At 41.5% G+C, this 72,089-nt stretch overlaps 1 protein-coding gene and 1 non-coding gene across 2 annotated transcripts; one reads left to right on the forward strand and one right to left on the reverse strand.

Annotated features, from left to right (window-relative positions):
* Positions 1-1,790: 1,790 nt before the first annotated feature.
* Capza2 (capping actin protein of muscle Z-line subunit alpha 2) lies at positions 1,791-31,609 on the reverse strand. Its single transcript, XM_051151895.1, has 10 exons — positions 31,455-31,609; positions 18,737-18,800; positions 17,865-17,916; positions 13,485-13,548; positions 11,152-11,358; positions 10,314-10,393; positions 8,831-8,909; positions 6,244-6,315; positions 2,591-2,653; positions 1,791-2,395 (listed from the first exon to the last, which is right to left on the reverse strand). Exons 1-10 carry the CDS (start codon positions 31,491-31,493, stop codon positions 2,255-2,257), a joined length of 861 nt encoding a protein of 286 aa, XP_051007852.1. The 5' UTR covers positions 31,494-31,609; the 3' UTR covers positions 1,791-2,254.
* Positions 31,610-58,221: 26,612 nt separating this feature from the next.
* On the forward strand, positions 58,222-58,352 carry LOC127194921 (small nucleolar RNA SNORA17). The gene has a single exon (XR_007831311.1). It is a non-coding gene; the product is annotated as a small nucleolar RNA SNORA17 (small nucleolar RNA).
* The last annotated feature ends 13,737 nt before the right edge of the window (positions 58,353-72,089 follow it).

The following is a 72,089-nucleotide window of genomic DNA, read 5'->3' on the forward strand; positions in this document are numbered from 1 at the left end:
CCAGACCATTACTGTATCCTTCTGAGTCATGCCATCTTGGTAAATTCAGTATCTTGGTTAAATTCAGCTCACGTACTCTATGCCTATACCAAAAGCTCCTTCACACTGACACTATCATCCCCAGGAGGGTTTCATCTTGCCAACTCTTTCCTAAGCTCACTTTCCCATTCTTCTAATGCACAGTGTTTCTTTGTTTTGCTTCCTTTCTCTAACTGCTACCCATTTCCTACAAAATCTCAGACCTCTGGCCAGCCTCCTGCTCTTAAACACACACTTGCCTGCTCGTTTCAAAGTATTCCTCAAGTCCTCAAGATCAAAATACCTGTATCTCACATTTCACAAACACGTTTTCAGCAAATCTCACTGACCTTACCTCCTACTACATACTGGCCTCTAAGCTACCAACTCTGTCCAAGCCAGCACTTCCTTCCATTTGGACTACTGTTCACTCTGAATTACCTGGCTCCCACATGTGCGCTTACTCAACTTGTACCAGACCAGCCACTGCAGTTCCTATTAAAACTACCCCTAAGCTTTAGGTATTCTATCTTTTCATTTCTTCTTTCATATAAACAAAATATTAAGACTCTACAAGTGACAATCGCTATTTCAGCATGTCTGAGTCTTTCAAAGAACTTCATGTTCACATGCCAATTGAAACTGTATTTCAAAAAATTTATTCTAGACTCTAGAAAAGAGCCGAAATAACTGATGCCGTTGATATAAACCCATTCTACCTAACCCAACTACACATCTCAGCAGGTTAATTAGTTATCTAGCATTTAGTTCAGAATCATTAAAACTTAAGTACCTTTAAAAAGCCAGAAAAATGTTACTAGTTCATTTTCCTTAGAAATCCCGATGCCAAAACTAAAGAGAAAATTAGCCAAAACTGTCACAATGTCATATATTTGCAATGCTTTCAAAGCCCAACAGTGGTTTTAAAAAGAAATTAAACATGCTCTCATTGAATTTTTAAAAATCTATACAATTCAAGCTAATGAAATATTTTATTATACATAGTAAAAGTGGTGTTTAAAAAAAAATTTTTCAGGCCCATATGTCTGTAGGAGTATGTGAAGAATGGATTCCACTCAAGTATAAGCAGCAGAACTACTGAATGAAACCACAAATCCACCAACTCCTTATAGTAAATGCTAACATTCACAGAGGCTTCAACTCCTGTGGTGTCAGTAGATATATTTTTAAAGTATTACAAACATGCTTATGATGCATAGGAAGATGGAGAACAAAAAATGCAACTGCATACCATTGGATGTCCAATTTTTCTAATTTACAACATGTTAAGAATGACAATATACAAAGAAAATATTTTAAAATAGTGTATGATTCACTGATGATTTTTTTTTTTAAACTCAAATAAATACCAAATTTTGCCATTTTAATGTCACAATGAAATTCAGTTTTCAACCCAAGGGGAGGGAGAATCAACTGAGACACGGTCATGAATTCAGGGTTATATATATATTACAATCTGCCTTATAATACACTTGTGGCTTTGTGATAAAAATAACTCAGAAACATATGGAATTCAAGCTAATTTGCATAACTGTCACAAGGAAAAAAAGCATTAAATGCATTTCTGAAATAAGTATTCTCATTTAATTTCAGAATCTCAGAACAGCAACAGACCTTGGCCTTGTTTTTAAAAAGTTTAGTTAGACACTAAGCTAGCTAAATAACCTTACCGAGAAGGTTTAAACGTAACTGGTATAGAAAATGCTCTCTCTAATCTCAGTCTCCCGCAGGTGGGTGAGGTGAAAGGAAAGGTAGATAACTTCTTTAGCAGCATATATGACTAAGTCCATCAACCACCTTAACTAGAGTGTCCATTTTTGAGCCCGCTAAACACAACTGGGCTAACACCAATAGCTGTCCTTTCACAAGCCAAAGACAATGTCAGGGCTACCGTAAATAGATGCTTTTGAGATATTTCAAACCCTTTAGACATGACCCAGAGGGATCACCTTTCCACTGTAGAAGGAGCAGAGAGAGAGATGCTTGGGAAGGAGGAATGGAGTAAGATGCTTATCTAAACTCATTTCCGACCCTCTGAAGAAAGGAAATGGAACAAGGTTATCAGCTAAGCTCCGTGCTCTAACCACACTCCTTAATTACAGTGATCTCAGATGCAACCGCCCACCTCACTGGGCAGCTGACAGCTCAGAATACTTTTGCAATAATTTTTTTTGTAACGCAAAGACACTAAACAATCTGCTCATGCAATGTTCATTTATGCATTCTGCATCTCTTTGCCAATTTTGTAGCTAAGGATCTTGTTCCAGTCGATCTTAGTACGTGTAACTGGCAACTGTCGACGTAAGGCTTTGAAGGTAGTGTCCGACATCGTCTGATAATTCTCACTGATGGCAGTCTACAAAAAAACAGTGGGTAGGCGGTTAATAAATCAAGGAAACAACAGGATATCCTCAGAATAATCTTCACCCAGCCCATGTCACTGCTTCACAGTGAAATAAGAATCCCAACATGGACTTAAAAGCTATCTCAAAGTACCTACCAAACTTCAGAACCAGCCCTCAGTGGACACAGACACTTTAGAAAAACATACCTGGTATTCATTTTCTGCAGCTTCTACAATCTTTATAAATTCCTTTGCAGTTTGCACCTCATTCTGAAATAAAAGTCAAAGCAAGTAAAAATTGAGCCTCTAAGAATTTAGATATTATTGTCTAATTACTATGACTAACTTATATAACACTAGCATATTTTTGCGCAAATCTCTTGCAATTTTTCCATATCAAACTCCCAGATGATGTACCATGCATCTTTGTTGTATGATTAATATTAAAAATAATAATTTCAAGTGGCACCTAACTTCAGGGAAATAACATCTCTTGGAAGTGCAGATTAATTGCTATGATTGGTAAAATTAAGAAGAATATTACTTGGCATTAAACGTAGAAATTACTTAAACAATAATAAAAATGTAAAAAAAAAAAAAAAAAAAAAAAAAAAAAAGGTGGACGGGAGATAAGCCCATCCACAAGCCCAGCAAAAGGGAGACTGAGACAGGGAGCCCTGAGCCACAGCATCCCAGGAGCCACAAGACGCCATCAACAAAATGGTGCTCTTTTTCTTCTCTGGTAACATCTGGCCTAATATAATCATGAACATTTATTAAAGCTAAAGTTTCTTTAAAATTAGTATTTACAATATACTGGTACTTCTGTATATAAACACAAATGTCTACAAAGGAACGTGACTGTTAATGTTACACTGTTAGTTTCTTTGGAGTTAAAAAAAAGTTCAATAAGAAAGTAGATGCAAAGACAATTTAAAGAAAAATAAGAGGTTTAAGGGGAAATAAAAATCAAATCCAAAACCTCTTGAATTTGAAGGAACTTAATACATATAGTATTATTTAAAAGTTAGGTATAGGGTCCTGGTCACTTCACAACCTTGCCTGAGGCAGTTATTTCTATTATGGTAACAACATACACAGATAGAAGAAAAAATTAATACCGTAAAACTGTAGTTTTTCTTCTGCAAATGACTCCATAAGAAAATGAAAAGTCATCACACAGAAAAGAGAAAATAGAGCCTTTAATCCCAGCACTCAGGAGGCAGAGGCAGGCGGGTCTCTGTGAGTTCAAGGCCAGCCTGGTCTACAAGGCAAGTACCAGGACAGCCAAGGCTACACAGAGAAACCCTGTCTCAGAAAACAAAACAAACAAAAATAAAAGTGAAATATTTACATATTGCACGTTCTTAGACAGAGTATACATAAAATTTACAACTCAATAGCAAAAGAACAAATAAGCAATCAAGAAGTCAGCAATAGGGGCTGGAGAGGGCTCAGCTTAGCTCCTCAGAGGACGTGGGTTCTAGTCCAGGCACACATATTGGTGGCTACGTGTGCTCAACAACCATCTGTAACTCCAGCTCCAGGGGATCCAAAGCCCCCTCTGGCCTCTGCACGCACAATGCACACATAATATACATAGACACATATATCAGCAAAACATACATAAACATGAAGCTAAATAAATAAATACAAAGAAAGAGAAATGGGCAACGAATCTGAACATAAATCAACCCTCTCCACCCTAAAAAGGAAATAGTCAGTAAAAGCACAATGAGGGTCCCTCTGATTAGCTATCAGAACATGGGAACAGACCTGACAGAACTGGGAAGAAGGAGCCTCAACTGACAACTGCCTCCATCAGGCTGGCCCCTTATCATGTCCTTGGGGACATTTTCTTGATTATCAAGATTGACCTGGAAGGGACCTGCCCATTGTGTGGAGTACTCCTGGGCACGTGTTTCTGGGCTATATAAAAAAAAGCAAAGGCAAGCTTGGACGCAGACAGAGTTGATGGCCAAACTCTGCCCAGACAGTTGGTAAGCACGTCCTCAATAGTTCCTGCCTCACAAATATGTCTGTCAGATATACTGGACTAGAAGGCTGAAGATGATGCTCCAAAATTATAGAGAGCTTTGGGTGACTGTTCAGGCAGCAAACTGTCTCTGTCATCTTCTCATTTGGGAAGCTCCTAACCTGTACCCCCTGTATACTCAGGTAATTAATTTTATCCCTTCTCAAGTCTCTGATGGGGTTGAAGACCAGATAGTTTAGTTTTACAATTAAGCTTAGTTGCTTAGGGGTTAAGATTTCTTTAGGTCTACATAGATGTTTTAAGTTGATGATGAGATATGATAGGTATTGATTTATATTCAGAATTTTAGATGCACCAAGATAGGAAAGATGTTTTCTTCAAGGCTGCCAAATACAAATAGCCAAAACACTAAGAATGTAACATTTATATAATTTCTGACTGTTTCATGGTTCTTCTTGCTGTAGGTAGTTTACTGTACATATGTGTAATAATATAAATGTATATGTAAAAAATAAAAAAATATTTAATTAAAAAAAAAAAAAAGCTGGGGAAGCCATGGAAGCCAAGTAAGCAGCATTCCTCCACGGTCTCTGCTTCAGTTCCAGTTCCTGCTCTCAATTCCTGCCTTGGATTCTCTAGATGACTGTGGCTTGAGTAAGACCGGCTCCCGTAGGCTCCCGTAGGCTCCCATCTGAACGCTTGGTCCCCAGATGGTGGCTGTTTGGGGACGATTAGGAGGGTGTCCTTGCTGGAAGAAGTATACTGTGAGCGGCTCTGAGGTGTGCTTTCTCCGTCCTGCTTGTGCATGAATGTGTGCTCAGAGCTGCTGTTCCAGTGCCATCCCTACTCGCCTGCTGCTCCTGCCTTGAGGGTGATGGAACTGTAGCCCTCTGTGACTGTAAGCCCCAAGTAAACTCTTCCGTCCATAAGTTGCCCTAGGTCATGGTGCTTTATCACAGCTGCAGAAAAGTAGCTGAGATGAAATATAAAGTGTAAGATGAAATAAGCTCTTTCCTTTCCAGGTGGCTTTTGGTCATGGTGTTTTATTACCGGAACAGACAAACTTAAGACAAAGAGCTGCAATCAGAAAGCCAGTGTAGCAAGGATATAGACAATACGGAGCCGTCATCTACTGCTACCGGAACTTTAAAATGGTAGTCACTCTGGGAAACAGCATGGCAATTACTCAAAATACTACACACACCACATCAATCTATTCCTATGTACAAAACCATTCTTATGCACAACAAAAAAAATTGTTTAAAGATCTACACAAAAAATAGTACATGAATGTTCAAACCAACAACCTAGAAAACAGTATCTATAATAAATGGTGGGTGAAGCTGTATTTCCACAAAATGAAATATTATTTGGCAACCAAGGGACCCTAACTCTCACAGAAGACACTGACCAAAGCTGTGAAATGGAGAGAAGCCAGTAACAAAACACACTATTAAATGATTAGTCACATGAAGTGTCCATAGCAGACCAAAAAAAAAAAAAAAGTAGATAGTAACACCTGTTGCACAACCACAACACCCTCCAACTGTACACGTTAAAAACATGAATTCAATGTGAACTACCTCTTATTTTTTTAGTATACAGTGTTCTGCCTGCATGTAAGCCTGCCCGCCAGAAGAAGGCACCAGATCTCATTATAGATGGCTATGACCCACCATGTGGTTACTGGTGATTACCTCTTAAAGCTGCCCAAAACGTACAGAATTGCAATTTCTCACCAACTTTAATCTACTTGAAATCTCTTTAATCTGAAGGAAAAATATCACTAACAGTCAATTATTAAGTTGCTGTTTTATAGAAATATTGTGTTATTTTTATTTTCATTGAGGAACTAATTACTTACAGACACTGTGAGGGAATCTTGAATATCTTTATGACTCACTAGCTGGACATTACCATCTTCATAGTAATGAACCTGTTAGGAAAAGAAATAAAGCAAGCACATTACAGGAATATGTTTCCAGGGCACTCCTCACATCAACAATCGTGACTCTTACCCTGAGCTCAGACTTTGCTGGGGCTCTAGGCCTTTTAGACCTTCTGACTCTAGCAGCCTTCAGTCTAGAAGGGGACTATACATTCCTGCTAGCATTCACACACACACAGCAATTATTCGATAGTTTATCTCATCCTCACTCTACTGGTGGTCCAACCTGAGAGGTCTCAAAATGATCTAATATTCTCCTCCAAACACGGTTCCCTTGTGTATTTCTACCAACCATTTCCCAAAAATGTGGAAATGAATTTACTTAACAAATATGAATTGACTTATTACTACAAACATTATATATGTTATAGACACAGGGCTTTTAAAAAGACATAGTTCCTGACTTTGTATTCCAACACAATCATATTAACGGATTCTTTGTTTCTTTCTTTCTTTTTTTTTTTTTTTGAGACAGGGTTTCTCTGAGTAACAGCTCTGTCTGTCCTGGACTTTCTTTGTAGACCAGACTGGCCTCGAACTCACAGTGATCTGTGTGGCTCTGCCTCCAGAGTGCTGGCATTAAAGGTGTGTGCCACCATGCTTGGCTATAGCAGATTCTTTCAAAGGAATAAAAAGGGCTCTGAGAACAATGACAGGACATTTATAGCTGTGATATTCATAGCTGTGATATTTATAGCTGGACTGCACAGGAAGCAGGAGGTAAAATAGTTGAGGAAATAAAGACAAAGGTGACACAGTAGTCAGCTCTGGGCTTGGCACGTCAAGCAAGTATTTCTGGTGTGGACCACAAAATGGTGTTAAACTTGAAAGTAACAAATATAGGTTTAAAAATTAAAATTATCTGTGGTGAAGGCTGTATGAAAAAACATTAAAGGACAGTGGTGGTTCGGATGAGAATGGTCTCAACAGGCCTATATATTTGAATGCCTGGACCCCAGTTGGTGGAACTTTCGGGAAAGGATTACAAGGTGTGGCCTCGTTGGAGGAACTGTGTCACTGGGGACACCCTGTCAAGTTTTTAACAGTATGCACTATTCCCAGTTGGCACCTTGTGCTGTGAAACAGGATGAAGCTCTTACATCCTAGCACCATGGCTGACTGCTTGCTGCTATGCTCCGCCATGACTGCCATGGATTCAATCTCTGAAACTGTAAGCTCAAATAAACTCATTCATCTGTGAATTGTCTTGGTCATGGTGTCTTTTCACAGCAATAAAAAAGTGAGTAAAACTGGGAGTAAACTAGTTTAACAAAATAAAGTTGCAATACCCTCTAAGCACTATGCTAAGCTCTGAAGGCAGAACTAGGACAAGCTGTTCCAACCAGGGGCATCACTTTGGAAGGTGATGTATTGTCCAGGTAAAAGCCACTGAGGCCAAACTGAAGGGAAAATGGTAACAACAAATGGTTTCCACTCGCCGAGTCCTTGATGTCTCACTGTAACCACCCATGAACTAATCTTAAATAACCTAAAACCCTTTAAACTGTTTCAACAGATAGAGATAAGCAGGAGATCAAACAACCCCCTCAAGTCACACAAACAATTACTAGCTAGAATTCAAACTCATGAAATCTGATTTCAAACTTCAGGCTCTTAACTTCTACTCTTGGGGCTCTTAAATGAACAGGCACCAAAACATATAAAGGTAACAGAATATAAGCAGGGCATGGTGGCACACACCTATAATCCCAGCACTTGGGAGGCAGAGGCAGGCAGATCTCTGTGAGTTCGAGGCCAGCCTGGTCTACAAAGTGAGTCCAGGACAGCCAAGGATACAAAGAGAAACCCTGTCTCAAAAAAGCCAAAAAAAGGTAACAGAATAAAACTAGGAAGTATCCCAAAGCCAGATGACATAGCTTCAACATTGGTTCATTTTTATTCCTTTAGAGCTTTTAGCACACAATACTCTTCACAATGGGCAATATTGTGAACCTAAAGATTAGCCAGTACACTCCTTGTTCCTTTGACTTATGTAGTAACACTAATATTAAAACAAGCATTTACTTATATTAAATAGTAACACTAATATTAAAACAAGCACTTACTTATATTAAATGTTCTATGTAAATATTGGAATTTACGTTAAGAACCAAAGAGTTCAGTTCTAGTGCATTTCCTATAAAGTTATTTAACAGCCAACTGCAATATAGTAAGATATTATATTTCACCAAACTCTATTCACTTAAGATCACAGAATAACACATTGAACTCAAATTTTTACTTGAACAAACTATATGAGCAGACCAAATGGCAACATCTAATTTTAGCTCTGTTTCAGAAACTGTCAGCTATCCTGTGGACTTTTAATGACTAGGGAGTGAAATGCCAGGTTATTTATGACTTAAGACGAACACTACTTGTGTTTCCCATTGCCCTAAAAGAAAATGTAGAAAGGTTATGGTATTCTATGAAAGTACAGGCTGCTTGATTATGACTTAGTTCACAACCACCTAGAGACCAGTATATAATCGCTTTCTCATACCTGAATTTTCAAAATGCCAACCACCTGTGTGGTGGAAGGAGTGACTGTAAACTTCCACTCTGACCTCCAACGACCATTCCTTAAAAATAAAAACAGCAGCTGTAAATAAGGGTAGGGAAAATAATTTGAATCAATATTGTTTCAGGTTTAAATGTAATGCTACTGTGTAAAAGAGGACAGAAGATATTGGGCACGGATTTTTATAACCACTGAAATATTCAAGAAATTCAAAGTTTAGTTATGAGACACATTAATACAAGAATTGGTTTACCATTTATTTATATATGTAAGTACTTATTTTCTGTGTATGTGTGTGTATCCATGTGTCACGTCATGCATGAGGTCAGAGGACAACTTCTCTTATGTGGTTCTAGGAAATACATTTAGAACATCAGGCTTGGCAAGCAGGCGGCTTTACCTGCTGAGTCGTCATCTTACTGGCGTAACCCTACCCACCCTCCACCCCTCGAGACAGGGTCTCAATATGTAAGTCTGGCTATCAGAGAACTATATAGACCAGGCTGTCATCAAAGTCACAGAAATCCACCTGCCTCTGCCTCCCAAGTGCTTGGCTTAAAGGTGTACACTACTACACTCAGCAGCCCTTAACACTCTTAACAGTTTTAAACCACTTCTTTGTGTATGTTTGAGTAGGAAGGGTACTTGGTCACGTGACTAAACACTGGAGCAGCCTTGGGTTAGGGCCCAAACTGGTCTAACTGGGGTTACTAACACTTGTAAATTTACCCTCAAGAGTACACCAAACAACTTGACTAATAAATCAAAACTCAGTGTACTTGAAAGGTAAACATTTTTTATCACATTTACTCTGATATTCAGTATCTATTAACAAAAAGGGGACCAAAACTAAGATTTCTTTCAGTTTAAACTAATAAAAATCTTAAGAGAATTTTAGAATTTTATCATATACAATTTCAGAATAAAATTCAACAATTCTCCAAACCCCTAACAAATCAGTATGGGGAATGCAGACTTTTGTACAAACAACTGTTGTGTATGCATGATTACAATTCTACAAATTGTTACAGAGCATGATTTCAATTCTACCTTCTCACACTGCCCAACAAAACACTGTTCACAAAACCCACCTAACCTAAAGTTCCAAGTCTAAAGGAGACTCATGGCTCTTAGTTTTAACTGCCCTGTCCTCCTCTCTTGCGTTCGCCTCATACAGGAAGACCCCACTGTCTGAATGGGCAGATAGCCTGCAGCCTGGTCTGTTTGCAAGCACATGTGCTTAGGTGGTGGCCTGTTCCTTTCTCGAGTCACTCTGGTCTCCTACACTCTTGGTGACTGTCATAAGGTTTGCTGCACTCTAATGACTGGCATACGCATTACTGAGCTCTCAAAGGGCAGCAGTTGTACTTGTCAGGTTTATATTGCTCTTACTCATACAAAGTATAGTTGGAATTACATGGAATATAAACAACCTTATAAATAAGTGTACAAAACTTTAACTTACCAAAAATTTTTTGCTTGAAACTGATGGCTTTCTATGCATGCAATAATGGTTTGCTGCCCATCTATTTTTTTGCCATACACCTTATTGGCAAAGAAAACAAGAACAAGAGTGAGTTAAGAGTTAAGGCCAAACAATGTCTAATGTTAACTAACTGTAAGATACTGTAGAAAGCGGGCGTAATCTATGGCAATAGTCCTATTAGGTTGGTTATGTAAACAGAACCAAGGCCATGTAACCTCACTTGCTTGCTCAGATGCCCGGACTCTATGCCAACTAAGTCTCTGAAGGATTGCAAGCAGTGGATTTTTCATGATCTGATCTGCGTTTCTAACTATGGCTATGGAGAAGTCCAAACTGAGGTGCTAAAGAGCCTATCTGGATACAAACAATCCTAGGAAAGTTCAAAAACAAAAACTATTCAGATTTACTACTATATTTCATTCTGAAAAAAAAAAAAAAAGGCTAAATCAATGATCAAATAACATTAAAAACAGGAAATTAAACTATAAATTGAAATGATTCCTTTCCAAATTATTTTATTTGTTCTAAGAGTTCTGTAACTAAATGAAATTTAGTTTAAGCTGAACATGAACGGAAGACTAAAGAGTGCTCCATCTGATCCTTTAATCCAGCATCTACTAAATTGAATTTAATGCACAATTGGTCTACCATTTGAGGCTATCATAACATATTTTTAGAAAGTCAAACATCCTTGGAAGAAAAAGGTTAGAAGCTATAAACCGCTAGTCCTATACATTACTTTAGGTTTCAAGGAACTATACAAACTGCCGCATATGTGTCAGTAACCAAAGGGAGGAACTGCCCACGGAGGACTCACAGTGCAGACCCCGTTTGGATAATGCTCTTTTACATAAGCTCGCAGCGCAGTTTCTACTGAAGTTCTCCAGGATTCAATCGCATTTTCTGCTTCGTAGGGCCTTGGATCAGTTGCTTCCTTTCTTAAATGATCAAATTTGAAACAGATTCTGTTTTTTGGATCCAAAAACTTTCCATTTCCCAAGTCTCCATGTTCTGTTATCAACACCTTCAATTTTCAAATGAATTTAGAAAAAAATATTAATATAGACACAGTAACAGACACTTCCTTAAGCCCCTTCCCGAAACTGTACAATTATACTGTAAGCAACTACTTTAACTATATTGTGCAGATATATTCTTTGAAAGAGTAGGCTACAAAGATACGGAAGGTATGCTCTATTAGAGGATATTAGTGTGTCTGTTCCAGACAACTTTTGGATACTGAGTGGAGAAAAAAGTTGAGTTCCTCCTATACAGTGCTGGAACTGACCATCCACCCCTCTACTTGCCTGCCCACCTGAAGAGCCGCAGATTACTATTTCTAACAGCAGGCATGCATCCCTCAAAACCGAGGTCCTGTCAACATGATGGTTTTAATGCAGTGATACAGCTCTTCAGTCCTGATTTGTCTGGCACCCTGTCTTCTCTGTTCTCCGCATGTGCTTTGATTTTTTTTTTTTTAAATAAGCTAAGCACTATTACTGAATTCCAAAATTTTAAAACATACTTTGTACATGTGCGTACATTTAAGAAGTATATGAATAAACCTTTTACTCTGTATCTTACTTTAAAAACAAACATTCTCTTTCTCCTCCTTCCACAGCTGTGCTAGCCTGTGAATACCGACCGACAAGACTTCCCTATCCCTGATGTAAATCATGCTGACAACATAAGATGCCACATTAGATAAATATGTACACTTATCTACATATCTGCACACACATATAGTTTGTGGGACACTGTTTTCAAAGAATGATTAAAATGTATACACAAACTTTTTTTTATGCACCTTGCTAAGCTGGCCCAGAGCTTTGGCCCAAAATGTAATCACTGAAGGCACCAAGATGGATGACCATGTGGCACTCAGCCCATGGGGGAAACAGAAACTGAACAGTCTACACTTCTCAGAAGTCTGCTGAATGCTTGTCTCAACAGAACCTACCCACACCTTCTGCTGTCCTAATGGCCAGAAGACCCCCACCCCAAACTCTGCGCAGTTCCTTTCCTTTAATGCTCTCTTGTCCCTAACTAAAAGCACCTTGTAAAACCCCAAACTACTTTTTGGCAGTGCTGCATTCCCTTTTTGCAGTCTGTACCCTGAATAAAGCTTTGGCTTTCAGCTTCAGCAGGCTCTGGGGGGGGGTCTGGTTCTGTAAAGCCACATACACATAACTTTTTCTAAAAACAAATATCTACAGAAGTCCCTCAAAGTCTCCTAGCTATCTCTCGCCATCCTCTTTAATGGCTGCCTAACATCCCATGGTGTTAATAGCATAATTTAATCCAATTAATTACTGGTATGTCATCTCTTTATTTACAAGTGTTTACAAGAGTTTTCTCTCCTGGAGAAGGAGAAAGCACCATTAAAAATGGTGAGGTATTATTTATTGTAAATCCTTAACATTGTTCTTATTTACAATGGAATACTTTTAAAACTTTGACACACAGCAATTACAGAAGGATAGCTTCTGAAAGTCCGCTCATTCCACTGTGAGTTCCAGGGATCAAAATCAGGGCATCAGGCTTGCACAGCCAGTGCTCTTACCCACTGAGCCATTCCACTGGCACCTTATTTGTTACTACTTTTAAAGTTTTTAAACCTATGGTCATGTGTAAAATTAGTATATATGCTTTTTAGGAACTTTTTTGGTTTTAAGTATTATAATTATGCTAGCTTGTTAAAAAGACTTTAAAAAGCATTGAACATTTTTAGAAGATGTATTCTATAACACAGCAAATTTTCTTCTAGGGATTTATCTAAAGAAAACCACTGCCAATGTCACTAAGAATACAAAGAAACTTGGTGTAGTCTTTTTGTAATGGTAACCAATTAAAAGAAAAAATTAAAACACCAAAATCTCTGGAGAAATGAAGCAGTAAGTGTGCAATTAATTACATGTATGAATGTGTGTGTCTATTCATGTGACTGCAGGTGCCCATGAAGGCCAAACGAGGGCATCAGAACCACCACACCTGGTTATTGCTAAAAGTGGTAATACTAGTTCCAAAAATAAAAATGACCATTTCAGTTATTTTGCCAGTAAATGTCTACAATTAAAATGAGTAATGTGGCAGCATCTCACAATTCTTCCACGGTCATAAACAGTGTGACTTGGTGTTTATGAAACGTACCTGATCTTCATAGCCTTCAATTTTTACTGGTGTAAACTGGTCCAAGTTATACTGTGCAAATGCACTAAAAGAGGAAAAAGCCAATTATTTAAAACTGTTTTAATGGTTTTCATAGTCATCTATACTGTACATGCTGTGGTTGATAAAACTGTAATCTTCTTACCTACCTTTCAGTAACTAAAATACAGACATGCTTGTTTTAAAAACCAAGCAATGATATGCAGCCTTTAACTTGGCAGAATAAAATAACTATATAAAATATAACGTAAATACAAGTGGTTTCTTAGTCAAGAACCTGAAAGCAATGATTGTCAATATATCATACACACACACACACACACACACACACACACACACACACACACACACAATTATTTAAGAAATCAGGAAACAGACTAGGTACTGTGATAATCCAACAGTTCCTATTGCCAAAGGTCTTATAGTTGAACACAAGAAAACACCAAGCAGAAGCAAAAAGTACAAAGTAACATTCAAGAATTACAAATTCATTTTTGGGGAATTACATTGTTCAAGTCAAAGAAAAAGAAAAAGAAAACAAAAAACCTAGTATAATCTCATGAATGTGATACTAAGAATTAAGTAGGCTCAGTCTTCTAGAAAGTGGGAGGTGAGTGCAGGATGATGGCTTAGTGAGTCAAAGTGCTTACTGCATGTGCATGAGGACCTGCATTCAGATCTCTAGGATACTGCACTCAATGTCTGAAACCCCAGTGCTGGGGAACAGAAATAGGCTAATTCCAGGGGTCCACTGGGTGGCAAGGCTAATTAAAAGAGTGCGCTTCAGGTTCAGTTCTACACCATCAGTGGAGAGCAAGAGAGACTCCATGTCAATCTGAGGCTTCCACACATGGACACATGGGCAAGTAATTTAAATATACATGGGGGACAGTGGGAAGAAAAGAATGTTTTATTTAGAGGGACCAGTAAGAATAAAGGCATAAAAGAGGCTCCACGTCACAGAAAGAACCAACCACGTGGTCACTGGCATTTACTGAATTGCAGTGGAAGATCTTTTTCAGTTGTTTATTTATCACCCTTGTGCCTGTAAGTGATGATGAGGGGCAGCTTGTCATGCTGCATGTGTGGGGTCAGAGGACAACGTCTGGAGCTGGTCCTCTCCTTATGGGTTCAGGAGACTGAACTCAGATGGCTAGGCTTGCACTATTACCCACTGAGCCATCTTACCAAACCCTGCAAAGTTTTAAAGACAGAATAACTATTGTGAAAAGCAAAGCACAACGACAAAGTTCCTCTAAAGATTAATATGGAAGTAGTATATACGACAATATCATGCAGTGTGATGATTAGCAACAGAAAAACTGCAATGCTATCATAAAAGCCCACAGCAGAAACTCAGCTAAGAAAACAGTACTGAGACAGACTCAAGAAGAAGGCCTCTCTACCCTTATGGGTGAAGAATAATATGCGCATCAGATAATTATGTAGTATGTATGATGGAAAGACCCAAGGTATGAAAAGTTATAGACAGAATTCAAACTGTTTTTCTCTTAAATTGATACTGTTCTATCATATCTAGGAAACTGCTTCCATTTAATGAAATAGTGAGAGTTTTGCACTTTAAGACTATTAACTATTACAAGAATGATAAATAAGCCGGGCGTGGTAGTGAACGCCTTTAATCCCAGCACTCGGCAGGCAGAGGCAGGCGGATCGCTGTGAGTTCGAGGCCAGCCTGGTCTACAAAGTGAGTGCAGAATGGCCAAGGCTACACAGAGAAACCCTGTCTCAAAAAACCAAAAAAAAAAAAAAAAAAAAAAAGAATGATAAATATAAAGACACAAGGTAAAATTAAATAGCCACCTCTTGAAACTCCCAACTTAGCATTTTCAAAATGGAAGGAAGTAAGCACAGAAGTGCAGAGACAGGAAAACAGAGCAGCTACCACTTCTGACTTTCTCAACACAGTGAGTAATTTTCCTAAGAATAACCCCAATGTGGTCAGACTGTCCGGAGTTTGTATCTGCAATGCCCGCAGAAGGCTCATGCTCCACGGCTGCTGCAGCTACTGAGTGAGGAAGTCTGAGGAGGTGAGGACTTGTGTTGGAAGTAGGCTACTGCAGCACAGCTTTCCAAGTTACACTCATCTCCTGGTCCTGGTCCTGCTTCCCGGTCCTCCAAACAGCCTCAGCTACTTGCTCCAGCTACCATGGTTTGCTCAATATTATTTACTAGAACTCTCCAGAACCATGAGCTAAACTAAATCTTTTCTCCCTTAAGTTGCTTATATCAGGTATTTTATCACAGCAATGCAAAATTAACTAATACATTAAGCCTTAAATTATTTACTTCAAAGGAATGCTTGTAAATTGAAGTCACTTAAAAGTTTAGGGTTTTAAAAAATGTAAATACTTAAAAGTAGCAATTTAATAATAGGTGGTCCCAAAGCCTTTTACTACCCACGGCATCAAACTTAATGTATCTTTTAACCTGGGAACAGGAGTAAGAAGAATGGGAAACTTGAAAAACATAAATAAGAGACAAGGCAAGTTTTCTCTAAGACACTTAAAGTGAGTTCAGCAGTACAGCACAATGTAAAAGATACTCAATAACGGACAGTCAGAAATATCTGGGTTTTGCTCCAACCGTATCATTAGCTAGTATGAACCTCATTTACCTTATAAACCAAGTTTGCACAGATGACTTCCAAAGTCCCTTCCAATACAAGCATTAAGGATCAGGCAAACGGGATAAGGGGGCTGGTCCAGTGCTTAAGGGCACACACATGCGAGTTCAGCCACCAGCACCCATGCTGGGCAGCTCCCAACTGCCTGTAATTCACATGTACATCCCCACATACAAGTATACATATAATTAAAAAGAAAATAAACCAAAACTTTTTAAAAATAGAAAGTAAAGCGTTTTTCCTTTGCGTTCTAAAGGCCTTTGATGTGTCTCTAGTATCCTTTTATTTCATATGGCCTGATATTGTACATGTCTGAAACTGATGAAAAAATTCCTAAGAGGCTTAATGATTTCATAACCGTGAAGCCTGATATTTTTTTGTCCACTTTATAAAAGATTATTTGAAGCTATTTCATTGTGTTCTAGATTTGATAGTTTAGGCTCTTCAGTAAATCTGATTTTACTTTGAAACATACTTTAGTTTTGGCTTTTAGTAAAGCTGCATCAACTCAATCCATTCTAAGAAAACAATAGCCCTGCCTTTTCTTCCTTGGGAAAGAGAAAGAAAGAGAAATAAAGAGAGGGAGGGAGGGAGGGAGGAAGGGAGAGAGGCAGGAAGGAAGGAAGGAAGGGAAGAAGGGAGGAAGAGATGAAGACACAGTGTAGGGATGGAGAGAGGAGAAAAGGTGCACGTGTAGAAAAGAGAAATAAATCAAGTAAAGTTCAGTATAAAAAGCAACTGAAGAGGAGCTCACATTTCTGGTCATAAATTTGTTCCAGAGAACTGATGTGGGAACAGACTGAGTGCTTTTGTGATTCTTCCTGAACTGAGACTATGCAAGCCTCAAACAGATTTAAAAGCAAGTGACAATCATTTCTTTTAAGGGGAAACTCAAGTTGAGATTTGAAAAATGTACACATGTATATGATGTACATAGTATGTATGTGTGTATGTGTGTGACACACACACACACACACACACACACACACACGTCCTTCTGTACGTGAGTGATATGCAGAGGTCAGAAGATGACTTGAGGTGCCAGTCTTTGCCTTCTCCCGCATCTGAAATAGGATCTCTTTATCACAGCTGAGACAGTATGCTACCAGGCCTGATATGCTGGCAGGAATGCTTCTGGGGACTCCTGTCTCCACCTCCTATTTTCACCACAGGAACACTGTAATTACAGACGTGTACTGCGGCATCTGGCCTTCATTTGGGTCCAATATCTGAACCTGAACCTCATCCTCATGTGGCAAACGTGAGCCAGTCCACAAGTTGGGACATTTTAACCAACTCAAAACAAAGGACGAACAATGACATCAGTGGTCTTTTTGTTCAAAAGTATTTCAAAAGACACCAAACCCAATTAATTCTGAGGCCACTCACTGGTTACAGCATATCTCTGCATTTCACAGATACCTGAGTCTGATGATCTCAAATGAACATTTAATTTTAAGAAACTATACAAAGATATGAGTGTGGAAAACAAGAGGCAAACACACAATGATAATTTTATTTCATACTTGCCCCTAACTACCCATGTCTTTCATCAGTCTAATACATATATGTACATGTGAATACTTATATAAATAGCTGTACAAATTTTAACTGTACTTCAGAAACTCTTATGTCAAGGATTAGTGTTTTAATATCACCTTTACAACATCTTTACTCTCCCAGTCATTTTAGCTTTGGCGACATAAAATACTTACTGAGCTGCTCCTTCCCTGAGAAGATTATCATTATTGAGCAATAATCGAACATCTGTAAAACAATATTGTTTTATATATTATTTTTCTGTTTGAATAGTGCAAGAAATATAGTTTGTTTTAGTTATACATTAACACCTCCCATACAAGCAAGATCAAAATATTCTAATGACCAAACTATCCACAAATATGCATCACAGTATTTAAAAAAACAAAAGATTTTGGTTAGGTAACATAAGAAGGAATTTAAAAAAGAAAAAAAAAAGTCTAAATGTTGCTGTAGGCAGAATATACAGTGTCTCTAAATAACTAAAGATAACCTGCAACAGAAAAATGGTCTGATACAATTTCCAGAAAATACTTCAGATTATGCTTGTTAGACGATACATTCATAGATTTCAAGTGAGCTTGATCTGTAGGAAACAGAACTAAACAGATAACAGTTTGTGACCAAGGGGCAGGAACAAGCTTTCTGTCCATCCATACTCTTGCAAGGAACAGACAAATATTCCCACTTTTCCTGACTTTTGGCAGTTTTCATTTCCTTAAAAACAAGTAAAACAAGACAGTTCTTAAAGGATTTACTACATCAAGCCTTAGTGTTATGGATTAAACACATCACTGGGGCTCAAGATGTGAATTCAGCTGCAAAGGTACTTGCCATGGTATCCTGACAGCCTGAGTTTGGATCCTCAGAACCCATAACCCATGGTTAAAGGAAAAAAAATCAACCCATGCAAAGTTGCATTTTGACCTTTACACAAAGGTCATAGCACATGTGCCCACGTATGTATGTATGTATATACACACACACACACACACAACAACAACAACAGCAACAATAATAAGTTTTTAAAGGTAGTTTGAAGACTTACCATTAAAAACTTCATTAAATTCTCCAGGAGGAGCATGGATGATGAATTTTGCTGCTATGCGTACCTAAGAAAAAAATGAAGATATAAATATCACAGTATACACTGTTAAAATAACAAAGCTCCAATCAATTACACAAGTTTTGAAGTTCTTCTGAAAATGACTTTGAAGAATGTAACATTTTTACACTCAAAACATACACTTGCTGTTATTGTTCAAATCACTTAGTATCATTACACACACAGAGAGACCAATGAAGGTCAAGAATTTAAGACACAATATTAATTCTTTTAAACCAAAGCAAAGAAACTCATGAAGAAGCCCATATGTGAGGAAAGATGGAATTAGGTAGGTACATTGCATGCAAACATTCCAAAATAAAGAATACCCTGAACTTCTAGTCCCAAACACTTCGAATCTTAATCCAAATACAAAACTTTATCAGCAAACCTATTCAAAACTACACAAAATAGTCTTAAGACTCAACAGAAAAAAAACAAAAAACCTAAGCATGATATGTGAATAGATATGTGAATAGGATAAGCTCAAGACATATATATGAGAAGGCATGCTGAGTACTCTTCATCAGAATATGGATTAAAAAAAAAAAATCAGGAAATACGCCTCCACACAAAACAGAAAGGCTAAGATAAAAAGCTGGCTTGTGCGGGCTCAGGACAACTGCAGCACCCTAAAATACTTACAGGAATGTAAAGCTGTACATTGTACAACTAACATGGCAAAAACATTTGCTACTTCTGATAAAGTTAGGCAAAAACACAGTATCATTACAAATTCTTCCCCCCGCCCCGTGTCTGTCTGTCTGTCGGTCTGTCTCTCTCTCTCTCTCTCTCTCACACACACACACACACACACACCATTACATTCACACGAAAACTTATTCAAAATTGTTCAAGACTGGAAATAATTTACAACCCAAACATACACTATCAGGTCACCAGACAAATCACCTGTGGTGCATCTCTCCACTGTAATTATTTAGCAATAAAGAAGGACCTACTGATATATGGAACAACTTGCAGTAACTATAAAGTACTGCACTGGATATAAAAGAGAACAGTATGCTCTTTAACTTACACTGGGGTTACACATCCAGTAAGCCCATTTTTAATTAAAGATAATGTTAAGTCAGAAGTATTTAATTCATCTTACCTATCAAACCCCATGGTTTGCCAGGCACAATACACTATAGTGTCCTTACGCTTAATTGGGAGGTGGAGATCGCAGTCTCATAAGCATATACCACACATCCCTAGTCTAGGAAAAGACCTAAGTTCAAATCTGAAATAGTTTTCACTGAGTGTGTACTGCCTTTGCACCATCATAAAGGTTAGAAAACTATGGACAGTCCTATCTCAAGTAGGGCCATCTCTCCAGAAAAGGAGCTTGGTAACAGTTACCAGGTGTTTTGGGATGGGACGGGAAAGGGAATGACTAGAGGAAAAGAAGGAAAGGGAAGAAAATGAGGGAGAAGAATGAAGGCGATAGATTTTGGTAGGCTTATTATTTTATACACATGTTAAAAGTCTTCAAGGAAAGGAATATACTTTTATTGTATGCCCATTTTGAAAATAAAATTGTTTCACCCAGGGGTGGTGGCACATGCCTTTATTCCCAGCACTTGGGAGGCAGAAGCAGGTGGATCTCTGTGAGTCGAGGCCAGCTTGGTCTACAGAGCGAGTTCTAGGACAGCTACAGCTGTTATACAGAGAAACCCTGTTTCAAAAAACAAACAAAAAAAATTGTTTCTTCTAAAATGTTTTAGTAATATTATTTAAAGGCACATTATATAGGCAGGTTGTATATGTGAAAATTTTCCCTATTTATATCTACCAATCAGTACTGCTATCAGTTTTGGTCAGAAAAAGCTTTATTTGTATTTTATTTTGTTTTTGCTGTGTCCAAAGTGCTGAGAGTTACTGTTGAAAGCACAGCTCTAAGAGGAACATCTGTATCTCCAAGGCTCATTGAACATTGTAGAAGGGACAGAAAAATGTAAGAGCCAGGAGTGGAGTGCAAGACCACTGTCCTCCAGGGACACCCGGTCAATATACACTTTAAGTCTCAAGTAGCTGTGTTATCTGCCAAGAGCTACACAAGACTAGGCCCACAAACATTCCGCCATAGATGGAGAGAGAAGTTAATGAGGTCTCGCTCCTCCCTGAGTATCTGCAGGCTTTTAATGGTTTATTGGTTGGTGCAGTCACCAGTAAATTGTCTATGCTCCTGTACATTACCCTTTACCCATGGTTATGCAAGCAAGGGGGTCTCACTGGCCTTAGAAGACGCTGAAGTTTAGATGCAGGCCAGGCGAGAGAAGCATGCTTCAAGTGGGAGAAGCAGCTAGGGAAAGCCTCTTGTAATTCTGAGACTCAAGAAGGGTACCAGACAAAATAGAATTTACTTGGTTACTGCTAGAGCTGCTTAGCTTTGTAGGACTCAAATTCATTAAAATAAAAGGGACAGCATGTATCCTGAGGAAGCTGGATGAGGAGGTAATGATCACGTCAACAGAAAGCACGTCAACAGAAAGCACGTCAACAGAAAGATAGGAAACAGGAAGAAGTAAGATGAGACACACCCTGGTGTCATTTCTCACCTTCCAGCCCTAGGCAGAAAACACTGGCCACAAAGTGTAGCCTTGGTGTAGGAAGTAATCGTTTCCCCTGATCCCCTTTAGGGGCATACGATGCAGTGCCTCCTCCAGCTAGAAGGATTATTATCTCCAGATGCCTCTGCACGGCATGCAAAAGTTCTTATGTCCTTGACCTAAATCAGCAATTGGTAGGTTACCATAGACTCACACCTGCAACCATCCCATTACTTATTTAAATATATATAAACTAATTTTATTTATATACTGAGATAAAATACACATACTCAAATGCACAGTTCAATGATTTAATGAATGTGCATACAACCAGACAACAAAATTCCATCACTATATAAACTTCCCTCATGCCTTCATCCAACATATCTCCCCCCCCACACACACACATGAGAAGGGGAAGGGGGTAAGAAGAGAAGGAAAGAGAGAATATGAGAATACTGGTCTGAGACCTAGCTGAAGTGCCTTCTGCCACAGCACTCCCTTTTCAAGCAGCAGTGCCTAAATCCTTCTCTGCTTTATCTCTGTCTTATTCAATCCTCTTTCCCTTGCACTGAGTTGTTTGTTGTTGGTTGGTTGGTTTGGTTTTCTGAGACAGGGCTTCTCTGTGTAGCCTTGGGTCCTGGCCTTACTCTGTAGGCCAGGCTGGGCTGGAACTCACAGTGATCTGCCTGCCTCTGCCTCCCAAATGCTGGGATTAAAGGCATGCATCACCACACCTGGCCTTGTCTGTTTTTTGAGACAGGGTTTCTCTGTATAGCTTAGGCTGTCCTGGACTTGCTTTGGAGACCAGGCTGACCTCGAACTCACAGAGATCCACTTGCTCCTGCCTCCTTGAAAGCTGAGGTTACAAGAATGCACCACGGCGCCTGGCTTTCAAGAGTTGTTTTAAGGGCTGTTTTCACTATGAACTCTTGTATGGCGTAAACCATTATTTTGGGCATCTTTTATCTTCAACCTCTAGGATCATAGTCAGTTCAGTAAATACTCCATAAATATTGTCTGGTTAGATGGATGTTGTTTTAAAACAATTAATGGAACCTAACATTTCTTGAACAGTCAAAAATTATAATAGATACTTGTCCTAAGCCTTCAATTTAGCAACACCTAAGGAATGCTAGTAACCATGTTTGCTGGGTTTTCCTAAGGAAACATAGCCAACAACATACAGATAGATACCTAAGAAATACATTATGGGAACTGGCTTTTGTGGCTATGGAGGTGTACAAGTCTCACAGTCTTACTAATTGGGAATAAAGGAAACAAAATGGGGGGGCAGGGAAAACGGTAGTGGGGAAGTAGAATGAATGACAACAAAGTATAATGACACACATATATAAAAAACTCCATGGTAAAACAAATTATGTGTATGCCGTGGTAGTCTGAACTAAGCATGTCCCCCACAGGATCATGTATCCCCATCTGATAGCACCATTGGGGGTTACAGACCTTTAGAAGGTGAGACCTTGCTGGAGGGAGTACATCACTGGGGACAGGCTTTGAGAACTTATAACCTCACCCTGCTTCCTCTGTGATAAGCCAGCTTCCTGCTCATGTGGCCCTGCCATGATGGACTCAGCCCTTTGAAACCATAAGCCAAAAAACAAACGGAAACAAATAAACAAAAAATTCAAAAACCTTTTCTTCCTTAAGTTTCCTTTGGCTACGGTGTTTATCACAGCAACAGAAAGTAACACATATCTGTTAGCCAATAATTGAAGAGAAAAGGGAAGGAAAAGTACAGTTTCAAGGAGAAGGAAATGGACCTGGATTATTATGTGCACTTGCTAAGCCTACAGTCCCATCTATTATGATTATGTAAGCTGTCTTAACCTCCCCCCTCTGAAGGTGAAGAGCTGTTATGAAGCACTAAAATCAAAGTCTTAGTCATGACCACAGCTAACAATGGAAAAGTGCATGTTAATAAGATAATCAAACATATTTTATAAGCTTAAGACTTGATGTGGTTTTTTAACATTCTTAATGACATGTGCTACAAACAGAACCGCCAAAATTAAAATATTTATACCAAGTTATATATACATATATATATGTATATACATATATTAGTGATACAAATTAGTGGTTAAGCTTCAAAATGTTTAGTTGATTCTTTTTTAAAAAGTATATACCTCTTAGAATTTGTCAGCTTTATTTATAATTTTTACTGTGAGAGCAAAAGTGATTTGTAGTTTTTGTTCTATGGATTTACTTGTCTCCTTTATTGCACTATGTAAACAAAAAACAGAAAGCGCCTTCTCATATCTAAAATGGATGGCAAACCTACAGCAGTACCACTGAAGACCAGAAGGCCAAGGGAAAAGACTGAGAGCCTCAAATTCTACCTGGAATATACCAGCCATGCCTGAAATATTAAAATCTAGACTAGGTGAAATTTCATAAGAATTTCAACTTTGTATTTCTTAGATGTTAAAGTAACAAAAATGTGTCTTATTACAATGAAACAAAGTACCATCTTCTTAAGATACTATGGTAGTTATAGGCATGCAAGCAAAACACTTTATACATATAAAATAAAAACAAAAACAAACAAATATACCCTATCAGTGAGGTAGCTGAGCAGGTTAAGGCCCTTGCTGCCCAGTAGTGACTGTTAAGAGAGTAACCAACTGCTCTCTGATTCTATTTGAGGTCCATTCCACAGAAAAGTATTCATGTCTAGCACTGTATACCCAGGCAAACACCCATGGCTAAGGAGGTCTGATGCCCTAGTGGAAACTTACACTACTGTATAGCTAAAGGGACAAGACCCCAAACTGCCTTCTAAATCTGTGTTTATACTCACAGACACTACTCTCAGCCTTAATCAAAGAAGCCTCACTCTGCAGTAAACGGAAGCAAGTGTAGAGACCTATGCCTACACAAGACACTGAGAATAAAGAATGGTTGGGGAGGGGCAGTACAAGAGCAGGCAGATAGGGAAAGGGGCTTAAAATGCTGCCTTCTAAGTACAACACAGCCCTGGCAACTATGAGCTCACAGCAGCTGTGGCCACTGGTCAAACCTCAACAGTCAGCTTCAGATGCAGATGGCACTCGTGCGTACCTATCACTTACTGCTGAACTGCTGGAAACTAATGGGTTATGGAGGAGGGAGGCATGCCACACAATCGTGTGCCCACTGGTGAGTCTACCAGGCTCTAATAGAAAGTTCCGAACCCAAAGCCACACAGATGGCTCTACTTAACCTCTGTGGGACACAGGACAAAAAAAAAAAAAAAGAACCCACGAATATGGGAAATGATCCCTGTAAAGAGGGAGCAGTTGGCAGAGGTGGGAGAGAAATAAAAACAAGCGGAGGCGGGGACAAAACTGCACACAACAAAACGTATCAATATAAGCAACAACAAAAATTGTTAAGTTTCTAAGCTCTCTTCTAAAATCCTTAAAATTCTACCTCTGCTTTAGCTGAGAATACAAAGGAAGATTTCGCCTGTGCACTGCCACATCTGGATACCCTGAAAGGAGCCTGGCAAACAGCTAACCCTTTTGATATTTGTTGAACAGTAACACAAAATATAAGTTACCTCTGCCCCATACTTGAAGCTTAGTTACTTTGTGTTGAACATAATCTTGGCGTACTAGTGGCCTCTCCTCTGTTTAGAGTAGCCGGATGTTAGGGTGTGAGTATGAAATGCCCGTCACAGGCTCAGGGACTAGGACTTGGCTACCCTCTGACTGGATGCTTCCCTCAGGACCGATTCCCCGATGGATCCAGAGTGTGATGGCATTACTGGAGCAGTGGGGTGGGTCCTAGATTGAAGACCTCTAGAAGAGTGTACGTGGGGGCTATATTTTGCCCTGGTCCCTTCTGTATTTCCTTTTCTCTGCTTCCTGTCTGAAATGAGCAAAATGAGAGCTCTGCCACATGACAGAGCTTTCTAGCAGCTTCACTACCCATGTTGGGGTGAGATTACTTGTTGCTACATCTGTCAAAGGGTACCCATGTTCCTGTAAGCAACACTAATAAACTAAGCTACACTTGAGTGCAATTGTTTTGTTGGTCTGATATCTGTGTCCTATCTGGACTGAATAGACATTTGTTTATGTTCTTCCCAAGAAAAGTCATGAAACAACATGTATTAGTATAGTATTAGTATTTTTGAACTTTTATTTGCTCATTCTGTGTGGTGGTGGGGTGGGGATGTGCACACCGTGAAGCATAAATGGGGTCAAAATACAACTTTCAGGAGTCAGTTCTTCCTTCTACTGTGTCGGTTCTGGAGCTCAAGCACAGATTATGAGGGCTGGCAACAAACGCCTTTGCCTGCTGAGCCATCTCCCCAGCCCTAGGGCCAGGGTTCCTAAAAGCACTCGATAATACAGACATCTTCACACGACGTTAGTTTCTTCACGTCCTACAGGGTTACAAGGATGGTTTACATCTATGTACATCTGTTGTTTGCAGTGCATTCATTTTCTCTACACCAACAATCCCTTCATTCTATCAGTCAGATTCTGTTCAAACACCAAGAAAGAGCACAAGAGAAACTTGACAATCTTATTCAACTCCATGGCATTTGTGTGCAACTGGCTTTTTATCAAAACCAACACAAACTCTAGAGAAGCATTTTTTTAAACTCCCATAAACATAAATTTAATTAATTTATTAAATTTATTTTTGGTACTGGCAAATGAACTCAAGGCCTCATGTATGGCAAGCAAGCATTCTGTTAGTAAGTTTCTAGCCCATAAACTTCAATTTTTAAAAAGCGAAACTTGAGGTATTTTTATAAAAACCCAACCATTAGATAAAGTAATGTATTTCTGATAATGGTTTTATAATTCTGCTATTTTTGGACCTGTGATTTTTGCACTGAAATGCAAATTTCTTTTAACTTTTTGTTAATTTATTCTTGTTACATCTCAATAGTTATCCCATCCCTTGTATCCTCCCAATTTCCCCTTATTCCCCTCCCCTATGACTGTTCCTGAGGGGGATTTCCTCCCCCTGTATATGCTCATAGGGTTTCAAGTCTCTCCTTGGTAGCCTGCTATCCTTCCTCTGAGTGCCACCAGGTCTCCCCCTCCAGGGAACATGGTCAAATGTGAGGCACCAGAGTACGTGAGAAAGTCATATCCCACTCTCCACTCAACTATGGAGAATGTTCTGACCATTGGCTAGATCTGGGTAGGGGTTTAAAGTTTACCGCCTGTATTGTCCTTGGCTGGTGCCTTAGTTTGAGCGGGACCCCTGGGCCCAAATCTGCCTATCATAATGTTCCACTTGTAGGTTTCTAGGACCCTCTGGATCCTTCTACTTTGCTATTCTCCCATGCTTCTCTCATCTAGAGTCCCAATAGGATGTCCTCCCCTCTGTCCCAGTTTCCTGGTAAGTGAAGGCTTTCGTGGGACATGCCCCTTGGGCTAGTATGCAGATATAAGCTGAGTATATACCATTTGAGTCTTTCTGCTTCTGGGTTAACTCACTCATTATGATCATTTCTAGCTCAATCCATTTGTCCACAAATGAAATGCAAAATTTTATTTTTTATGAAAAATGGCTCCCAAATGCCGTGAAATACACTATAAAATTTTCTCATTCTGTGAAGTCTAAAAAATCCATTTATATTATAGTTGCTTTGAAATTCCTGCCTGCAGTAGAAATTAGCTCAACAAAAATTCATCCACAGGGTGAAATTACGAATGAATATTCCAACATAGCTTACTGGTTAAGCCTACTTTTTGTTAAGACATTACAAATGTTACATTATGATGAACTATATAGCTGCTCATAAGTTATTTGTATAAACACAAGATTTCTTAAGTCAGTTATGACTATAGGAGGGGAAAACATTTTAGTTGTTTAAATATAAATTGTATATAGTATTTGAATTGCAGACACCTGTCCCTCAAAAAACAACAGGAATTTCACTAGAATACCTAAGACTTTAAAAACCAATGGCAAAATTAGGCAGCTAGATTTTCATAGAACAACCTGGCATTATATGCTTTTCCTCTTCTCAATACAGGTTTTCTCCCAATTCTGTGACTGTATGGATTATTCATTCATGCACTTAACCTTTTTACTAATCACATGCACTATACTGACAGGTGCTAGAGATGACTGTTTCTGTGCATAGGGATTCTAACAGAACAAGAATCAAAGTAAACCAGAAAATATTAAACAAAACTGTGTTTAATACCAATGATGTGTTATTAAGTTCAAGAGAGATTAAATGAGCCAGATGATCTGAACTAAATCAAGAGAAGAGTAAAAGTTTTAACTTTTAAAAAATGATTTATTTTTTAAGTAATAAAGAACTTTATTTTTTATTTAAATAATTTATTCAGATTACATCCCTCTTGTTTTCCCCTCACTTGTATCTTCCTGTTCCACCCTCCCTCCCTCTTTCACACTATTCCCCTCCCCTAGGTCTGTGACAGAAGGGGACCTCCTTCCCCAACCTAGGGTCACAGCCTATCAGGTCTCATCCAGAATGCCTGCTTACCCTTCCTCTGAGTGCCATCAGGCCTCCCCACCAAGGGGAAGTGGTCAAATAGGGGGTATACCAGAGTTCATGTCAGAGTCAGTCCCCGCTCTCCACACAACTGTGGAGAATGTGCTGTCCATTGGCTAGATCTGAGTAGGGGGTCTAGGTTTACTGTATGCATTGTCCTTGGTTGGTGCAGTAGTTTATGCAAGGACCCCTGGGTCCAGATCCACCAGCCTTGATGGTCTTCTTGTGGGGGCCCTACAAAATTTATTTATTTTTTTATGTTCATTGCTGTTTTGCCTATATGTGAGTCTGAGTGTGTGATGGTGTTTAGATCCCCTGGAACTGGAGTTACAGATAGTTGCGAACTGACATGTGGCGCTGGGCACTGAACCCCCGTCTCTGGAACATCAACCAGTGCTCTTAACCCTGTAACCATTTCATCACCCCTCTTTATAATGTTTATCTTTCAAAACATGTTAAAGACCAGGGAGTGGCACTGAGCAACGCAGCACAGCACAGTTCCAAGCTGCCCACAGCTGCAGTAACAGAAGTGGAAGTCACAGACGTGTATGCTGGGTCACTGGGGAGATGGGAAGTCTAGGAAGAAAACATTCTCTCAGCCATTCCTGTCTTCCTTCAGGGGAGTTCGGGAATGGTTCTCTTTATTTGAGCTCTACATGACAATTTCATATAATTTCAAATTAACAAAAAATGCGTTACTATACAATACAAATGACCCAAGAAAGAAAAACATAAAACTCTTTTTGGCTCGGAGCTTCTATAACTATGTAAGATGTATAGCGTCGCACTATGATAAATTAATGGCTTTAAGGGATGTTGTTGTTTCATCAGCTAAATTTACCTCCTATTAATACTGTGGCCAAAAGAAATAAGGTCATTAAAATCACAGTACATTCAAAAATGCAATTGTACATGATTTTAAAAGGAAACCTAGTGTCCTAGATATTTTCTCCCCTTTGTTTTTTGTTGTTATTTAGACAGGGTCTCACTGTGTAGCACTGACTGCTCTGCAACTCACAAGACGGACCATAAACTGAAACTTGGGGCACTCCTGTTCCTTCTGCCCAGCCTCTACCGTGCTGGGATCACAGGTGTGCACTACAATGCTGCTGCTTTTCCCAGGCTGGCCTAAGAACTAGAGAGCCTCAGCCTGAGCCTCCTCAGAACTTACATTACAAATCTGCTCTGCCACACTCAGCTATGATTTATTTCTAAAATGCCTCCTTTCATCGGGACAGTAAGAAACTATATAGCAGTCATATAGAATGTTCACGTTACATAAAGATAAACTTTAATTAAAAATTATAAAAACACAAATTTACTAGTTAGCCTTTTCTTAGTGAAACGCAGAGTTATTTAGAACCTGACACTACAAAAAACCATTGCTTCCTTTTCAAAAATAAACTGTCAACGAATTAAAAACCCAAGATATAACCCCAGGACAGTTCTACAACCAACTTTAAGGGAACAAGAAGCCATTAAAAGTGCAAGCAAACCTTGGATTCCCACAAACTTGAGTTTAAATTTCACCTTTGCCATTTCCCTCCTACATAAGATTTTAAAACCTTAATTTACTTATGGGTAAATGGTAAAAATGAAACTACCTACCTCAAATTAAGAAAATGCAATGTGTTTGTCTTACAAAGCACAGTATTAGAGCCATCATAGTGCTCAGCCTTCTGTGGACCTGCAGCCTAAACAGACACACCTCACATGTACAAACTACTTAAAACTTACTCCTTAAAATCAAGAGCAAGGAGACAACAATAAAAAAGCACGATTTAAGTACTGGTCTTAAAACATCACCTTAAATCCATTTCTGATCCCATATAAAACACCCTCCTCCTAAAACACTACAAGTCTGCTGGGCAATTAAAATAACAAGAATGTTAAAATTTCAATTTACTAGCTACTTACATTTAATCTTAAAGTTTGGCCACTTATTTCTTAAATTAGAAAATACTGCTGTTATAAAATCTGTACATAAAATTACAACAGAATATTCTTACTCAAGTCACAAAAAAGATGCTAAGTCTAAACTTAGAATTCTCATTAATCTGTTCCCAACATTATGCCAGTAGGTGAACTTATACACTATTCTGTAAAACCTGCCTCTGCGTGTGAAGAATAAGAAATCTTATTTCATTTTTAAAATTTCAAGCCTTTCCAACAACATGGCAGGTCTGCATTACCACCCCCCCTTTCTCTCCTCAGCTATCGCTCTAGCTAACTGAGCTACTAAGAAAAAGTAAACAAAACATGAAAATTCCCCCTTTGAAAACTTTGTTAACATTATTTAATTTTCCGTGCACTGCACTGGTATATTTTTTTCAATCAACAACTTAAAACTATTCAGTGTTACACATATTAATATGTACAGCAACTTTTAGGGACTTGGGGTCTAATTCTGTACATTAAGGCAAAGTATGTTGCTGTCCTCCCACTTTGTTAACTTATCACTTTCACCAAGAGCACAAACAAAAAAACAAAACACTTCCAAAAACATAGATGAGGCTGACTTCTAAGCAATCGGAGGTATTAAAGAGACAGAACCCTAATTTTGGTGCGACAACACAGTATGAAAAATAGAGAGTTCCAACTGAAAATATCCTTAGTGTTTCTCTAACACCCAAATAGAAGCATGTTTCCTACATGGGTCTACTCGTCTGCAACTTAAAAACTAAGCATAAGGTCGGACATTTCCAGAGTGCAACACATTCGTATGTCAGTCAAATCTAAGTTTTAAAAATGTCCGTCTTTTCCAGGAAATACTCAAAATGTACAGCGTTCCTCTCACGTGACTCGCCCTTAAGTATGAGGTCTCCACAGTCGCCAAAGAAAAATGGCAAGAGTCTTAGTTCAATGATCGGATTTCCTATGGCAAATGTGAGAACTTGAGTCGTGCATCTGGTACCATTGCTGTCACAGCATTTAACACTGGAAAAGGAGTTGAACCCGCTCTCCCTCTTCAGAGTAGGTTGTAGCAGAAAGATGGGATGTCACCAAATCTGCCCCAAGGGGAGCAGCAGCCAAGTTGAGCCGAAAACAACTAGGGGGGGGGGGTGTCTTTGTGAACAATGACTGCCTTCCGGCGAACATGGGAACAGCAAAGTAATAATGAGAAAATTAATAAAAGAAAAGGACGGCAATGGGGGGGGGTGGGGGGGAGAGCAAAGGGGCGGGATGTGGAGATTGCGACCTCCGGAGGGAAGGAAACACCCTGGAGAACCAGGAAGCACTTCGTGTTAGGGAGGAGAAACTGCAGGAAAAAGTGAGGGTCGACTAAGCCGCTTCCCCCTCCCGCCCGCCCGCCTCACCCGTGACAGCCCCAGGCCAGGCGGTGCCGCTCGGCCGTCCGCCGCTCGCCAGCCCGGACCCCCAAGGCCGCGGGTCCCGCCGCCCCCGCCACCCCCGCCCGCGGTCGCTCGGCTCCGCTTCCTATTTTCGGAGCACACACCCTACAAGGAGCGGAGGGGCCCGGCCTCGGGAAAGCGGGCGCTGCACCCCGGCTCGGGAAGCGCAGGCGTGCGGCCCACCACCGCAGTCCGCCCGGGGAGGACAGCCTCCAGCCCTCACGGCCCGCCCTGCTCCTCACAGCCGCGGCGCCTACCTTCTCCTCATCGGACAACTGCTCCTCCAGATCCGCCATCTTCCTTCTGGCGACAAACCGTGGCGCTGGTGGCGGCGGCGGCCACCTGACTTCCCCCTTCCAGTGCGGTCTTCCGCGCCGCGCGCGCGCGCCCCCGCCAAGGGAGGGGCCCCGCCGCCCAGGCCGCCGCGCGCGCGCCCCGGAGCCCCGCCTCCCGGGGGGTTCCACGCCACTGCGCACGCGCCCCGGAGCTCCGCCTCTCTTCCTCCCTCCCCGGTCGCAGGCCGGAGTGCGGCTGTGCGCGTGCGCGGCGCCTCCGAAGCCGGATTGCTATGGTTATCTCCTATCCTCCCAGCTCTGGTGCCTTCTCTACTCAAGGATGACCATATGGGCCCGGTTGGCGACGGGTACGTTCTGAGCCCATGACTTTGTTCCCATCAAGTCCTGAACGCTGCCAGATGAAATGTGGAAAGCTGTACCAATTTAAAACATTTTTAAGGATTAGGAAAAACACTGTTTTAATTAAAATAGGCACACACACAATCCAGTCCATAATTGGAAGATTGCTTTTGATACGTTCGTTTATTCATTCAACAAATACTTATTGTTCTTTTATGATAGGAAGGCCTCTGGCTGGTTCTTAGGAATAAACACTGGAGAAGAAAAAAAGCAAAGAACCCCCAGAGAAACAGCTCTTAAGTCACCTCTACTAATTAGACATTGAGCTACGGAAGGCACTGTAATCTTGGAAGGAAATGAAATGTTAGCTTAGCCCTGAATATTTGTCCTCATGAGCTGACTGGCCAGAATGCGAACAGGCCATCCAGTAACAATTTGAATCCCATACGCCAGTTTTTAAGGTAAATATCCCATGAAGAACTTGACAGATATTAAAAATATTATTCACTGCTTTCAAACTTACTGGAAGTCTCTTATTTTTATTTGCTAAATCTGGAAACTCTACTACTGAAGCTTCAAGCTCAGACACACAAAAAAGGAAAGATGCAGTTAAAGCTGACACGGGAAGCAGCCGGGAACCTTGTTAAAATCGAGGTTGCTAGTTCAGTCGGCCAGTGTGAGACCAGAGAGTCTGTATTCCTTACGTGCCCCCAGGTTAACCGAGAGCTTCTCAACTGAAAACTACACTTTGTTTCGCAAGGACTTAGAGTTTAGCTAGGAGTTAGGACTTGAATAGTTAGAAAGTGAGAAACGGTTGAAAGCATTCGGACAGTGTCATGACGCGAACAGAAGTGCGTTCGGCAGTGTCGATCTGCCGGCTGTGTTTAAAGGATAGGTGTGAGCGCCCTAAAGGCTTCCAATAGCTATTTGGGTCCGAGAGCGCTAGCATTAGCTGACTTACTAGAGGGTTCCTTTGCGGAGGACAGGAAGAGGAGGAATACTGACAAGGGCAGGAGCAGCAAGTGTCCGACTGAAGACTCCGACCTGTGGAGACAAACATGAAAGTCAATGGCCAAGGACCGCAGAAGCTACAAATCAGTATCAATTTCCTCTTTCATAGTTTCTAAGCCCTGGCTTTCCTTAGCGCTCCCTGTGCTTGTATGTGCTGAAGTATGGCAGTACCTCCAAACCAGGACTCAAAAATGTATCCACTGCTGCATACATGACTGGAACCCAGGCGTTTTATGCAACATCCCGGTTTCTGTCCACTGTAAGGGCTGTTCCCTCCCTAATGTCTAGATGCTCTCCACAGAATAAAGCGTAATGGAGGTGCCTTCTCCGACATGCCAGCAATGCAATTCCCAGCACCTGCTTCGTCAACAGTAGCTCTGGGATCCAGGGCTTTCCCTCCGGTGTCGTTCCTGTGTTCTTAACATTTTATGTCTCTCGCGGCAGGTGCTCTTGGTAAGCGTTGCACAGGTAAGTTACTGGCAGCACGCCTCTTTAGAAGCCTCACCCAAATCGTGTCATGTTTTGCAATAATTTGAGTCAGAGTCCATTTCTAGCTGTGGCTTTGGTGATGTTTTGCATATGGTTCCCATAGTAATTCAAAGAGCAATTAGCTATGTATAGTGAGGGTTGGTGCCTACAGTCATCTCCCAGTACTCTCTTGATACAGCCACAGGGAACTGCAGAAATTGGGGGAGGTTTCAGTAGGTATAAACAGGAACTGATGGTCACATGACTGCAAAAAGACGTGCTAGTATCCTTGCCTCTGATGCTTCATAATCAAGAAATAAGCTAAATATTCCTTCCACAGTTCTGCCCACATGAAATTTTTGACCCCTTTCTTTTTAAAATAACTTTTATTTATTCGTTGATACTATATTTTGATGTTACTCGTTCCCTTCCCCCAACTCCTCCCACACCCTCCCCATGATTTCCCTATTTAGTTTCCAAACTTACCTCTCTTTTACTTGTTAGTGGTTTAATCGTGGCTTTTCAAAACTTCCCTAAAACTGACATTTCAAGGTTGCTTTTCTTTAAAAAAAAAAAAAAAAAGCCATTTTGTTAAATGTGCATTGGTGTTTTGCCTGCATACATGCCCGTGTGAAGATGCCAGATCCCCTGGAACTGGGCTTACAGACAGGTGTGAGAGGTCGTGTGGGTGCTGGGAACTCAACCTCGGTCCTCTGGAAGAGAAGCCACTGCTCTTAACCATTGAGCCATCCAGCTCTGGTTTTTTTTCTTTTTAAAGTCACTTATATGTGTCTTAATCTAATTTACTGTAGATGTGCTCAAAGTCTGTAGTTATTTTTAAATGTATCATGACAGTTGGTGAGATGGCTCTGCAGGATAAGGTGTTTGCCGATAAGCTCGATGGCCTGAATTTGATTGCTAGACCCCACAGAGTGAAATGTGTGTACCAACTTCGCCACGTTGTCTTCCAACCCCCCACCCACCTCAATACACACTGTGCCATGTGCCTCCTACCAAACAAACAAACAAATGGTAAATTTATTGTGAACAGAGGTTACCCAATTCCATACAATCACAGTCTTGGGGTGCGTTGTTGTGTAGTAGTTTCCTTTGAAATTAAAATCTCGTGTCCTAAGTCTAGCTTAGTGAACTAGCAGATGAAATGGGGTTATTTACAGGAGTATGGTTGAAGGGTCACTCATAGAAGTATGGTGACTGCACTTGGGGGAAACAAAGTCATGACAGCATGGCTAATGAGTCACAAAAGTAGCACTCTAAGTGCCTTCTGTGGGATTTGTAGACAGCTGACTCCTTAATAACCTCCTTTCTCCACTTATACATAACTGCTTATATAACTTGTACATTGCAAGAGCAAGATTTGTGAATTTTGCTTATTCCTTGAGCCTTGTAAATTTCATCACTTCCTGACTTATTCTTTTTTTTTGAGAGTGTTTCTCTTTCTCTATGTAGCCCTGGCTATCCTAGAACTCGCTCTGTAGACAAGGCTGGAGATCCACCTGCTTCTGCTCCTGAGTGCTGGGATTAAGGGTGTGCGCCACCACTGCCCTGTACTTCCTGACTCTTAACGTGACTCTTTCTGGGAGGGAATGTTTTGGTTCTGAGAATATAGCTACACAAGGGAAACCCTGACTGAATCCTGTAGTTACAGAAATAATTGTGTTCTTTTAGACTCCTGCATAAACTTTTCTGTTGATTTTGGCCATATACCCAGTGCAGAGACATTCATCATATTTTGTAATTATTAACTTCTAGATTCTGATCTTTTTTAACCTTCAGTTAACCTTGGGAAACTTACTCTGATAGCTTCCTTTTTCTTTCCATTTGTGATTGAGAATATTACCAGTACCTCACTCATAGGGCTGTTATGTGGACTCAGTGAGATCACAGGCAGTGTGCTTAGCATCCTGGCCAGGCATTAGAGGTCTTAATGATGTTAGCTATTATCATCGTAATACTGTTCTGCTTTTCAAGGCTGTGGTCTAGTCTTAGTTAGCGTCTGGCATATCCGGTGTCTGGCACATAAGGGCTCGAAGAGAACCGTTGTCGGAATATGTATCAAGTGACTTGTTTCACATACCTGAGTGTGAGGTTTAAAATTGTGCTACAAGTCAAAAGGTGGCTTAGAGTGTCCTAAAATGCAGGTTGAGGAACAAGACAGCAAGCAGTTTTCCTAGAGACTCCCAAATTACGCAAATAATAATACATACTCAGCCACCACTTAACTAGTTCCACAACTGATTTTTTAAATTCTCCTGTCACTTTTCTTCTGCTGTCACTGTAGATTTAAGTCCTCAGTGCGGTGCATGTTTCAAATGAAGCACAGAGAACGGGTGACCCCTAATGTGATCCTTTAGGGCAGATAAAGGCGGTATGAAAACTTCAACTATGGCTTATAATTTAGATTATTGACATACGATATTTCAGGCAAACAAGAAACATAGTTCCTTCCTTCCAGACCCCATTCTCTTTCCTCACCTCACAAACAACCGCTAACCCACACCGCGTGCTTACCATTGCTACCCACGCTCATTCTTTTTCAGTCTATTTTCTCTCCAATGTCCATAGAATGTAGTCTTTTAAAATGTATTCATAGAAGCTGGGCATGGTGGCACACGCCTTTAATCTCAGCACTTAGGAGGCAGAGGCAGGTGGTCGCTGTTTGAGGCCAGCTTGGTCTACAAAGCGAGGCCAGGGTAGCCAAGGCTAGACAGGGAAATCCTGTCTCAGAAAAAACAAACAAACAAACAAACAAACACCAATGTATATATAGAATGAATTATTATCATTTTTGATAGAGCTTTATAAACATCATAGGTAGAGAACATTAGACCAATTACTGACCAAACAGAAAACAAACAAGATAAATCAAAACCAACATTAAAACCACCCACCTTACTTCCATGGCAATGTAAATTTTGGGCTCCAAATCAAATTTTATTAGATTTTTTTTTTAACCTGAAAATACGAAGCAACATAGTACATATGAACACTGATACCAAATGGAGTGGTAGGTCAAACATCTTCAAATTTGTATTGATAATGTCTCATTAATGACGTAATTTTTTCCCCTGGGGTGTCTGTGTGGAGGGTGTGGGGAGACTGGGAATGTACAGGAATGTGCTCAGCTGGGCAGGTGCACCTGGAAGGCAAAGCTTGCTGGGATGTCTCCAGTTTGCTTCTCTGCCTTAGTTGAGCTAGGGACTCATTGAACCTGGAGCTCACTACTTCAGCCAGACTGACCCACCAAGAAGCTGCGCAGATCTGCCCGTCTCTGCTGTCTGACCCTGGGATTGCAGATGTGCTGCCACACCTAGGGTTTTGTTTTTGTTTTTGTTTTTGTTTTATTTAGTTTTGGACATGATTTAAGGGATCCAAACTCAGACCCTCATGCTCGTGCAACCCACAGAGCCATCTCCCCGTTCTGTGATCAGTAACTTTTAAGACTTTTATCTGGACTCATTAGTAGCAATATAGCAAAAACCAAGATTGTCTGCCCATTGTCTTTCCACCAGGTCGCGCCTGTCTGCAGGAGGACCAGTCCAGGGAACTGCAGTAGTGTGTGCCAAAATTCCTTCCTCCTGATTCTTTGGGAGTACCGCAGTGACTTAAGTAAACTGAAAAACGTTTCCATGGCTGGTGTTCTCTTCACAACTGACCTTAATCCCCACTGCCGCTGCTCTCTCGTGGGATGGCTCCCACTGTGGCTCTGATACTTGCCCTGAAGTGCAGGGCTGTGTGCTCTGGTCGCTTCATCTTCTGCTTGTAACACGTTTTGATTCATGGTGGGTGGATGCTGAGCCATGCGTTCTGCGCTGTGTGGTCGAGTACCCAGGCTCGAAATGTTATCTTTGGTGAGTTGCTTCTTTTGACAGCAGCTGTGACGGATGCTACAAATGCTATCACCAGATAACCTCAGAACGTGTTTTGTGATTTCCGTTCATCAGTGCTTTCCTCCTTTACCTCACAGTATCTGTAATTTTTGGAAAGAGTCTGCTTGCGCTAGTGAACTGCTAAGTACAGAGCTGGGAGTTTTGCTCCATGGATGCTCTGAGTTATTAGTTCTTGACCTGTCAAAATGTCAAAATGCCGAGAAAACTCAGCTCAGATACAGAAGCTTAAAATGTAAGCATTATTTTCTGAGCTCAGGGAGGCAGCTAGTTCTCTGTCTGAACATGTTCCCAAAAGGAGATTGTAACATTTCTAACAGAAGGGAGCACAAAGCAAGGGCGAGGGGGGCGTACTGTTGCATTGATCATATTTTGACACAAGGGGTTCAGCAAGGACGTAAACGTCCTTTGTCTAGGCCTTTCCAGGTTACCTGGTTTCTGGACCCTCAACTCAGCTTTTTGCAGTCACATCCTCTCTTGGACTTGGGCCTGGAATTTAGAACGATAAGGGAAGAAAGGAGTGGGCAAGCTTAAAGTGAAGACAGGCAACACATGTACAGCCTGTGCGCCTTAGTTTAGACAACGGACAATGGTCACTTCCCTCTTTACACCCTTTACTGGCTAACAGACAAACATGAAACCCCTGAAGAAGCAGGTTGGGTGCTGGGTTCCAGGGCCTGGGAACATGAATTCAGTTTTGACCCTGTCAACAAGATGGAACTTGTTCCTGAGATGGCTGGATTGGAAAACTGTCTCTTAACAAGAACACGTGCACACACACACACACACACACACACACACACACACACACACGCACACACACACACACACACACATCAAAATCAAACGTTGCTTCGGAATAGGACAACTCAGAGGTATCATTTACACTATTGTAATACTATTCAAAAGACGATATAAACTCACAAACTCAACTAAGTGTATTTCTTAATCTGATACACTACATAGCTCATGACTGAAACGTGAACTTAAGACAGATCACAAAGCAAATATTTAGTATTCATGTTCACTAATTCTATTTATGTAATAATTTATCGTCTTGTGCTTACAAAGTTTCTTTATGATTTTTTTCATATATACTTAGTTTTGGCTGCTTCTCAACCCCCTTTTAAATCTGATTCTTAATACAGACAGACATAAGTGTTCATGCAATGATTTCCATGAGATTTGTTCCAATGAATTTTAGGTGACCTGACTTATTTTAGGAAGTGGTGTGTTTATTAAGTCAGCATACAAAGTAATGGGTTTCACTATGAAATTTGTTCTTTGTGATCACTGAGTTTAACAAGGGTTACTTACGTAAGCATCAGTGAGGACTTATTCACTGGAACATGGTCAACTTGCCTTTTTCGTTGTGAGCCTTAGCCTTTAAAGGCTGAGCCAATCTCTCCTACCCATACCCAGAGGATGAACAACATAACGGTTGTAGAAATTTTGGTTTCTTTAAAAACTCAGTTATGTTATGTAAACATGTTTTTGTTTTAATCCCAAGTGTGGGATATGGGACTGCCTTAGTTTATCCACAGCTGATAACAGCCTCATACAGGGCACGGTCTTTGCCAGGTGGAGATAGTTTAATTCTGATGACTTGGAAAAAGTATAAATATGAGAGCACAGAGACAGAAGGCTTCAAGGGCTTTGAGGAGATAGACAGAGGAGGAAAAAGGCTGCTAGTTCTTCCTGCTTCTGCATTTGCCATTTGCTATTACTGGACTGCTAGATATCCTGACTAGTGAGCATGGTATTTTCCCAAAAAATCCGACAACCCTAACTAGGTGAAACTAAGTCTAAAGAGGTCTAAATCCATTTCCTTTTCCTTCTAACCTTCTTTCTCTTCTACCTAGGGTTAGGGGGCTAAAAGGGAGGTAAAAGCTTAAGAAACCACAAATAAAGTAGGGTTTAAAAACAGCACTTACACTGCCACTGGGGAGAAGTGTGTGTGTGTGTGTGTGTGTGTGTGTGTGTGTGTGTGTGTGTGTGTAAAATTATGAGCTTTCAATTTCTGCTCTAGCTCACAAATAGTGACACAGATACCTTTCCATTTATTCATAAGCTTCAAGCACTATAACTGGGCAAATCCATATCTATTCTAACCTGACTATGCTAGCCTGGCCTGCTTCTTAGACCCATGCTCCTTTACCTGCCATCTTAGTCTTACTCTGGCTGCTCCTCACGGCAACTCTCTCTTAGCAACCTCCTCTCTTTGCTCTCCACCTAGAACCCCTTCACTGGGATGAGAAGTCCAGCCCTAACTCCCCTGCCTTGCTATAGGCTCTTCAGCTCTTTATTAACGTATCAGAAGACGGAGAACAATTTTTATGCAACATTGAGGCAGGAGATAATTCATAGAAATGACAATGCCAACATCTGGACTGCAACCAGATCTCTGGGTACAGAAATCAGCATTTGAATACACAGGGCACAAAACCATTCCCCAACAAGCTGGGAAGGGGGACAACTCTGATTGCCCCAGCAACCATTAACGGCCAATAGCTCTATAGGGAAGGTCAGACCTTACGAGCCTCTCAGAAATCCATGACAGAGTGTTGACAGGTCCAAGCTGGAGAATGTTTTGTGCACTTAACAACAGCCTTAGATTTCATATGCTTGTCACATATTTTCTTCCAGAATATGTCTTTTAATATTGTTGGTCCATTTTTCATCTTGCATGCATTCTTACTGAAGTTTCTCCTTTCTAGTTTCTCTTCCTCAGCGCCACAGAGCATGCTTGGGTTTTATTTTCACTTCTCTTACAGAGGTGATGAGAGTGAAAGAAAGAGGAAAAACTTTCGTAAATTTAAGCCATGCATCACATAAGATATTCCAATCTGCTATGTAGATAAAATGCTAAATGTATTTGTGTTAATTGTAGTGGGAAAAAAAAACCATCTGAAAGTTATGAAATGCATGTTGTTGCCACATTAAACATCTTAAATCAAGGCACCAGCTCCACAGAACTGAATTATCGTGCAGTTGTGTGTATAGTGAAAGCTGTTTTGGAAAAGCAAAACAGTGTTTCACCTGGAACAGCTCAAGAGAATTCCCTGTAGCTCAGATTTGTATGCTAAGCAAGCAGGATGCTCTAGCAAATTTGAGAGGAGAACAAAAGACTGATGTTCAAGTCTCCGAGGAGGCTGCATTTCATAAAAAAGATTCCTCATTGGGCTGTGTTTATTGTCACATGGAAAGGCCTAGTGTCAGCTAACCAGGGAGCCTTGGGAAAACAGGGATTCTGTGTCTTTAGAAACTACGTGCAGGTTTTCATAGCAAATTCAGAATTGTTTTTACTGTTATCAGGAGCTATTAGGAGATGTGAATGGCCTTCAGAGCCTTTCTGAGGCCAGGTTGCAGAGGACTAGGGTTGTGTGGAGAGCAGTGGGGGGTGGGGTGGAGTAAGCAGAAAGAGGAACGTGTAGCTCACAGAAAAGGGAAACTGGGGATCCCAGGCTGAGCAAGCGAAACTACAAGTGAGACTTAGTTTAGAGCAAGGCCTTACCCCTGTGTAGATGGCATGTTGAGCATCCAGAGATCCTTAACCCTAGTTCATACAAATCCTAGGAACCTGGAAATCCGTGCCCAAGCTGCAGAAGGAAGATGCTCAGACATTCAACACAAGATGACTAAAATGAGAGGTTTCTTGACCATCCGAGAGAGATTATTTATATCCTCAGTCATATTTTGGTTTAGTTTGTTTTTTTTTTTTTAAGAGTTTTCTTTGGAGATGGATGTAGCTCAGTGGAAGAATGTGCTTGGCATGATGAAGTCCTGAGTTCAATCTCCAGCTCTAAAAAATACAACAGGAGTGGACAGGGGAATGAGATAGGAGCTAGAGGGTGCAACTTTGGGATGCCAGGGAAACAAAGCTTTTCTGGACACTATTATTACGACGTGAGTATTAGATTGTGGCCTGATGAACAATTGAAACAGCCAATCGATAGGGCCGGGATCATGGAGATGTGAAAAAGGACAAAGGAAAGAAACAGCTGGGCTCTGAGTTACATCTCTCAACAGTGAAACATGAAACAAGTCTCTCTTGTATGCAAATAGCCTTTTGGCTGTGTAATATTATTTTCATACAATGAATACATGCATTCTACAGTTGAGGGATGCATGTTGTTTCTACGTTACTAGACGTATCTGTTGCTAATATTGTTACCCAGTCTGTGGATTGTTCTTTTACTTTGCAGGTGATATTATTTTATAACTAGAAGATATTAATTTTAATAAAGACTGTTGCCTCTTGCTCTTATGGTCACCTTCCTGCCACCCACTGCTTGAAAGTGTTTTACCGACTCTACAGGATCTAAGGCTCTACCAATGACCTTCTCTTTCTCAGACCATTTTTCTCCAAGAATTTCTTAATTGCTCCAAGCGTTTATACCTCCTCTTCTTTCTGGGACTCTCTATTTTCACTTCCTCCTGTTTCTAGGGAGAGATTCAGCTCTAGTCTCTGGCAGAAGCTGTGTCTTCATCAGTTTGGGTTGCTATAACATAGATGAAGTTCCTTATAAACAATAGAAAATTATCCCTTATCGGTCTGTATGCTGAAAACTTCAAGATCAAGGCGAAGGCAGGTTCAAGTGTCTGGCAAAGGTTTTGTAGCTCATGTCTTTATGTGGTGGAAGGGGTAAGCTACCTTTTTTAAAGGTACTAATAATGAGGGGGCTCATTACCTAATCTCATCCTAAGTCCACCCTATACCTAAACATCACTACCTTAGGTGTTAGGATTTCAGCATATGAATTCAAAGGGACTATAAATATTTTGACTGTACAAGACACTTTTAGAAAAGCATCTCTACTATTCATTTAAACCCCTACAATTCCTGTGAAGTAACTAATGTGCTTCCCTCTATCCTACGGGCAGTGAAACCAACAGTTGTCTTATTCTGTCTCTACTCCCAACCTTCTGTAGCTATTAGGAAAAAAAGACACCAGGGCTCAGACATGGCTTACTTTATGTTGTTACTCTAGTTAGCTGATTAAACTGCAGATTGGAAAAGTTATATCCCCACAGATCCTTAGGTTCAGGTTATAGATTGTTGATCAACCTATTATTCAGTATGAAAAACAAAAATGAGAAAAATTGAATTGACTATTCAGTTCACTGTAGGGCAAGTGACCCAACTTGTCTGAGCAGAGAATCAGTGTATAGTGGATTTTCAGGAAGTGTGGAGTTTATGGGTTGCTGTAGTTGTGGAGGCTTAAGAACTTTGACATCATCTATAGAAGCATGGTTACAGATGCGGACTGGTTGTCACAGTAGCATTTGTATGAAAGGTAGTCTATGGCTGGCTGGCTTCCAGAAGAGACTCATAGTGGGCCTGAACAGATGGCTTAACAGTTAAGAGTACTTGTTGCTTTTGCAGAGGACCTGGGATTGGCTCCCAGCATCCACATGACAGTTAGCACCCATCTATAACTCTAGTTCCAGAGAAGCCAATGTCCTCTTCTTACCTTTGTGGGCATTGCGCACGTGTGATTCATATAAATGCATGCAGGCAAAATACATATACACATAAAATTAAAAGGAAAAAAAAAACAGGGCTGATGCTGATTGGTTGATTTATAAAGATGATCAGTGAAACATATACTGTTACTCGGCATGATTGGGTTCCAAGCTCGCTCTGATCTTTTCCAGGTATGGCTTAGGACAATTTGGCCTATCCCAAAAGGTGTGGGAATTTGTTTCTGTTTTTTGTTTTTGTTTTTCCAATTTGGATGTTGTGAGACTTTTCCTGAGTAGATGTGAACAAACATCTGTCTACCCTAGAGTGGGTAATGACAAGAGACCAAAGGCGTGATTCTACCAGAGTCTCCATAGTGATCTATTTACATGACTGTGAGTGACTCAGAAGCAGCTGTACCACCGAAAAGTTTATGGCAGCACGGATATTGACTCATGAGAGGTGCATCCTGGAACTCCCTATATGGCTTGTCACACCTCAACTGGTCAGAGAGTCTCCTTTTCTCTAGCAGTTGTTACTGTTTTTATAACCTTGGAAGGAGCCTTGAAAAATCTTGTTGAGAAAACCTTTGAGTTTTATTTACTTCCTGGGCCTTGTAAAGGTTTTATTTACTTCCTGAGTCTTAAGGAGCCTGCCTCCATTTAAGGAATGTTTCCATTAAGAGGAAATAGCTACCCAACAGGGGTCACCAGTAATAAGGCTCATATCCTTTTTACCTCCCACAGGTTCTGTGGCAGGATGAGGAAAATAGTAATAGTATAGCAGGAAAGAATTTAGTTCATTCGTTGTTCTTTCGGTCTAGAGGATTTTCATTAAAAAAAAACAATTTAAGTAGTGCTTTAAGAAAATGTAATCTAATAATTAGTGCCCCTTCCTTTTTATCCATGGCAGAGGGAGACAGGTGCTTGGATTTTATACCATAGTGATGATAGTTGCTTGGAAGTTCTTTCTTGTCCTGAGTGTTGCCTGATTCTGGTTTCACAGTACACACTAGCTCACTTTGCTCTTGGTTAACTCCTTGAAGTCCTGTACACAGGCCTCATCACAATGCAGACCCCTCATCTAGGGAAGGGAGAAGGCTGTGCCACCAGTAGATACTGATTTTGCCCCATTGTTCCTTCAACCTTTGTACCATTCTGTCACTGGTGAAACTTAGAATATAGGCAGGAAACTGGAGCCTCTCCCAAGTCCACTGGGAAGAATACCATGGAAAGGAAGGCTTTCCACGGGGTTCTCTAGTATTCCATCCTTGGTTCTTGTTATACTTAAAAATTAAGGCAGTAAGAAATAAGGTCATAAGGTACCAGATATTATGTTGTAGAGGAGTTTATTAAGTGAGTGTGGGGGGAGAAAGAAAGAAAGAAAAGAAAAGGGGTACCCCAGGGCGAGAGAGAAAGTAAGAGGGTAGAGCAGGTAGGGGTGTGGAGAGAGGAGAGAGGGAGGAGAGAGAGAGAGAGATGGGGGGGGGTAAGATGGAGGGGGTAGAGAGAGAGGCCATGAGGAGGGTCTATCTTTTTATAAGACCGTGGGCAGGGCCACACCTCCATGGCAGGTAAGCAATGACATCACGGGTAGGTGGACTGAAGCAGAATGCTAACATCCCTACCTTTTCCTATAATTCAAAAACGAGGAACGTTGGATTGTTTTCACATATGGTAACTTAAAGTATATAAATGTAGGTTTATTGGAAACAGCTTTTGGCTGCCATGCAAGAGGAAAAGAGAGAGAGAAAAAAAGCAGTAGCAACAAAATGTCCAGATTATATAGTGAAGGGGAAGAAAAGTTCTACCCTGAAAGTTTAAGGTGGAGGGCAGGCTATGTCAGCCATGCCCTGCAGCAGATAGGGACTGAGGAGTGCTGGGAGAACCTGGAGCTGTTTGTCCTGGGCCTGGAGCACACCATTTCAGCCTTTTGCAAACGGACAAGGGGTGAAACAATCATCTTAGCTACTTCCTGCTGACAGTAGGGCTGTGATAGGGGGTTTAAAAGGCTAAATGCTGGCCAGGTTCCAGAAGAACAGGCTGTTGTATTTGTTGTCCAGGGTCTGAGAACATCTGCAGCTGGGAAGGGCAATGCAGGTCCATCTAGGAGGAACAATGCAGGTCCGGCTGGCACTTTTTCTGAGGTTGGGCGGGAGCACTTGTGGGTAGCTGCTTTGATGATGTTACCAGATGTAGGAAGTCTGGCAGGATGCTGGAATATATATGCAGGCAGAAGACAAAATTAGTAGATTAGGGAGAAAATTCCCTTTAGGTGTACATTTGAAACTCTTGGAAGAGCAAAGAGAAAAGGTAAGAGACAATGTTGATAATGCGTGAAAATGTTGGGAGAGCAAAAAAAAAAAAAAAAAAAAAACCAAAAAGGTTTGGACGTGGGAAACTTTCTTTCATTTTACCCTTGGAAATGCTTGAACACGGGAGAGCAAAGAAAAGGTCTGGATATAGGGAACTTCCTTCCATTTTACCTGATTGCTGGCAATAATTAAAGTAGTTTAGTTTTAGATCTGTCCAAGCTTGGTTGCAGAGGCATGTAAGCTTAGAAGCCCTCAATGTGTGCGTAAGGATTTGAACTTCTCAGAAGGCATCCCAGAGGAGCCTGGAGAAATGGCGAATGGACTGTTTGTCATGGGCAGCAGTGGTGGCGGCAGCAGAAGCAGAAACAGTGGTAGCAGAAGCAGCAGTTTCGCCCAGTGAAAAAGTCCTATAGTTATAGGTTAGGGAGAAGAAACAGCCAGTCGTGAAGACGGGAGTTCTCAGCTGGTGTTGGGTGTAGAAAGGTGGCAATTGGGTAGTTAGGGAGAGGGGAGTCCCAAAACCAGTGAAAAGGGGAGGAACCCCACCCTTAGAGATAGGCGAGAGGTGAGAAACTGAGGCTTTGGATTGACAATACTTATTTGGACTCCATTGACCTGAGAGATGGATTTCCTGTAGCTTACAAGAATCCTTCTAAATTCGTAAGGGCAGATAAATTTAGTATCATCACTGTAATCTACAGTGAAGCATACATTGTTAGACATGTACACACTGTAGGAAAAGGCAGCCGACATGTGGCATACTAGAGGCTTGACATGTACACACCGTAGGAAAAGGCAGCCGACATGCAGCATACTAGAGGCTGGGAAGAGAGCTTGGTGTTAAAGCACAAACAGCACAATGAGAGGCATTTTAAGAAAAAGACGAACCAAAGGAAATTTAAAATCCTGGAACTATGGCAGGATCATAGAGTGGAAGGTTTTACCATAATTAGAGTAATGCATTAGAGCTCCATTGGTCAGTGTCAATGCTTTGAACAGTTAATACAACAGTAGCACAGCAACAGGAAGAAATAAAGCATCCTTTAGACCCGCTGACCGTCACAACTTGCATTGACCAATTTAAAGCACATTCTTAAAACAACTTCTTGGAAGCTTTAAGATATAAGTGAAATTGCTGTGAGCAGTCACTGTCCTTTAGCTAAAAGAATGGTAACAAGGTAGACTATATCTAGACCTGACGGTTTAGTCTCCTGCATAGGAAGAGGGCTGGGAAGGTACCTGAAGTCTCCCGTGATAGAAGCTGGCCTGTAGCCTTACGCTGGGTTTGGAGAGGCTGCTGAATCTAACAGCGTCTGTACTCCACCAGGTCAAGGAGCTTGAAGGCTGGACATGTTTACAGCTCCTGTGCTGGTTGAACCTCCAGTGACTAGGCACGGAGAACAAGTCTGCATGTGAGCAGTGACATCCATAGGCCAAATTTGCCAACAGACTAGGTAGTGGGACCAGTGCCCCATTTTAGTTGCAGCAGCTATGAGACCGGTGTCTCCTTTTGGCTGCATCTGAAACAGGTCCCTGGCAGAGCTGGCTCAGGCTGGACCCCGGCGGGAAGGGTATTGCAGACCTCTATTTTTCCTCAGGGGTAGTGGCTAAGGCCTGGAGTATAGTTTGCTGTGACTGAGCCTGTCCGGAAGGCCTCTCTTGGGTCTTAAATGTTTTACCAGTTCCCATATGGAGGCTCAGGACACATCCTTAGCCTTTTAATTTAATATGACAGAGACCACAGTCTTGTCTATCTTAAGAATATTTAAATAGACATCTTTGTTCATAGTTTATCTTAATACTTAAAGACTAAGACTTTAGGTTTTATCTGTTAAATTGGAACCTTAGAAACATAAACACAGTCCAAAAGCACAGTCCATAAAAGAAAATGGAAGTTTTGTATGATAATAACACCACATTTAGAATTTCAGGCTAAACATGGTTTAAGGCAATGATTTAAAATTTAACATTGTAAACAAATGGATATTACAGTAGAGCATTATTAAAAAAAAAAACATATCAAACCCATTAGCTGGGAGTGGTCGAATCCAGGTTAGCTGATGACAGGAGAAACAGCATTTATTTACTTGTCTAGGAATTAGGAAAAGCATAAATTAGTAACAAAAACCACATTTTGGATCACAATAAAACATAACCAATAAACAATTATATAACCAATAAACAATCGTACAATTTTTTTGAGAGCAGAAAATAAAATTAGAGACAATTTTTATTTTTTTAAAGTTGGAAACTAGGTTTAGAGAAAAGGAAGCTTTTTTTGGCCAAGAGCCAGGTGTATTTAACTCTTTTAGTCTATAATTAAGGGAGTCAGCAAAGCTCAAAGTTCGCAGACTGAGGCCTGGAGCCAGTTACTGCATGATGGGGATTGACTTCACCCCCTGGCCTTCCCTAACCCGCCCTTGGGCAGGTAGGGCTTAGAGAGTAAGGGCTGCGCATGTGCAAATCCACTGAATCTCCAGCTTACCTGCAATGGGAAGGGGAGGGACCAGGCCAGCGGGCGGGAAGCTAGTGGTCATGTGGCCAGACATGGAGGGGCAAGGCTGTACCTTTAACTTGCCGGCTACTGCATAGCGGCAGATTTAAAAACTCAGGGTGGCTGAGCGCAGTACAGACAAGGAAGCGGAGCTGTAGCTGCTCGTTCCATCCCAGCTTTGTGTGGCCTGCACAGCTGGAACGGACCAAATAGAGACGCGTGCGGCTAGCGGGGCAGGGAACCTCAAAGGGCCCAGTAGGATGGCTGTTATTGGCTTCCCTTGGAGTCAAAGGAGACCATCTAAGGCAATCTGTGCGCATTCCGGAGCCTTGGATACGCAGTCCAATCAGAGGAAAGTTGCGTGCGGTAACCCCACAGAAGCCCACGGCCGATGGAGCCGATGGATGATGGGGGTTGAGATTTGCAGGCAGTTTACTAAAAATATAGGAGGCAGGCATCCCTCCATTGGGTGGGAGGTGAAGCCATGCAGACAGAGGCGGGGAGATACCTATGTTCTGATGCCGGGAGAGAGCGAAGCAGCAGAAATTTGTCTCAGCTTAGAATCGCCGCAAAGGTGGCAGTCTTGAGAAGCTGTTTGGAAAGGTTTCTCCACAGGTGGCCCGAGGCAAGCGGCTAGGTTAGTCTGAGGCAGCGGAGAAATAGAGGAGACAACAGAAAGTTGTTACAGACCGTAAAGGGACATGGGATTCCACCGTGAAGACAACAGAGAGCACCTCTGGGTTTAGTATCCGAGTCACGTGCCACCAACGTTAAGTTCCTTCTCTCCCCCCCCCCCACCCCCCAGCGATCAGCATCTCTAGCTCTGTTGGCCTCTTAAGGAAATCCCAGCTACCCACGGGCATTGCTCTTGTTCCCAGAGCGTTCTTTTTTAATCTGCAGCCCAGGGTTCTCTACATTTGAATCATCTGCACTCAGCACATTTTAATAAGCAAATACAGAAGTGGAGGTTACATTAAAAAAACAGATTCTGATTCAGTTGGGGAGAAATGAGACTTGAAATTGGGCCTTTCCACCCAGCTTGCAATTGAGACCTCGCTGTGGATCTGCTGCTACAGTCTGAAGAGAAAGGTTCTGTGTTAGGGTTTTGCTTCAGTTGACCTATCTGTGATGTCATTTCCTACCTCCATGTGGGCATGGCCCTGCCCAGGGCTATATAAAAGGGCAATTCTACCTTGCCCCTCTGCACCCCCTTACTCTTCCTCTCTCTCCCCTCTCTTCCTCTCTCTTCCTCTGTCTCTGTCTGGGGTACCCCTCCCCCCTCTCCTTCTACCCATGCTCATTTAATAAACCTCATGTAACATAATATCTGGTACCTTGTATCTATCATTATCTTATTCTCATACATAAAATTCTGTAGTGCTATTAACCAAGGAATTATCACCAGGAAAAATGGGGAAGGCTGCTGACATAATTAAGTTGATGTCACAATATGGGGATTCGGCATCAAAGAGAGTCTAGAGTGGGCGCAGAGCCTGTACATCTGGTCCCCTTTGTGACCTTTCTGTACTGTTTGTTTCAGGTATAGGACTACATTATGATATTAAGAGATTATTGTGGATTCTTTCCTCCTTAGATAATTAATGTATTTTTATTGCTTGAGAATGTAGCTCAGTTGGTTGATTGCTTGCCTAGTATGTTTGAAATCCTGCATTCAATGGCAAAACTGCATAAAACAGAAATGACACCACAGTCCAGCACCAGGAAGCAGAGGCCGGATGACCAGAAGTGCGAGGTCATTCTCGGGTACATAGTTGAATTCAAGGACAGCCTGGGCTATGTGAGTCTCTACCTCAAAAATTTATATATAAAAGTTTTTGGGAGGCAGAGGCAGGCAGATCGCTGTGAGTTCGAGGCCAGCCTGGTCTACAAAGCAAGTCCAGGATAGTTAAGGCTACACAGAGAAACCCTGTCTCAAAAAACCAAAAAAAAAAAAAAAAAAAAAAAAAAAAAAAAAAAAAGTGTATGTATATATATATATATAAATATAACACAAAATATATGAAATATATAAATTTTAGAGGTGTTGGGGACAAGCAAAAAAAAACTTACTTTAGTACTACCATTTCATTTTCAGACTCCATTTAATCATAGGGAAAAACTAAATTCAAGATGCCAGGCCCTAAGGGAACTGGGGACATCCCAGTAGCTGAACAGCGTCTGTTGTAAGAAGACAGTCATCTGAGTCCAGCCATCTCAAGGACAACTTCTTCATCTTGCTGGCAGAGTCAAACAAGTTCCTGTACTCAAGCCCGGGAACGAATTCCTATCCCACTTCTCCAAATATTTTCTGTCAACTGGTAAAGAGTATAGGAATTGATGTTGTCTAAACCAAGATATATAAATAATGAATATATATAACCAACTGCCTGTTATGCCCTAATTAACTAAGCACAGGTGGCCCACTCCTTTGCTCTGTTATCAGTCCGAGCTCCAGACCAAATGTCTAGGAGGATGAGTGAAGGGCCTTGAGGCCAGGTGTCCTGAATCAGGCCCGGACTCCAACAGAAACTCCCTTGTTTAACCCATAATGTGAAAATACAATTGGATAACACTGCAGCTCACCACCCCTACTTTGCTTGGAGTTCCTGTCCTTTTAAAATGTTGTATAAACTCCCTTTGAAAAACTTGGTTCAGATCCTGAACTGGTCACCTCCCTGAGCCCAGAAAATAAAGCTTGCATTTTAAGCTTCTGTGTCTGAAGTGAGTTATCTCAGCTTCCACCCTGAACCGAGCAGAGGTAGGGACTCATCTAGTTATCCTTATAATAATGCATTATTATACTCAGTGTTCATATTTTTGCAGAAATAAGGCTAACATGTTTTCATGGGCTCCTGAAACAATCATGAACTCTAGACATCTTGCCTCGTAGAGAAACTCCCCTGGTCAGCTGCAGTGGGCCTGCCTGTTGGACCCAGTACACACATCTGCAGTTTCAAACCACTTCTCTGAAATGGTGCTATTTAAACTCCTGAGAAGGACAAAATGTTTTCCTAATGCCCTTGAATTTTATGAAACACCTCTCTTTCTGTGGCACTGCATTAATATTCGGCATGAGAATTAATCCAATTTGCTCGTTCTCCTCCTCACTGCTTTCCAAATTGCCGCCCACTTGGATTTGTCATGAATAAAAGGCAGAGGTATAATATTTAAAGGGCTGTGCCCATAATTACAAAGGGAGGAGCTCTGAGACTCTTTGCTAGGAAGAACCCGATTGCACTTTGAGTCCACGGCTGTGGTTGTGCATCCTTTCGGCCTACAGACGTGATGTTGTAGCAGCTGCAATGCCAGCTGAGAGAGGGGTCAGTGGAGCCGCTCTGAGTAAAGTGGGCCCTAGGATACTGTGCGCAAGGCGTTTTTCCCTTGGCTCCGAAGAGGCCAAAGACACCTCCGAGGAATGCCAGTGCTCTATAGAACTCAATTTGTGTACCAACAATTGTATTCATAGCCCCTACCACACTTTATAGATATTAATTAGAGGGCCAGAGACAGAGATAGAGACAGAGGAAGACAGAGGAAGAGAGGGGAGAGAGAGGAAGAGTAAGGGGGTATAGAGGGGCAAAGTAGGATTGTCCTTTTATATAGCCCTGGGCAGGGCCATGCCCACATAGCAGGTAGGCAATATCTTCTGCTGAAGCTGTGCATATCAGGGACAGAGTTGAGCGTTTGCTCATTGTACTCCTAGACCCTTGGGATGAAGTTCGCCAGGCTGTGTTGGGGTGTGTGGAGGGGTGGGGTGGGGGGCGGTGTACCTGGATGTACATGGCTACAGAAACTAGAGGTCATTCTCAGGGTAGTTCCTCCAGTGCTTTGGTGTTGTGTTGTGTTGTGTTTTATTTGAGACAGTGTCTTACTATGTGTCCCTGACTGGCCTACACCTGGCTTTGTAGACCAGGCTAGTCTTGGACTCACAGACATCCACCTGCCTCTGTCTCCTGAATGCCAAGATCAAAGGAATGTGCCACCACAGTCAGCCAGTTTTGTCTTTTAAAATGGCCTGGAACTCACTGAAAAGGGCCAGGTGGCTGACCAATGATCCCTCCACAGGAATTCACTTTTCTTTACCTTCCCAGAGCTGGGATTACAAGTGTGTGTCCCCATGTGTAGTGTTTTTATACAGTTTCTAGGGATCTAAGTAAGGTCTTCTTGCTCATCCAGTGAATGAATTACTGTTACTGACCCGAGCAATCTCACTACTCCAGAAAGCTTTTCATTATTAAAGGGATGGAGCAAGTCTATTCGAGTGCTAGTTTACATCTGGTATCTTTCATAGAGAATGGTTTAAATTTTGAGAAAATGTGTAAGGAAAAAGTCCACAGAAATACATTATTTAGGAGGAGAATAGGTATTTAGACAAGCAGGAGAAAGTCAGGCTCATGAGTGAGGAAGATACAAAGCTCAGGATGAGATGTGTCTGTCCAGTGTTACGCAGGTTTTCTGCAGGTAAAGGTGAAAGCAATAAGTCACACCTGATTTGGCAATATGACCCAGACTCGGATTCACACATACAGTGGACTCAGCAACAGTTGCATAAAAGGGTGAGTTATTTTGACAACTCTCAGGAAATTAATGTCATTAGCTGGGTCACTGTTTGGTCCCCACGCAATAGTAGGTGCCATATTTGGTCTTTTATTTTTAGTCTGGAAGAGCTGTGGGGTCTTTCGGGATTTGTTTTGTTTTGTTTTGATTTTGGTTTAGGTTTTTGTTTTTAATTATACAAATAGAAAGGGGCCTGTTAAGGCAGTGAAAGGCATCTCAAGAATTCTAATTTTATAATGTCTTCAAAAACATAATGGGGGTCACTTTGTATTCTCTCCTACTGGCAACCATCTCACAATAATAACAGTTCCCATTTATTAATGCATCAGACACTATTTAAAGTGCTTTTTATGTGGTATCTTATTCATCCTTTATTATAGTCAAATGACACAGGTACTGTAATCATTTTCTATTTTACTACCAATATAAAGAAGGCATGGATGGATTAAATTGCTTGCTCAATTTTTCTAAATTAGATCAACATTGGATCTAAACAAGACAGGCTATTTTCTGTCTGGGCACCCAAACTCCTCCACAGGCACCAGGGTCAGGAGTAGCAGAAGCTGTCTGCACAAAAATACGGCTCCATTTATTGGCCAAGTTGGGAAGGCTCACTACTGAGGTGAGCACAGGGTATCCACACAGGGAGAGGATGTTTAGGAGACAGGCAGCAAGAGGTTCGAGGGTGAGAGGGCAGCCTTTGCTGGGCTCTGACTCTGGCGCCATAGCGGTCCCCAAGGAGCTTTGCTGGGAACCTTCAAGATGGTTCCAATTCATGACTGACTGACTCCCGTGAGCCCAAAAATGGATTTCAATGAGGATCACATGTTCTGTGTGCAGGTGGATTCTGGTAGTGAGGTGAGGAGGTGTCACTAGACAAAGAAAATGGAAGATCTCTCAGTTGCTTGGAGAGGCATCAAGAGCTAAGTGAAAAAGAAAGGGAAGAAGGAATCTCCTCTCTGAAGCAGACGATGTAAATATTGGGGTAGGAGTTTTTGAGCTCCAAGCCAGATCACACAAGACTTAGTGGGTTCATGAGCTATTGAGTAGCCAGTGACTCTGGACTGATGCTGAAACACTCTGCTTTAGGCCAAAAAGGATGGCACCTACCTCTGTACCACCGTGAAGGATAGAGGACTGATACAGGGCAAGGGGCTTGACCTCAGCTGACCCCAGTTGCCTTAGGAACTTCTGTGCTATTGTTTCTTCCTGGGAGTAGGTCATTGCTCTCCTTGACACTGCTTCCCTTCTGGGTTTTGTAATGTTTTTCCCCTTTCATCTTCAGGAAATCAAGGTGTGGCTCTGGGATCAAAAATCAGTGACAATGGTGAGGTGAGTCACCGTTCTGTTTAGAAGTTAATGGAGTTTCTAAGTGAAGCGCACCAAACTTACTGATTTATAAAACAGCCAGGAAGGTGGTGGTAAGAGGACCAACAGTCGAAGGCAATTCTTCAGCTACTGTGAGTCCGAGTCCAGCCAAGATTATATGAGATTTATCTAAGTATCGATTCTCCTCCTAAATAATGTATTTCTGTGGACTTTTTCCTTACACATTTTCTCAAAATTTAAACCATTCTCTATGAAAGATATCAGATGTAAACTAGCACTCTAATAGACTTGCTCCATCCCTTTAATAATGAAAAGCTTTCTGGAGTAGTGAGATTGCTCGGGTCAGTAACAGTAATTCATTCACTGGATGAGCAAGAAGACCTTACTTAGATCCCTAGAAACTGTATAAAAACACTACACATGGGGACACACACTTGTAATCCCAGCTCTGGGAAGGTAAAGAAAAGTGAATTCCTGTGGAGGGATCATTGGTCAGCCACCTGGCCCTTTTCAGTGAGTTCCAGGCCATTTTAAAAGACAAAACTGGCTGACTGTGGTGGCACATTCCTTTGATCTTGGCATTCAGGAGACAGAGGCAGGTGGATGTCTGTGAGTCCAAGACTAGCCTGGTCTACAAAGCCAGGTGTAGGCCAGTCAGGGACACATAGTAAGACACTGTCTCAAATAAAACACAACACAACACAACACCAAAGCACTGGAGGAACTACCCTGAGAATGACCTCTAGTTTCTGTAGCCATGTACATCCAGGTACACCGCCCCCCACCCCACCCCTCCACACACCCCAACACAGCCTGGCGAACTTCATCCCAAGGGTCTAGGAGTACAATGAGCAAACGCTCAACTCTGTCCCTGATATGCACAGCTTCAGCAGAAGACAACTGCTGTGCCCAGTGTCAAGTCAGCTGATCACTGTAGGCACACAAAGGCTCATCCAATTAACAAATCGGGATAACTCAAAAGTGACAACCCAGGTACAAAACTCCCTGTCCTGGCTCCTGAGACCTCCACTGAGATGATACTTAATATCAGCACTATCCTTTCTCAAATACTGCTTCCTCAGATTTCTTCTCAGAGTTGCTGATTCTAAACACTCCTAAACAAATCTCTCACACAGTAACCACCATCTCACAGTTGCCCTGCTGGGGATCCCAAATTGTGACATGTAAAAAGAGCATGCTTTTAAAAGAATAATAAACTTGTCTTTTTCATCTGGTTAAAGACAGAATATATTTCCCTGTGTACTTTCTAAAATCTATTTAGTTAGCACAAGGTAGTGGGTTTCACTGTGACTCTTCCTAGCTTTATTATTATACTGTTTATGTTTTTTCTGTTATGTTATTTTTCTTACTCATTCATTCATTCATTCATTTAATTTACTCAGATTACACTCCAGTTGTTATCCCCTCGCTTGTATTTCCCCATTCCCACCCTCCCTCCATCTTGTGCCTTATTCCCTTCCCCCAGACCTCTGACAGAAGGGGACTTTCTCCCCCATCATGTAATCATCACAGCCATCTTTCCTGTCTCTCCCATCACTTTCTCTCTGGTCCCCCAGCCTTACCTCATGACCTACACACACGCACACGCGCGCGCGCACACACACACACACACACAGAGAGAGAGAGAGAGAGAGAGAGAGAGAGAGAGAGAGAGAGAGAGAAGAAATATTTTCAATATATGAGGGAAAACATGTTATTTGTCTTTCTGATGAGACTCACTTTGCTTTTTTCTGCAAATGTCATACTTTCATTCTTTTTTTTTTTTTTTTTACAGCTGAGAAACCCATTGCATGTATGTATGACTTTTCCTTCCTTCCTTCCTTCCTTCCTTCCTTCCTTCTTTCCTTCCTTCCTTTCCTTTTTCTTTTCTTCCTTTTTTCTTTTTCTTTTTTTGGTTGTTTTGCTTTGTTTTGTTTTTCTACACAGGGTTTCTCTGTGTAGTCCTGGAATGCATTCTGTAGAACAGACTGTCCTTGAACTCAGAGATCTGTCTGCCTCTGCATCCTAAGTGCTGGGATTAAAGATGTGTGCTACCACTACCCAGTTTATATCACATTTTCTTTATCAATTCATCTATAAATGGGCCATATATTGTTTGGTTCCTTATCTTGGTTATTGTGAATAGTGCTTCAATAAATGTGGGTATGCAAATATCTCTATGATAGACTGGCTTAGAATCTTTTACGTAAATTTAAAAAGTGGTCATATGACAGTTTTATTTCTAGTCTTTAAGGAAGATGTATACTCACTTCTGTTGTGGGTATAATAGTTTCCATTCCCATTAGCAATGTGGAAGAGTTCATCTTGCCCTACATCCTCGCCAGCATTGACGGTTCCTTTTCTGGTGACCGACATTCCGATTAGTGTGCAATGGAATGTCAGTGCAGTTTCAATTTGTATTTTCCTGATAATTAAGGAGATTGAATCTCCTTTCAAATACTTATTAGCCATTTGTATTCCTTCTTTTGAGAACTATCTATTTAATTCATTATTAATGCCATGATTTGATTTTATTGGTGTTTAATTTTAAAAGCTTGTTAAACATTCTAGACATTAATCTGCTGTCAGAAATAAAGTTGGCAAGGATCTCTCTTTCTTTAGCCTGCCTTTTCACTCTGCTGATAATCTTCTTGGTATAATAAAGCATGTGTGTGGGTGTATGTGTGATATAAGCATGTGTGTACGTGTTGGGGGATATATGTGTGTTTCCGTTAGGGTTTCTGTTGCTGTGATAAAATACCATGACCAAAAGCAACTTAGAGGGGAAATGGTTTCATTTCCAGATAACAGCCCATCATACAGGGAAGTCAGGGTACAAAGTCAAGGCAGGAACCTAGAGGCAGGAACTGAAGCAGAAGCCACGGAGGAATGTTGCTTACTGGCTTGTCTCTTATAGCTTGCTTAGCCTGCTTTCTTATACAAGCCAGGACCCCATGCCCAGGCATGGTACTGCTTACATGAGTGGGACCCTCCCACATCAATCGTTAATCAAGACGACACCCCACAGACTTGCCTAGAGGCTGATCTTATGGGGGCATTTTTCTCAACATCCTCTTTTCCCAGATGTAGCTAGGTTTGTGTCAAGTTGGCTCAAGTAAATCAGCACAATGTGCCTGTGCATGCCCATGTGGAAGCCAGACAAACAGTAGTAAGCTTCTCCCTAGACCTGAGGCCTCCCCTGGCATGGACTGTTTAAACTTGGATTTACAGTGTGAGGCCTGAACACGTCACTGTTGAGATGGCCTAAATCTAATCAGAGAGCAATCAGTTACCTCTCCAGCAGTCACTCTACTGCTACATCCGTTGGCATATCTTGCCTCATAGGTTCTGTTGGGGTTCACATAGCTCCTAGCTGTTTAAGACATCGACTCCCTTTCGCCCCTAGAAGTCAGCAGAGCACCTTCCTAGGAAAACACTGGCCAGCAGAGACAAAGCTTCTGGCTAAGTTACAGCTTGATTCTCTGTACCTTGCAACAAGTCTTCAATAGTAGGATCTTATCATCCACTTCTGGTAGGCATCTAGGAGGAATGGCAAGAACCTATGTTTTTTTCAGAGGGGTTGCTCTTGGGGCTTTCCTGACCAACACCTAATAAGGAGGTGTTGTTGGAAGGCTTTTTGTTATTGACTCAATCACCCTGCTTGCTATGGATTTGCTGAAGTTGTATATGTTATGGTAGGTCAAACTTGCCTAAGAATGTATTCATTTCTTCTAGATTTTCCAGTTTTGGGGAGAAACGTAAGTTTTAAAATTCCATATTGAACTTCTAAATTCCACTAGAATTTGTTATCATCCTTTTTTTTGAATCTCTAAATTTAATTTGGGTCTTCTCTTTCTTTTGTTAGTTTGAGTATGGGCTCATTGGTCTCAAAGAATCAACTCCTTGACTGACTCTATGTATTAGTCTCTAGCTCATGAGTTTCTGCCCTGACCTGTATTAGCCCCTACTATCTACTACTGTTGGGTTTGGCTTGCTCTTGTTTATTCTAAGAACTTTAAAAGCGATTTCTTCCTTTCTTTCTTTTTTAAACATAAGCTTTCATAGCTAAAAATTTCCTTTTTCGAGCTGCCTTACATGGTCCTCCAAGCTTCTGGTAAGCTTTGTCTTCATTTTCCTTTTATTCTAACAATTTAAAATTTTTCCTTACTTTATTCTTTCTTTTATCATGTGTTGCACGTGTGTTCACACATGTGTGTGCATGCTCCAGTTGGTATTAGTAGCCTTTCTCAACCACTGTTACCTTACCTGTTGAGGCGAGGGTCTCTCAGTTGAACCCGAAACTTTATTTCAATGAGCTAGTCTAGGTAACAAGCTTGCTCCAGTGGTTTCCTCTCTCTGCCCTTTGATCAATGGAATTACTGGCGGATCACCATGCCAACCCTGGATGTATGTGAATTCTGGATACACAAGCCTGAGTCCTCGGGCTTTCACAGCAATCACTTATTCATTGAGATGTCTATATAGCCTTCTCACTGACCCACGGGTCCTTCAAAGTGTGTTGTCAGCCTTTAAGTATTTGTGTAGTTCCTGTAAATTTTTTCATGTTGATTCCTAATTTTATCCTACTATGCTATAATAAGATACATAAATTATTTTTAACTCTTTTGGATTTATTATAGCTTGATTTTGGCCTGTAATAGAGGAATATATGCTGCACATCTATTGGATAAATTATTAATTACATAAGGATATGAATGACAAATAGATATTTTTAAGTTGATGGTGTAACTTACTACCTCTGTAGTTTCTTTGTCATTGTTGGTGGTGATGGGTTTTTGTTTGTTTGTTTTTTAGTTTCGATGACCTATCAGTAGATGAAAAGATCTGCCTCTAGAGGCACTGCAGGTGTGGCTGCTGTGTCATGTGTTCCTTAGTAAGTGGCAGAGAGGAGAGAGGCTATGTCTACACTCAGTGTTCTGGCATGTGAACATCTGAGCCCAAGACAACCACCAGTCTGGCACCAGGGGGCCTAGAGAGGGAGCTAGCCTTTTGGCACTGTGCAGGCCCAGGCAGGCTCCCGGAAATGGGGGTGAGCCAGAGACTAGAAGAACGCTGCTTGGGATCACAGCCCCAGGTGGGAGTGAGCCCAAGACAGACGACCCCCTCATGGAGCCATGTGGGTAGGCTCAAGCTGGGAAAGAACTGGAGACAACCACCAGACTGCATTATGGGATCTGGACAGGGAGCTGGCCCTGCAGGCCTGGTCGGAGGGGCAGAAAATATGCAAGATGACACCTGCCCAGTGTCATAATGCACGAGTCGGGCATAGCTATCACTCCTGAGACCACTGCTGAGATGACCCCAGACACTCAGAGACCATGGGCACCACTAAGAGGAACAGGTAAGTGGTGGAGAAATAGAAAAGAGAAACAGAAGGATGTGGTAAAATGAAGAGAGGCAGAGCTGGAGACTTGAGCGTAGTGAGGAGCAGCCTGATGTGAGTAGCCTGTGGTGCCACTTGGGACCAGAGTGGGGTCCTAGGCTGTGTTGCCAGTGGGGGCTGTGTCTAGGTCTGTGGCCCTATAGCAGCAGGGGTTTGCTACCACCAAAGACCAGGCAGATGTCCCTGGTCAGGGCTGCTGCCTAGAAAGATACTGATGTCATAGGGCTCTGCAGAACTGTCTTGATCCCTCACTTGGGCATTGAGGGAGAGACGACCCTGCCCCTAGCCAGCTGCAGTAGTTAGAGAGTGGGCCCTGCATATTATGGGAGTTGTCATCAGAGTGGGAGAGTTGGCCCTTCCCCTCACCTACTGCAGCACTTGTGCACTGTGCTGTGGTGTCAGCAAGGGGGAGATCCCCCACCTACTCTCCCTTTTACCCTCACCATGAATGGCAGGTAGGAGAGCTGGTCCTGGGGTCATGAGAGTGGGAGAACTGGCCATGTCCCTCACTTGCTGCAACACTGTGGAAAGTGAACCCTGTACCTCACCTGGGCAGCAGGGAAGAGCTGGCCCCAGTTGCTGGTGGTGTTGGTGAGCCATCCCTTGGGGTATGAGAGCAGATGGGCTGACCAGCTCAGATACCTCTCAGGCCCAGATACAGGACTTTGAATTGGCCCACCACAGCATTTACCCAATCGATGAACTGTTGGAGTGCATGAAGGGGCCAGTCCTACAGATCCAAAACTACAGCATCTCCATGACACAGGACAACAACAGGATATCTGGGAGGAGTCTCAGTGAGGTCCAAGTATTGGTAGAGCAGCAGAAGCCAGAGGCCTCGCACCACCGAGTCATCGCAACGAACATTTGCAGCAATGAGGAGTGGAGAAAGGGTATATTGTGGAACAGACTGTGACACAATTCAGCTTCTATAATGAGATTGGTTTTTTTCTCTGTCTGGGGGGAGGTTGCAAAGGTGGAGGATGGGTATGAGGGGTAGGGGAGATGAGCAGGATTGGGGTGCGTGATGTGAAATTCACAAAGAACCAATAAAAAGGTTTTTTTTATATATATATAAAAAGATGAAAAAGAAGTAGTGGAAATTACCCCCAGATTAATTGTATCATGGTCTACCTACCTTTCCATCTTCATTAGAACTTGGTTTATGAAATTGAGAACCCTAGCATTTGGTGTGTATGTATTTATAATTGTATATCTTCTTTGTGGGTTTTCCCTTTATTAATATGCAGTGGTTTGCTTTATATTTTCTAATATGTCCAGCTACCAGAGTAACTATGTTGGCTTGTTTTCTGATTCCAGTTCTTTAACAGGTTGCCTAGTGTCTACTGACTCTCAGTCCATGGGTCTCTTTACCAGAGAAATGTGTTCCTTAGAGACAATAGATAGTTGGGTTTGCTTTTTAATCTAGTCAGCTGGTCTGTGCTATTGGGGGAGGGGGTGAGCCCATCTATGTTTAAAATCGTTGTTGGCAAATATTGACTAATTCTAGTAGTTTGGTTGCTTGTTCCTCTGGTTGGCTGGATTACCACGTGTTCATTTCTTTCTCCTTTACTAGAAGTAGGGCTTGTTGGTTTATTGTATTGAACATGATGGATTCCTTCTCAGCTCTCTTTTTGCTGACCTGTTTCTCTCACAAAACTCATTCTTTCCTCTGCTGTGCTAACTGATTCAACCACTCTCTCTCACAACAGTTCTAACACCTTGTAGATGCTGTGGTCTCTCTCACAACAGTGCTAACACCTTGTAGGTGTGGTAATCTTAGAACTCACTAGAAGGACAGCTAGTTTTTGCCTTTCTTTGGTATTTGCTTAGTTATTATTTCCAAGGACTATTTAAACAAACTGATTTGTGCATTTGGGTCAGGAATCCAAAATTAACCTGCAGCTATCATCATTAATAGATTTGTGTTTTAAAATGAAAACAAAGCGATTCTGGGGCTGGATAGATGGTTCAGTGTTAAGAGCCCTTACTTCTCTTCCAGAGGATCATGTCTGGATTCCTAGAACCCATATCAGATGGCTCCACAGCCCCAGGGTACCTGACTGTCATACACCCCATGCCCCGCCCCACCTCTCTCTTGTTCAGAGTTAAGCCTGATGAAACACTCACCACGTGGCCCAGGATGGCCTCAAACTTGTGGCAATCTTGCCTCAGCTTCCTTAGTGCTGGAAGCATAGACATGACCCACTGTGCCCATTCAACTCTTACATTAAACAGTACATTTTTGTTGAGTGTCTAAATACATTTGTCATTAGGGTCTTTATTTATCTCACTATCAGCAAATATTAGTAATGTAATGTCGAAGAAGAGAGCTGGAGATATGAGAATAAAATATAGTTCCTGTCATGAGGGTTGATCATATAGTACGAAAGTGAAACAACACACACACACACACACACACACACACACACACACACACACTACTGATAGTACAGAAGAGAAGGCCCGATGATGAACCTGCTAGACTGGGGTGGGTTTCCATCAGAAGAGACCCTTGAGTTGGTTGAAGGAGAAGTATGCTTTTAAACATACTGGGCAGAGACTGATAGAAGGACATTTGAGCAAAATGAGCCGCTCCCCTCCCTAAGGCCGAGGCAAATGTGGAATATTCTCTTTCATTTGGCTTGAATTTTGCTACTTGGCTAGGTCTTTCTGCTCTATTTAATACCCTGTTCCTGTCTTGAACCCCCTCCACCCACACTTTAAACCTTAGTATTTCACAGACTCAGTTAGTTATGAAAACTATCTTTTCTAAACATCTCTTATTTCTCTCTCATCCTTTCCTCCCCATGTATATGTTCTCATTTTAGGTTCTCACCTTCTTTTATGCCAGCATATTAATAGTCTCCTCTTTCCATTTCCTACAGTCCTCGATATAATAGCCAGCCTTTCTAATACACACATTTCCCATTAAGAACTTCTAGAGTTTCTGCCTTTTATACATAGTCCTAAGTCAGGTGGGAAAGGCTCACCTGTGAACAGACCTGTGTCAGTGAGAGGCGCTGCCCACAGCTCCCCTTCATCCTCCTATGTTGCCTTTCTAGAGAAAGGACATGATTGGGAGTGGGCTGGGACAATGTGAAGATTCTCACTATCTCTCATGTGCTCACTCTACTTCTGGTTTATGTTCAAGATGCTAAGTCTTGAGCTTCAGGTCCAGCTCCAGCAACCACGCCAGCCCTGCCTGTGTGGACCCTAAGCCCCTGGATCTGTAAGCCCAAAGGAAACTCTCCATAACTTTCATTGGTTGTGGTGTCTTATCACAGCCATAGAAAAGAAGCTAATAGAATGTGACAGTGACACAACGCCATGTACGCTTTCAAATGCTCGCTGTGGTGGGCATGAGCCAACTGGATCATGCTGGAAGTTTGAAAAGGGTTTCAGCATGAGTCAGATAAGAAACAATGTTACCTTGGCCTTGGAATCAACAGTGGTGCTGAAGCAGGCTGTGCATGTATTTTAGAAACAGAGTTAGTGGCATGTGCTGATGGATAGAACATTGTTAGAGTGCCATGGTTGGACAAAGATAGCATTTTCTAAGGTGAGGATTTTTGTCAGGAATTTCATTTTCTTTGTTAAGCCTGAGATACTTAACATAAGACTATATCAAACAGGTTGTTGAGTGTATGAATTTGGAGTTCAAAGCAAGACATATTTGAATGCATGACTCATCAGAGTATGGTGCTCTTTGAAAAGGATTAAAAGGGTTAGGAGGTGTGGCCTTGTCAGAGTGTGTGTGGCCTGTAGGAGGGAGTGTGTCAGTGCGAGTGAGCTTTGAGTCTTCAAAAGCGCCTCTTGGTCTGTGAATTAGGACACAGCTCTCACCTCCTTCTCCAGCTGCAGGCCTGCCACACCTGCCACCCTGCTCTCTTCCGTGATAACAGTGGACTACGCCTCTGAAGCTGTACATAAGGCCCCAGTTAAGTGATTTTCTTAGTAAGAGTTGCCATGGTCAAGATGTCTCCTCATAGACCAGAACACTGACTGAGACAGAAGGGAAAAAAGGAAGGAGAGATGCAACAACTAAGTGGTGGGTTAGTGGGGACTTTGGGGCAGAACTTTTATTACTTCAATGCCTGGAGTTTGAGCTGGAGGAAAGGATTCAACGTAAGGATACTGAAAAGGATGTTCCTGGACAAGTGATGGAACTGAGGATGGCCTGCTGTCATTGAAACAAAGCTCATCAAAGAAAGCGGAATAAGCAGCTGTATTAGATGCTGGTGAGCAGTAGTGTGATGGTGATAGATACAATTTCTCAGTGTCTGGTGTGTGTGTGTGTGTGTGTGTGTGTGTGTGTGTGTGTGTATGTGTGTGTGTGTGTAGGCCAGAGTAAAACTTTGAGTGTCATTCTCAGGAATAATGTCTATCTCCTTTTAAGTTGGATTCTCACTGGCCTGAAACTCACAATCAGGCCCGACTGGCCGGCCAGCCTTAGAATCTTCCTGTGTCTGCTTCTCAATACTAGGGTTACATTTCCTCCATTATGTCCAATATTTTACCATGGGTTCTGAGGACGAGACTCAAGCCTTTCCTTATGCTCACGAGGTAGCAAGCACTTTGCTGACTACACCATTTCTCCAACCACCATGGGCAACTTGACAAGAGCAGATTCTATTGACTAGAGGGATGGGTAATGTCACTGAAAGAACTGAAGAGAAAATGACATATAGAAATAAAAGTTTTAACTTTCAAGATATTCAACATGTGTGGAAGAAGGGAAATTTAATGTTGCTGCTACTTACTGAGCACTGTTTTGTGCTAGGAAAATTTCCAGATATTTACAATTTTCCCAGTAACCCCCAGGGCAGTGTATTTCTGTTATACAAACAGTTTAAGATAGGATTAATGCTATAAAATAATTTCAAAGTCCACATAGCTAGCAAAGGCAGAGCTGGAATTCAGGCCCAGCTTTGTGTTGGTCTAAGTCTTGTCTCGTGTTACCGTGGGGTAGCCCCAGGAAGAATTACACTGTTAATATGATTTACAGGAACTTGAGAATTTCTTCTTAGTTTCCAGACAGAAATATTTTTCATGAAGTGTGTAATAGTCTGAAGATTTCATTAATGAGATTTAAAAAATCCCTAAAGTTTTTCAGATTTCAGTTATTAATACAATTGCCAACGACCACAGGAAAAACAACGAATGATCTTAAATCTTGTCTGTAAGCTCATGACATCCCATGACATCCTCTTCAATGCCAAACTTTCCTTTGGATTCTGGGCTTGTACCCTCGATTTGACCTTTGAGTTCTTGCAGGCATTCCAAAATTAGAATATCCCAAATGGTCCTCTTGGCTTCCCAACCATCTCTTTTAATTCCCATATATGAGTAAATGGTGAACATAGTCTTTTTTGTTGCTTACTGCAGAAGGCTAGTGGTCATCTTTGAATCGTCTTTCCTAATCTGCCAATTGGATCTATGAAGAGGTCATACCAATTCTTCCTTTAGAGACCTGAACTCTGTCTTTCTCTTTCTCAGTATCCCACTCTTGGGTCCACCCCACCCCAAATGGGCCTCTCCTGCTCCACCCTCTCACCTTTCACAGTTAAGCTGCTTTTAGCCTTACCGCATGCAGTTATCATCACTTCTTCATTACAGGTCACAAGTTCCAGAAAGGCAGTTTAATTACTATTGTATCACCAATGTCTAACATGATTAGCAAAGAGCCAAGCACAATTAGTGCTCCACAAATATTTTAACGGCTGAAGAAAAGATTGATGAATAAAAGTTTTCTAAGTAGGGATAGAAGTAAAACCAATAGTGGCAGTCCACTGTGGGAAAAATGCCTATCAAAAGACCAGATGCCACACCTAATGCAATAAATTAATGATCAACACGGTCAGCCTTCCAAAGTCCTTGAGGTGCCACATCCTGGCCTTGGCTCCCTGCCAGTGATGTCTTCCCTCTTCCGCTCCACTTAGGTTGCACTTTAGTCTTCTGTTCCACCTCTGTAATACAAAGGACAACTTTTCATGTTGTAACACCTAACATTTCATGTATCCGTCAAAATAGGGCAATGGGTGGCCTGTGTTTTGTGTTTGAGATAAGTTACCTGATGAATGAAGGAAAGGGGTCAGAGTTTCCTGTTTGAACACTGATTGAAACCTTGGATGCTTGGAGAAGTACTTTGGTCTGATCCTTAGTTCATCTGTATACTGGATTATACAATCTTGAGTGGGTTCCCTAGTTCTCTGGTCCTCAGTTTCCTCATAAGAAAATTGGACATAATGTTAGTAGACATACTACAGATCATTGTCTGGTTTCTATTGATCCATCTAAGGTATCGTGTATACTATTGGACAAGGGGTAAGAACTCAAGATTAGCTACTAAAAACATGGCAGAGCCAGGCCTTGGACCAACTTGTTGCCTCCAACTACAGAGGCCTTTCTACATTTAAGTTTGTTGTATACTTAAGGAAGAAAGTTGGAATGACTTTTGTGTGGATTTCATCAGGATTGAGTACTGCCCCATCCTTTTTTATGGGGTATACACTTCTTATGAAGCCCAGGTGTACGTTGTCTTTATTATTGCTCGATACCACCACATTTTCTGGCCTGTCAGACTAGGGAGGGATTGGTTAGAGACTCTTGTTTTATGGACCTTGGAATTATGATCTTTCTATTATTAGGGTGTGTTCCTGAAATTCGTGTATATAAGAATGGGGGACTCTCTAAGACCCCATAAGAGTAGAGGAGAAAAGGAACCATAATGTTAGAGAAATGTACATAATGTATATGTACAATTTTTATAATGTAAAAGAAAAACAAGATTCATAGTCAAAAGACAATAACTGACTGGGAAATACTTTTTAATGCAAATTAAGAGCTAATATTGTCAATATGTAAGAGTATTTTCTAGGTGTAAGAAAAATACAAAGAACCCAAGAGAAAATTCAGTACATGACATGATAGTGCACGGACTAGGAAAAAACATTATGGTGATGATGGTGGTGCTGGTGGCGGTGGTGATCCTAGGGACAAAATAAAAATGTGAAATTAGGAAGAAATGCTAATAAATCCACAAAGTTAATTTTTGTGCTAATCATGGAAAATCAAATTGTTACAACAGTGAGAAATCATTTTTTTAAAAATTACTAAAGTGGCAATAACTAAACAGAACAATAACATCCCAAGAATACATGATGCTGGGAAAGTGAAAAGGTGTACTTGAGGGAAACAATTTTCTTTATCCCGTAAATATCCATTATGTTTTCGTTGTCAGTCCTACTTTGGCACTGTGTTGTGGAATTCACAGGCGGTGAACTGGATGGTCCCTTTTGGCAGCATTGCTTGTACTGGTAAACACAACAGACCAAAGGGAGCAACAGCAGGAATACAGCGACCGCAGCTTGAATGCTTCAGAAGAAGGGAAAGAGTAAATACATTAAGTACCTTTTCAGATGTGCTTATTTAATTACTTTATGTGTATGCGTGCTGTGCCTACATGTATATTTGTGCACTCCCTGTGTGCAGTGCATACAGAGGCCAGAGGGGGTGTTGGGTCCCTGGGACTGGACTTGCAGATAGTTGCGAGCCTGCACGTGGGTGCAGGCACTGAAGGGGAGTCCTCGACAGGAGGAGCACCTGCTCCTGATCACTGAGCCGATTCTGCAGCCCTGCTTAAGACAAATTAAAAACATCTATTTTACAGATGGTGGGCATAAGTGAAACAAGGCCGGCTATCTTCTGGAAGAATGCTTGTGAAAATAAATGTCTGCTGACTGTACATATAGAGCCCTATCGTTTATATTTTAAAACTCTAAAACCAACATACACGTATTCTTTTCGGAGAGGAATGCAAGCACGGAATGGCGAGACTACATCAGAAGAGAGGGGGAGCTGCATAGGGTTGGGTGGAGTGGTTGGAATCTGCTGGAATGCTAACTTAAAAGAAAAAAACCCGACATTGTAACGTTAGTCTACATTTAATGTTTGCATTAGTTTTGTAATAAAAAGCCACACAAAATGTTTTCATTGTGCCCTCTCCTCTCTCTCTCTCTCTCTTTCTCTCTCTCTCTCTCTCTCAGACAGGCTTAATTCACTTTGTTTTTCTTATATCAAACGCTATGTTGTAGGCACCGTGAGAGCCTGATAAGACTATTTTTACATTGCAGTTGTCAGCTGACATGCATCCTCTCTTAAAGCCCCTTGACCTCCTGGAAACACATTGCTCCAATGCTTTGGGTGCACCCAACAGGGTCGCTTTTTGTCCTGGTTATGAGTCAAACATTCCCTGTTTACAGAGCTCAGAGCCCACCTGCAAAGAGTTTTACAACATGCAGGCTCACATACTATTTCAGGTTAGCTCTTTAGTTGATAGCAGTTACTATATCGGGTCTTCATTAGAATGTGAAATGAAAACTCTCAGCGAACTTCAGGTATAATATATGGGATTGCCCCTCCCCAGTGTTCTTTTAAAATGTTTGTGGTGTCACTTGAGTCATACCTGCAACGGTCACTATCACCTATAGGTTTTGGAAAAGTATGCTTTGAAATATGACGCTCCTCAGCATGAAGGACTTGTCAGCACTTGGTATCAGGATGGTAATCTTTGGCCTTTCGGTGCAAGATTTACAGCTGTGACCTTGGGCTCCATTCTTCCCCCCGACCCCCCCCCCCCGCCGTGGAGTCTCTTTAAGTTACCAGCGATGAGTGCTGGTAGTTACAAGGTCAGTGTGAATTGCCTAATATAATGTTAGAGTCGTGCTTCCTAAGGGCTGGGCTGTGTTAGGGAAGTGAAACGGAGTGAGTTTTAATGTCTGTAGAAGGCCTAGTGCTGATAAATGAGCTACCTTAGTAATGATACATTTCCAGGACAGGAGAGCTCAACGCCAGAGCCTAGCTGAGTCCATGCTAGCCATCTTTTACTTTTAAAAAAAGAAAGAAAAAGAAAGAAAGAAAGAAAGAAAGTCATTTTAGTATGGGAGTTAGTCAGGAACTATCTCCTTAGCTGAAAAGAGTTAAACTATAGCAAGTTTCGATGTTAGGGCCAACTTTTGCTAGCATGATGAAAAGACGTTGAATGGGGGATGAGACAAAACTGCAAGTAATATCCTCCCATCCTGTTCATTCACCACCACCCAGAAACTGAACGAGAGTATAATTTTTGCTACGCTTTCAAAAGAAATGTTTTTTTAAATTTTTTTATTAATTTATTCTTGTTACATCTCAATGTTTATCTCATCCCTTGTATCCTCCCATTCTTCCCTCCCTCCCATTTTCCCATTACTCGCCTCCCCTATGACTGTTCCTAAGGGGGATTACCTCCCCCTGTATATGCTCATAGGGTATCAAGTCTCTTCTTGGCAACCTGCTGTCCTTCCTCTGAGTGCCACCAGGTCTCCCCCTCCAGGGGACATGGTCAAATGTGAGGCACCAGAGTACGTGAGAAAGGCATATCCCACTCTCCACTCAACTGTAAAGGATCCAGAGGGTCCTAGAAACCTACAAGTAGAACATTATGATAGGCAGATTTGGGCCCAGGGGTCCCACTCAAACTAAGACAGCAGCCAAGGACAATACAGGCGGTAAACTTTAAACCCCTACCCAGATCTAGCCAATGGTCAGAAAAGGAATGTTTTGTTTGCCTAACATTCGCAAGTAGTGAAAGCAGGCTAAGAATCTGCGTTGTCTGCATGGTGTGAACAGTAGGTGGCACTCTAGGGCTGCCTTTTCGGTGTAGCCTGCGCGGCCAAGTACCTTCTATGTTAATTCTCGCCTTTAAAAAGAGCAAACAAGCTGTTTAAACAAAGGGTCCCTGTAGTTGCTGTTTTTATATTTATACTCGTGTAATCAATATGTTGGAAGAGTAATTAATTTTTAACCTCCATCCACAGGGAGAGCAAATGTTAGTGGAGTTAATGGATGGAGCAGGCTTCATTATTCTAAAGTAACACTAATGATAAGGCAGGGGAGAAAGTCAAGGGTTGTAAACAATTGTGTCATCAAACACAATCATAAAGCACCGGAGCTACATGAGCAGGGGCGCTGACCTCTTGTATCCTTTGGTGCAGATGTGGTTTCTGCTTAAGTCAACCCGACCTTATGAAATAGCTTCCTAACTGACCTTTCAAGCCAGCCCTCTTCCCCTCAGTGCAGTGATTATTTCACGCAACAGTTCGGGTTTCATTGCTGTTCTGTGTAAAAGCCTTTGACTTTTGACCAGTCCCTAAAACCACAGAGTGGTATCAAAGCCCTCTAAGATTTGGGGTCTCTCCTGTACTCCAGAGCACTGTACAATCCTGGCGCCTTTATTCAGGGGTGCCAGTCACGTGAAACACCTGCAACATTTCTTGGGGTCTCCTGTTGGCAGGCTGTGTGTCCAGTTCCCTGAGAAGAGTTAATAACTCAGGGTACTGCAGCTACGGGCACAGATAATTCCGAATGGACGCATTACCATGGTTGAGGATGGGCTGATGTGGCCAGAGCTGGGAGAATGAAAGCCAAAAAGGTCTGGGGCTGAGTCTTCTATTCTGAAGCTAGCCTTTACCACCCAGCTCTATCCTAGACTTTGCAAAGCCACCTCCCCACACAGGAACTGTGACCCTGCTATAGGCAGAGAAGGCTTATGTGGGATCACACAATGAGACACATTATCAATTCAAATGTTTATTATTACCAAGGTATTGTCATATGCAAATTAATCTTGTAACCATTCTCATGCTTTTAAAAAAAGATTTATTTATTATTACATAGCATTCTGCCTGCATATGAGCCAGCAGGCCAGAAGAAGGCACCAGATCTTATTATAAATAGTGCCACCATGTGGTTGTTGGGAATTGAACTCAAGACCTCCAGAACAGCCAGTGCTCTTAGTCTCTGAGCCATCTCATGCCCTTTTGACTCCTTTGCTGGCATGATTCTCTTTGTGGGGAATGTCTTTTTCTTGGCCTGTTCAACCAGGCTTAACTCAGAGGCGTTTCCTTTTGCCAAGTCTTTCTTCAGCTGCTTCATGTTCTAATGACGCCTCATACATGGTCGCTTAAATTCCTCAACTTACATGTCTATGGCAGTGACTTACTGACGTCAAGATTTCTGATCTTACTCGCTCCCTCCCTCTCCTCCTTTCTAGTCTTCGCCTCCTCTTTCCCTCTGGCCCGCTGCTGTCTCTGGGAAAGGACGATATCTGATGGAGCGCAGGCTGACGTCCAGCTAGCTAAGTAGCCAAGAATGGCTTTAGACTCTGCTTCCTCCTGCTTCTACCTCCAAAGACGTAGGAATACATGTGTGTGTCACACATCCAGCTGTACGCGGTGTAGAACATCAACCCTGGGGTTTCATACATGCTGGACAAGTGGTCTACCAACTACATTATCTAGCCCCCCCCCCTTTTTTTGGTTTTTGGAGACAAGGTTTCTCTGTGTAGTCTTGGCTATACTGAACTCACTCTGTAGGCCAAGGCTGGCCTCAAACTCACAGAGATCCACCTGCCTCTGCCTTCCAAATGCTGGGGTTCTAGGCATGCGTCCCCACGCCTGGCTCCTTATTTTCCTTTTTAATGATGTATACGTGACATGAGGATCTGTTGATCTTTGTACTCCATGCATCACATAACCAAAAGCCTGGTACAACAGAAATGGGTTTGCAAATGTCAAAATTATCAGAATTGTATAGTGTAAAACATTATCAAGGGGCCAGGAGGGATGATTGTGTCAGGGGTCAGTAACTTTTTCTTTTAGAACAATCATCATTAAATCAGGAATATTCATTAATGGTTCGTTGTACCAAAAACACTGTTCATGCTGGTCTGGCTCAGACAATGTGAGAGAAATCAGTTGCATATCAATATTCTCTCTTTCCTTATCCCGGCACATCTGGCCCAAGAAGGAAAGACTGTATTTCTGACCTGTCCCTAGCATTTAAGTGCTATAGGTACATATATATACATATACGTATACATATACATACATACACACACATACACACACACACACACACACACATATATATATATATATATTCTGGTCAGATATAGTAGCGGGAGAGTTTTTAGTCATTTTAGGATGGTTCTTAAAACATGCTGATCTAGTCTGTCTTTCTTCCAGAAGCTCAGGAAGCCATCCAGCCCATGAGATGACCTTGAGGATAGAAAACACATGTGAGGCTTTGCCTGTGATGGAAACAAAATCCCCAGTGCAGCAAGGTTGGCAAGCGGAGCTCAATGAAAGCTGATTGGACAAGGAGGTCTCTGCCCCCACACACGGATTGTAATGCATTATAGAGGGAGTGAGTTCACTGCAGATGAATGTGTTTGGCCCCTTTTTCTTTTTTTCCCCCTTTCTTTGCCCTTCCACCATGGGATGTTGCACCAAGAAGGGCCTTGTCTGTTTCTGGTCCTCTTATGTCAGACTTCTCCAGAACCATTAACTAACACTTTTTTTGATTGTTATAAATCACACAATCTTTACTATTCTGTTATAGCAGCGCGATGTGGTTGATACACATATGAGGCTGGTAAGACAGAAAGACAGGAATCTGTCACTGACTCACTGCATGTCACCACCTGCTTTATTTGAAAGACTGATCTTGTGTGGTCATTTCATTTGGGGTTTTCTGAGTGTATGTTTGGAACAATCTTTTTTGTTTGTTAGTTTTGCTTAGTTATTAGGAACGTTCACAACCTGTAATAATGATTCCACAAGCTTATCACCTGAGCACAGGCAGAAGTGAAGCTGTTTAAAGGGAAGAGGTAAATGCAGGATGGACAACTTTCTTCTTTACAATACTTTACAATAGAAGACTGTCTCAGATGTAATTTGCATCAGTTTAGTGGTGCACATTTTAGAATATTTTGAATGAAATAAACTGACAGAGGAAAAGAGGAGCCCTGTCATCGGGGTTGCTGTTGTGATGCACTGTGTCTTGAGGGTGGGCGGTCTTTGCTTACCACTGCATTTAGTTGGGCTAGATAAATTGGCCTGGAAAAAGTGTGATTTCATTAAAAATTTTTTTCCTTAGTGTGAGCAGTGGCTACGTTGTTTTTGGAACCAGAGATTAACTCTATTAGCACAAGGGGAGTGGGCAAAGAGGTTTAAAATAGGAAAAAATTAATTTAAGCATGCACAGTTTTATTTAATCTTTCTAGATTAAATAAAAAACTTTGTGTTTTTTATATGAAATTAGTAGCTTTCTCTATCTCAGCCCTGTAAGCTCTGAATAGTGCCCTAAGGCTGTGTCCAAGCTTCTGTCCCTAGGTGCTTTCACTCTGGTTCTACGGTTTGTATTGCCCAGTGCTGGCATCTGTCTATTGGCAGCTTGGTAGATGTTGCTCTGGGACATGTGCCTCTT

The sequence above is a fragment of the Acomys russatus genome, chromosome 10, assembly GCF_903995435.1.
Source record: "Acomys russatus chromosome 10, mAcoRus1.1, whole genome shotgun sequence".
Taxonomy (NCBI): Eukaryota; Metazoa; Chordata; class Mammalia; order Rodentia; family Muridae; genus Acomys; species Acomys russatus.

What these genes read in the sequence shown, in the direction of transcription:
- Capza2 (XM_051151895.1), bottom strand. Translation starts at nt 31,493, where the DNA reads ATGGCGGATCTGGAGGAGCAGTTGTCCGATGAGGAGAAG. An exon ending in ATCCAAACGGGGTCTGCACT is followed by an intron (nt 10,394 to 11,151) that starts GTGAGTCCTCCG and finishes TTTGCCAATAAG; the next exon opens with GTGTATGGCAAAAAAATAGA. An exon ending in AAGATTCCCTCACAGTGTCT is followed by an intron (nt 2,654 to 6,243) that starts GTAAGTAATTAG and finishes CTTTTATTTCAG; the next exon opens with AATGAGGTGCAAACTGCAAA.